Source organism: Sceloporus occidentalis, unplaced genomic scaffold, assembly GCF_023333645.1.
Source record: "Sceloporus occidentalis isolate IW3139 unplaced genomic scaffold, rSceOcc1.0.p SCAF_21, whole genome shotgun sequence".
Lineage (NCBI taxonomy): Eukaryota > Metazoa > Chordata > Lepidosauria > Squamata > Phrynosomatidae > Sceloporus > Sceloporus occidentalis.
The window spans coordinates 15812186-15884274 of NW_028317001.1; the positions used below are offsets into that span (position 1 = coordinate 15812186).

The window sequence follows — 72089 nt, forward strand, 5'->3', positions numbered from 1 at the left end:
GGTGCCCAGAACTGGACACATTATTCCAGGGTCTTTCCTCTGCTCCACTTTCCAGGAGGGAGGGGGCTCCTCAAAGACCTTTGTATATTTGGATCATGATCCCCTCCATGGCCATGTCTCTCTCTAAGGGACCCCCGCCCTCTTTTCTCACAATAACCCCCTAAGTACCTGGGCCCCAAGGAGTCCTCCTCCGAGGAGGCAGGGATGGAAAGAGAGAGAGGCCTGGCACCCCCCCCCTGCCTTTCTTTGAGGAAAAAGGGGCTTCCTTCCTTCTTGTTATCCCCAAGCCCCCCCCCCCCCGCCAGAAGATCCTCAAGCCATTGTTCTAAAGGAACGAGGGTTGTCCCCCATTTCCATCCCTCAGAACAGACTGTGAGGGCAGCAATGGCTTCAGGTCTGAGACTGCGCATGCGCACATACATCCAAAGGCCCCTTCTGATCATGTGCAGGGATCACCAGGACCTTACTGCTGCTGCTGTTATTCCACTGGCAGCCTTTGAGGGAAGGGAAGGAGTGTACTGGGGTCCAGCAGCCTCCCCTCCCTCCCTTCGTTCCTTCCTTCCTTCTTTTGAGGAAATTTTGAAGAGGCTGCAACGGAGCCCAGGAAAGGAAGGCTCTGCTTTGGTAATAGTCTCTCTGTGTATAGTGTATATACATAGATAGATAGATAGATAGATAGATGGATGTATGTTCCTCTCTGCTGTTCTTACAGCTGGGAATGGAGCTGAGGATTGAGGAGAGAAGAAAGTGTCAGTTTTGTGCATATTCACAAATTCTGTGCATCAAAGAATCCAGTGTGTTGAAACAGCAAAGACCTTTATTGAAAACACATATCAGAAATATGTTTAAGCCAGAACTGCCAGAATATATTGAAACCTCAAAACCTAAAACTCCACCTTCTACCAAACCTAGCCCCCACCTACAATTCCCATCATCTATCCCCCACTATGAGCCCCACTTTGCCATCCTTCTCACACACACAATCTCTCCCTGCCCCAGACATTTGAAGAAACTAGCTCCCTTTCTGTTACTACCGGTCCCCAACTTTCTTTGGCTAAAATCCCACAAATTCCAAATGCTATCATTGCTATTCTAGATAGCTGCAACAAATCCCAGCCCCCCTCTAACTAACTTAAACCAGTACTAGTAGCAATTAAAACCTAAACTTAACAAACCATAACTTTAAAACTTTATTTGAAATTTTGTCAATCTTCTTGATTTCTGTACTTTTTATTGTAAAATTTAATAAAGATTATTAAAAAACAAAAATAATGTTCCTTCACTGCTTGGATGTGTGTGGCTCCTCTCCTGTGTAGCCTCTCTGGTGATTGAATAGGCCTGACCTCCAAGAAAAACATTTCCCACAATGCTGGCATTTGTATGGCTTCTCTCCTGTGTGAACTCTCTGATGTGTCACTAGGTTTGACTTCCCAGAAAAACCTTTCCCACAATGCTGGCATTTGTGTGGCTTCTCTCCTGTGTGGACTCTCTGATGTCTCACTAGGTTTGACTTCAAAGAAAAACCTTTCCCACAATGCTGGCATTCGTGTAGCTTCTCTCCTGTGTGGACTCTCTGATGTTTCAATAGGTCTGACTTCCAAGAAAAACCTTTCCCACAATGCTGGCATTTGTATGGTTTCTCTCCTGTGTGGATTCTCTGGTGTGTCACTAGGCTTGGCTGCCGAGAAAAACATTTCCCACAATGCTGGCATTTGTATGGCTTCTCTCCTGTGTGGATTCTCTGATGTGTCATTAGGCTTAACTTCCAAGAAAAACCTTTCCCACAATGCTGGCATTTGTATGGTTTCTCTCCTGTGTGGATTCTCTGGTGTTTCAATAGGTTTGACTTGAAAGAAAAACATTTCGCACAATGCTGGCATTTGTATGGCTTCTCTCCTGTGTGGATTCTCTGGTGTGTCAGTAGGTTTGACTGCTGAGAAAAACCTTTCCCACAATGCTGGCATTTGTATGGCTTCTCTCCTGTGTGGATTCTCTGGTGTGTCATTAGGCTTAACTTCCAGGAAAAACATTTCTCACAATGCTGGCATTTGTATGGCTTCTCTCCTGTGTGGATTCTCTGATGTTTCAATAGGTATGACTTCCAAGAAAAACCTTTCCCACAATGCTGGCATTTGTATGGCTTCTCTCCTGTGTGGATTCTCTGGTGTGTCATTAGGCTTGACTGCCGAGAAAAACCTTTCCCACAATGCTGGCATTTGTATGGCTTCTCTCCTGTGTGGATTCTCTGGTGTTTCAATAGGTTTGACTTGAAAGAAAAACATTTCGCACAATGCTGGCATTTGTATGGCTTCTCTCCTGTGTGGATTCTCTGATGTTTCAATAGGTATGACTTCCAAGAAAAACCTTTCCCACAATGCTGGCATTTGTATGGTTTCTCTCCTGTGTGGACTCTCCGATGCTTGACAAGGATCGACTTGTATGCAAAATGTTTCCCACAATTTTGACAGTTGTATGGCTTCTCTGGTGTGTGGGCTCTCTCATGACTGACAAGTTCTTCTGTAAAGAAGGGTAATGATAGACAATACTGAGTTAAGAGAGGAAAGTGTTAGCCCAAGATTTAGCCCTACGTTCAGGCCTCCCTATTTGATATTAAATTAGTAAAGTTGGAGTGGGTGACCTGAGCAGGACCCTGTTGCAGATGCCCCAAATCCATGAAATGATTACATCCTTACTCACAGGAGCTGGCAAAGAAAAGATTGTGGGGGAACTACCTTGAGGTAATCAATAGAAGCAGATAGTCATACAGACTGTTGAATAAAGATTCTTTAAAACATGTGTAAAATATTTTGATTGAAAAGTGGCATCATTTCCTGTGAGGCGGCCAGAGAGTGCTGTGTCTGAGCACATGGCATGATGCAAGCTAACTGCAGCGGATGCTTCATGCTGTGTGGCACCAGGAGATGAATGACAACCAATAGAGTATACAGGACACATCTGGATTGTTGTGGATAGGATTGGATTGGAGTTGTGTATACAAGAGATGGTGAACATGATGGAAGTCAGAGAGGAGAGTTTGCAGATCTTTTTATTATTTTGCATCTCCATTTATTATTTTGAGCCTCCAAAGATTCGGATGAAATCAACTGTGTCTGTGACTTATTTTTAAGTGTGAAATGTGGTCAGTGCATTGCCAAAACCTGTATCTGGAAAGTTGTTTCCATATTGTGCTATGTTATTGTTGAGCTGCATCTGGGAGCATCGTGCTCACATTGTGCTGTACATTGGCTTGTGAATGGGACTGGAATTCAGAGCCAACAAGGACCTGAGGACCGGTGTGCTAATCTCTTATGTCAGAGGTATTTGCACCAAGCACCCATTGCATTCAATTTGATTTTGGACCATATTTTCTCCACCCAGAAAACATTGTAAAATGATTTAAACCTTATAGAAAACTTGGGTTCTGCCCACTAGCAACAATTTCACTATAAAGATCAGGCCCAACTGACTGTTCTTCAGCGTCAGTCCAGTTGCAGACAGACACTTTCTTGGTTTACACTGCTAAACACCTCACTACACTGGCCAGCTCCACTTGTCATGGGATTTACTGGTTTCTTTCCCCATTCTGGACCCTCAGCAATTGGAATCAAGGTCCATCTAGGTTATTTATTACCATTAGGAAAGCCTAACATCTATTCACCACTCCCACCTTTGTTAGCTAGTTTTTGTGTGTGTGCGTGAACACCTATATGTGTGTGTATGCATGTACAGTGCACCTGTGTCATAGGTGGGCATGCCTTACGCGGATTTCAGGATACACAAAAATGCACACTGGGAAAAGGGGCAGTTTGCCCCATAAGGGTTAATCACGCCTGTGGCGGTGGCGTGTGCATCTGCTCCACTGCGCGGAGCCCTGTTCATTTATATAGGGCTTGAGAATGCATGTAATCCCCCTAACAGAACGGGATGACTCCCGATGTCACTGTTGCCTCAGTCTCTCCTCTGAGCTAAGTATGAAATTCCCTTAAAAGCATAGCACTTGGCAGTGTCCTCCCCAGACTCCATCATTTCGGGTAACAAAGAGCCTCTGGAATCAACCATGGAGCTAAGGAAGCTCAGGTATGAAAATAAACATTAGAGAAAAAGGAATTTTTCTGTCACACTTTCCTTTCTTCATAGACATTGCTCAAAATTTCTAAATGGAACCCATTAATATGTTTGAAAACAAGGCCCTGAGCTGGTTCTCATCAGTTCAGTTCTTAAAATCTGTCATGTTCGTGGCTGTCTCCCAATCCCCAAGGCCCCTCTCCTGCCCCTTCCCAGAGGTCCCTTCCTCTCCGGACAGAGCTAGGCAATCCTGGCTTTACTCCTGCTTTCCCCTCCTGGCTCCCATCTGCCAGATCCCCTTCCCTTTCTCCCTCTGCTCTCCAACCTTCCCTCTTGCCCATCTGCATCACTTCAGCATCTCATTTTCAGCATCTTTTCCCTGTCTTTATATTTTTTAACTTTCCCTCTGTCTCTCCATCACAGACACATACCCACAGAGTGTGATGCATAAAAGGGATACTTTGAGGCCCATTTGTTGAGAAAGGCAGGATAATCAATATACAAATAACTCATTGGCAAAGGCAGAGTAATGGGGCTGGGACCTTGACTCCAATTTTGGTGAGGGTCAAGCGTCAGGGAGCAGCCTTAAAACATTATAAGACAGGCATGGACTACTAATGGGATTTGGGGGAGATCCCGGGGGGGGGGGAAGGGATGAAATAATATTTTGCCCCTCAACATCCCACAGCATCCCTTTGAGGAAGTGGAGGCCATTTTGCCACTGTTGGGCCCTCTCTGAACCATTGCAGGCCCAAGGGAGGGCTTTCCCCCAAGAAGGCTCTCCAGAGCCTCAAAAGGATGGAAGAGGAGCCAAAAAGGTAGGAAACTTGCTCAGGGATGTGCTGAGTACCATTTGGGTGAAAAAAGCATTAGTGTCCATGGCTCCTTTCCATAAAATCCTAGAATTGGCAGTTTAGGATGGAGTATTTAGAATCCTTAGAAACTGGAGAGCAGTAGTGCCTCACTGAACTACAAATTCAAATATTCTACAGGATGTTGCTATCACAATTAAACTAGGCTTGAAAGGGATCTAGGACTCCTAGTAGACCGCAAGTTGAACATGGGCCAACAGTGTGATGCGGCAGCTAAAAAGGCCTATGTGATTCTAGGCTGCATCAATACAAGAATAGTTTCTAGATCAATGGAAGTAATAGTGCCACTCCATTCTGCTTTTGTCAGTCCTCACTTGGCATAATCCTGTGTCCAGTTCTGGCCCCACAATTCATTGCTGACCAACTCATTAATAATGAGACCAGACACAGAGAACTGGATTATAAAATGGGCAACTTTATTTAACTCAACTTATTTAAACTTATTTCTTCGAGAACTGCAAAAAAACCAGGGGGGAGAACCTTGTGTAGGAACAGCTGGCAGATGGTCTGCTCCAAGACCAATTCCCCAGCTTCCAAAGGGCGAAAACACCTGTGCCCCAAGGGCAATCCATACTTTGGGTTGCTCCCCGGCCGGCATCCGGAAGGCCAACCCAAGACTCCCCCACTTAACTCGCCAGACTTAAGTGAGGATTTAAATCTCAAGCCAGCCCCAAGGCAAGTCTCTTTCCCTTCACGTTTACTCGCAAGACCTAAACGTGATTTCCAGAGACCTAGCTTCACCCTTTAGGAGGGTGCCGAGGTGTTCACCGAAACATCTATCTCCCCCCGCCTATGCGTGGAACCTATTTATGACCACACCCATGCCAATTGTCAAAGTCCTCAACCAACAGTGTGGGGTAGGCGAAAAAACCCTTGGAAAGGGGAGAAAATTCCTACCCGGCCCCGAGGCGACCAGAATTAATTTTCACACTGATGTCGAGGTGGGAGGGTGGGCCAGCGTTTGAAACCAAGTGAGAGGAGTTTGGGCAGGGAAGCCCCAAGCAAGCTAAACCCCGCCCCCTCTTCTCCCAACAGCCAGCAGAGCATGCTGTTTTCCTTTAACATGCTGGTCTCTAATGAGAGGCCAGCAAAATCTCCTCCCCAGCCCAAATGGTCGGGGAGAAGCAAAAAGGATGTTGACTAATTGGAGCATGTCCAAAGGAGGGCAACCAAAGTGGTGAAGGGTCTGGAAACCATCAAGCTCTATGAGGAGCAGCTTAGAGAGCTGGTTATGTTTTGTCTGGAGAAAAAAAGTTAAAGAGTGGATATGATATCCATGTTTAAATATCTGAAAGGGTGTCATGTTGCGCAAGGAGTAGGCTTGCTTTTTGCTGCTACAGAGAAAAGGACACACCGCAGTGGATGCAAGCCACAGGGAAAGAGGTTCCATCTAAACATTAGGCGGAATTTTGTGACAGTAAGAGCACTTTGACAGTGGAATATACTCCCTTAGAGTTTGGTGGAGTCCTCCTCTTTGGAGGTCTTTAAAGAGAGGCTGGATGGCCATCTCTTGGGGGTGATTTGAATGTGTATTCCTGCATGGCAGAAGGGGGTTGAACTGGATGGCCCTTGTGGTCTATTCCAACTCTATGACTCTATAATTCTAGTGGAACCAAAGCGACATGATAATATAGTATGAAAAGGCCCTCAGTCTTCATAGAAAGAGCAATGGATTCAAGTTCCTTACCTACAGAAGCCACATTCTCATAATTGTCCATCATAACATAATTGTACAAAAGTTTCTGTTTCTTTGTCAACAGATTCCATTCATCTTTGGAGAAATATACTGCCACATCTGCAAAGGTCACCTGAAATAGAAAATAGCCCTCATCCAGAGAGTGACTAAGCAAAAGGGGAGGAAAGCACATAGTGCATCCAAATATTATTTCATCACTTCAGTATTATTCTAGGAAATCAACTTTAAATTCTGTCAGCAAGAAAAAAGCTACTGACTTTGAGATCAGTTTGTCTTGAATCCTTTTAATATAATATAAAATATAATAAAAAATTTAATTTAAATCATGGCTGGGATATTCAGGATGGATTCAGATACTGAGAATCCCAACACATATAGTACATTTAGCCACAAAAGAATTATGGTGCATTTAGCCATTTCTTGCCAAATTTCAGAGGCAAATGTCATTTTAAAAAAACAGTTCTGGGGAGCACTCTGGACTTGAGGGCCACTGGGGCCATCCCCAATTTAGATCCAGAGATGGTCTCCCATATCCCCAACAATTCACAGACAGAAAAAGCAAGGCACATGTGGACAAGCAACACCAGAAGGTGGTGAGGATGGCCAAAGTTGTTTATGAGGAAGATCACACAAACTAGGAAGGGTACAGCAGTTTGCTTTTGCCTCAGCCTCCTGGCAAGGGAAGACCCTTGCAACTTATCTCCTCTCCTCGCTTTTGAGTTGATGGGGTGCAAACTCCTTGGAAGTCATTTTTGCAGCAACTGAAGAGAGCTGAGGATAATGTGGAAAGTGGGAGGAGGAGAGAGAAACCTACACTTTTGAAAGCCCCTGAAAACATCAGGCGACAGAGGATTAACCAGGACTTTCTCTACCAAACTGGGACAAGATGTTCTCCACTTGCTTTCTTGAGCTGGCCCAGCAGTGACACAAATGAAACTAATAGCCAGGATGGCGACTCACCAAAGAGTTGCACTTCGACAGCCTCTTTCTCTTGGAGCGCAACTCCCTCCGCTTGGCCTCTGTGTTGGCCATCAGGTGGGCAGGGGTCCTGGTGGTCCTGCACTTGGTTCACTTCCAGAAAGAGAGGCCCCAAAGCCGTGTACAAGGATGCCGAGATGAAGTTCCTGAGAAAAGAGACTAGAGTTAGGCTTGGTTTGTCAAGCAATCCTGCATCACTCAAAGACGCAGAGAACAGCATGCTGCTAGTGAGATACGCAGGTGACATATGCCTCCTTTGGGCCAATGCAGAGATGGGCATCCCCTTCCTCCCTCTGCACCAAACAAAGCCCCCTGGACCTAGCATATATTCACTGCAGCTCCCCTACACAACAGATACTCCATGTTAAAACACTTTTGATGTTGCTATGTTGAGCAGCACGTGAGGCAACACGTTAACGTATGGCACCAGATTCTGCACCTTGACTGTAGTCAGTAGCTTGTGAGCTGAAGAAACACCTGTCGCTTTCTCAATGAGCAAAGAGACACTGTAATCTTCTCTCAGCTGAGGCTTTTATTCCTATAAGAGGTTCCACTGTGTACAACACTATATACATCAACACCCTCCACCATCGACACCAGTAACAACCCACTCTGAGGCACACACTGTCTGACTCTTCCTCAGTGACAGTTGAGAATGACAGTTGACAGTTGCATCAACATTCCAATGATGCACTGTTTAAATGCTGACACATCTAACTGCCACTAGAGCTGTCAATGACTTCTAGTGGCCACATGCATGTCATTTCCTCAGGCCTGTTCACCATGGTCCTGACACTCCATGCCTTGTGAGAGTGGAGGGGGGTCAGGGGATGGGGAATTGGAGAGGACCCTGGCTATGTCCCTGTAGCTAGATGTGAAATGAGCGCATCATCTGCTGAAACCTCCTGACTTCCCCAGTGGCCCTCAGAGGAGAATGCCTTCCTTTGGCTTCTGGCTAGAGAAACACAGCTGGAGGCTTCTCCAATGCCTCGCACCCAAGACTCTCATCAGGCATGGAATGAACATGGAGCATGGCTTCCACAATTCCACTTTTCATTCTGTATTCCTTCTAATTTCACATCTATTTTATACCTCTCCCTCATTTGACGATAGATACCAGTGACAATCTAGGCCAGATTCTTTAGGTTCTTCTTGTGTTTTGATCTCTAGTTTTCCTTGCGATTCTTTCAGGACATCCTTGTATCTTAACCAGTTAGTTTTCTGGATACTTTTCCTCCCAAAAAGAGCCTCATGCGACGAACACCATAAAGGTATTTTTGGACATATTCTACACTTGTTTTCCCCAGATCTTCAATAGAGCTTTTCTTATGAAATGATTTGTGCTTTCTTTATGAACTTTCTCTTTTCTGTAAATTAGGTATCCATGCCACCCAAATCTTAAGTGTTCACCCTCCAGACATAACTGTTCATTCCCTGACACAAACCATTCTCTAATCCAAACTAAACAACAAGCAGCATAATAAAGTCCTCTTCTACTTTTGTCTTCACAAAGTATTTTCGTTTCTATCCTGGGTCTTTTCTTTTTATTCCAAATAAATTTTGAGATTTCCTTTTGCCATAGATTCAATGGTCATTCATTCTGGATGATGGGTATCGCTTGGAACAGAAACAGTATTTCAGGAAGGAAACTCATTTGGATCAGTGATATTTTTCCTAATAGCGATAAGTGTAATTTCCCCATTTTTCTAGGTCTTTTCTGATTTCCTTCCTTGTGTCTCATAGTTATTCTGGAATTGATCTGACCTTGTTATAGGTATTTCTACTTTTTTGTTGTTGTAGCTGTATTTGTTATGCACATGTCTTGCTATTTTTTTCATTTTTGTTTGCAAAGGATTGTTTATAAATAAATTACAAAAGAAAAAAAGTGGTTTCCAACCGGATTATTTCTGTAGTGCTGACACAGCCTCAGTTGGTTATAAAGGATAGAAGAACCCAAGTCAATTTTTATCCTGTTAAGAATGGTTTTGCTTTTTTAAATAAAAGCAGTTTGCTTTTCTGTCTAATCATTATTTTTGTTGTTCTTGTTTGTTTCTATGTTTGTGTGTTTCATTCTTGGTAATATGAGTTATTCTGGTCTGCCTCCTTCCTTCTTGCCTGAAAATCAATTAATAAGGAAACTGGGGAGACTTTTAAAACCTCCCAAAGGAGCCACTTTTGGCCTTTTTTGGGGGACTAGCCTCCTCTTAGAAGCCAAAGCCCAATGTTTGTGAAGAAGAATAAGGCTTGTATTAAAACTATCATCTCCATTTCTGATCCTTTTTAAAACCCATGTTCCCCAGGAGCAGAGCTGTGTAATAAGAAAACCCTCTCAGAAAAGAGACACAAAAGACCCACAAAGAGACACACTTCCTTCCTTTTGGCCCAAGGAGCCTGGCCTCCTTCTGACTCTGGAGCCTCAGGAGAGAAAGAGAAGCCTCTGTTCAACTGAGGCTCAGAGAAGGTTCTGGAACATTATTCCCCACAGTCACAAGCAAAACAAAATGGCCACCAGAAGACAAAATGGCTACTGGAACACAAAATGGCTGCCTCTGCCTGAGCGCTTGGCACTTTGAGGCCTTCAGGGAACCCAAAATGGAGGAGGAAAGGGCCCCAAAGTCAGAAGGGACCCCAAACAGCATTTCCAATCCTTAACAACAGCTAAAATCTTTCCTGATGCTATAATATAGAGACTCACTGAGATATAAATATGTCTTTCCATGTCTTTATAAATAAATAAAATTTAATAATACTAATGCTACTACTAATAATAGTAATAATAAGTTACAACCAGGAGATTTCTCCCTGTGGCTTCTCCCCCAGAGGCCTCTGCGTATGCTCAGGAGCCCCTTCTTCTTCTCCTCCTTCTTCCTCTACAGAATCCTCCAGAAGTCTCTCTGCTCCTCCTCCTCCTCAGGCTCTTCCTCTAAGCCTTCCTCCTCCTCCTCCTCAGGTCCTTCTTCTAAGCCTTCCTCCTCTTCCTCCTCCTCTTCCTCAGGCCCTTCCTGTAAGGCCTTCCTCTTCCTCCTCCTCCTCTTCCTCAGGCTCTTCCTCTAAGCCTTCCTCCTCCTCCTCCTCCTCAGGTCCTTCTTCTAAGCCTTCCTCCTCTTCTTCCTCCTCTTCCTCAGGCCCTTCCTGTAAGGCCTTCCTCTTCCTCCTCCTCCTCTTCCTCAGGCTCTTCCTCTAAGCCTTCCTCCTCCTCCTCCTCAGGTCCTTCTTCTAAGCCTTCCTCCTCCTCCTCCTCCTCCTCCTCAGGTCCTTCTTCTAAGCCTTCCTCATCTTCCTCCTCCTCTTCCTCAGGCTCTTCCTCTAAGCCTTCCTCCTCCTCCTCCTCAGGTCCTTCTTCTAAGCCTTCCTCCTCTTCCTCCTCCTCTTCCTCCTCCTCTTCCTCATGCCCTTCCTGTAAGCCCTTCCTCCTCCTCCTCCTCCTCCTCAGGTCCTTCTTCTAAGCCTTCCTCCTCCTCTTCCTCAGGCCCTTCCTATAAGCCCTTCCTCTTCCTCCTCCTCCTCAGGACCTTCCTCTAAGCCTTCCTCCTCCTTTTCCTCACAGACTTTGGGGGAGAATTGTGTGCCTTCAATTCCTTTCTGGGGATCCTAAGGCAACACTATCACAGGAGTCTCTTTGTAGGTTTTGTCGAAGGGTGTTTACCATTGTCATCGTTTGAGTCTGAGAGAGTGTGCCTTGGGGGCTGGGGGTGTGCTGCGTGCCTTGAACTCGTGTCTAGTGACCCTATTCCCAGGCTTTCCTTGCCTTCAGGTTTGCCTTCCACTTTGCCCTTTGTCTTCCTCTGAGACTGAGAGAGTGTCTACTGCCCAAGGTTCCCCCGCATTGGGTTTCATGGCCCAGAATGAATGCCATTTCCATCATGTAGATGTGTGTGTGTGTGCGTGTGTGCGTGTGTGTTGTATGCCTTCTATCTGGCCATTGGTCTAGCTCTGAGGCTGAGAGAGTGTGACTTACCCAAGGTCACCCATTTCATATAATGAGACTTGAGCACCCGTGGATTTTGCTATCCAAACCAAATCCCAAAGGATACCAAGGGCCCATTGTTTTTCCATCTTTCTTTTGCAAACAGCAAAGCAGATCTTGCTTGCCTGATCTTTGCATGTTTAAGAGCAGTGTTGGGCAAATGCTAAGAGCTGCCTTGTGAGGTTAGGAAGAGGGTCCTGGAAAACAGTCCTCTTCCTCTGGACCCACAGACTCAGAAAGACATGGGCCCCCCATTCAATGGGGCCCCTTTCTTTGAGGCTGCTCTAGGTCCAGGAGGGTCTCTCAGGAGAGATTGGGAAAGTCAGCCTTTGAGGAGCTCTGGTCCTTAAAGGCTACTATCTCCAGGCTTTGCTGAGAGGTCAATATTTGGGATTTGGGCAGATCCAGGCTGCAGGGCTCTCTCAGATCTGGTTCAAAAACACAGCAGAAATTATGATGATGATAATGATGATGATGATGATGATGATGATGATGATGAATCTTCCCTTCAAACCCACAGAGCCTTGTGGACGCTCAAATAGTAACAGAGGTCAAAAACACATTGCAGAAATAATCCAGTTTGCAGAAATAAACCACTTCAACTGCCCTTGTTCAGTGCTTGGGAATCATGGGAATTTTAGTTTATTATGGCATCTGAGTTGTCTGACAGAGAAGACTAAATATCTCACAAAACTACAGTTCCCAGAATTCCCTTGCATTCAGCCAGACAAATAAAGCAGCCCTGAACTTGGACCATTGTTAGCAGTTGGCTTGGAACCTGAATAGGGTTCTAGAAGGCTGGTGGGTTTGGTCCTTGGCTGCTTAGGAAGAAGGGCTCCTTCTGGGTTTCCTTGGCAGGAAAGGAAAGGAAAGGAAAGGTGGGTGCCTCAAGATGCCGATGGGAGACCCCTAAATTTGGTTCCTTTGTAAGAATGCTGACTGAAGGGGAAGAGAAGGGTGATGGATTTGGTCCCCAGGGAGGCCCCAGGGCAAGCAGGGCAGGCCACACAACATTCGCTAACTCCCAAGTCAAATCCTGGTTTTCCTTCTTTTGCCCAGGACCTAAACCAGGACCAGAAAGGATCAGTCTTCATTTGCTTTCTTCTCCTGTAACAGGTGTTTTTCCTTGCCCTTTTTACACGTGGCAGTAAAGATACGATACATCAGGGCCTGGCATTGAGCTTCCAGTTTTCATGCATGATCTTCAGACAGGAGATGAGGCTGCCTCTTCTCCATTTTGGAGGGAGCCCAATTCCAGGAAAGAGGAAAGGGCTCTGTGCAAACATCTAGATCGGATGTGAGAGCAGTAGCTTATTATAATTTGCGAGCCTTGGTTAATTGGTTTCTTCAACTAGAAAAATTGCAGGGGTCTATGGATTGGTTTAGTTTCTTGCTTTCTCTCAGTTGTGGTGGTACAAGGGCTCACTACTATACTCTGCATTCGCCATCTGGCTAGAAAGAAGGAGGCTAAATTAAATGCCTTTTATCCTTAGTTTTTTGTGGATTTTTTGGGCTATGTGGCCATGTTCTAGAAGAGTTTCTTCCTGACGTTTCGTCAGCATCTGTGGCTGGAATCTCTGAAGATGCCAGACACAGATGCTGGCGAAACATCAGAAGAAATTCTTCTAGAACGTGGCCAAATAGCCCGAAAAACCCACAAAAAGCTATGGAAGCCGGCAATGAAAGCCTTTGACTTCACGCTTTTTTTTCCTGTCTCTCCAAGCAAGTGAGAAAGAATAATTCTCTCATTTCCCCTTGATCTGGGAACAGACCTTTAAAATTTTTTCTGTTCATTTCTTCACAGGAAAGTATTGAGTACATTTGAATGACAAACTGTGAGCGACTGTGGTTAGTAATTTATGCATTAGGCTGAATGAGATCGCTAGAGGCCCTGCCCCAGGTCCTAGGCTTTAGCTCACAAACCTCAGGACCTGAATTCACAACCCTACAAGAGAGATGGAGGGACACCAGAAAGTAGGCAACCAAAGTCCTGTGCATATGTACCAGTTTGGTGCCATGTTACTGGCTGTGGATCCATCCTACAGAAACCTGGGAATGGGGTGCTTAGAACTGGATGCTTGGTAGAGAGCCCCATGCAGTCCTTCATGAGTTGCTATATAATTTTAAGTACTTCATGAAATAAGAAATCCCAAGATTCTGTTGGACAGAGTCCTTTAAGTTTCATGGTATCTAAGTGCTAGGTTTGGGCAATGGAGATACAACCCAGGTGCCAAAAATGACCCCTAGCAATTCTGGACAGACTCATTCAATCTCTGTCTCTATTGGTGGAGGGCTATTTACACCAAGAAACCCATGGATCTTCAAAAGATTTCCAGTTTATTTAGTTTATTTATATACATCCATCCTTTCTCCCAATATAGGGACTCAGGGTGGCTAACAATAAATTTAATATGGTACAAATTCAAAACAATGCAAAGGGATTAAAATTATAACTATTTTTTAAAATTAAACCATTTATATAATTACACCTTGAAAAAAACCATATACAATTTCACCTTGACCTCTGAATTGCACAGCAGTTCAAACCTTATCTCTTGTTTTGCTTAGGATCAAGCCCTTGAGGCATCAGCAAAGAAAGTGGAAGCGTGAAATACTTTTTGTTTGGAGGAAGTGTCTATCCAGATTCTGTCCTGTAAAACTATTAGAGCCCCTTTGATGCTGTTTTTGATTCAGAACATATGATTTTAAGGCATCTTGCACTTCTATCTCCATCCAATAAACCTTTGAACTCTTTCAAGCATTCTGTTTTCCTGGCTGCCCATCCCAAGAGTATGAAACATAGCACCAGTCATGGAGATTCAGTCTTTTTCTTGATGGGGATACAGAGCGAAGGCCACAGGATCCCCACTCCTGACATAACATTTTGCCCAGTTCATTGCAGATATTTCACATACTTAATGTTAGAGGCAGACTGAGAGTTTTGGGAGTCCCTGTCCCTCCAAAAGCAACTTTCCCAAGAGCAGTCTATGGCCTGTTACAGACTGCCAAAATAAAGCTGCTTCGGGTCTCTTTGGAGGTATGCTATTTAAATGACGCATGGGTCCTAAGAGTCGCAGCTTTGGTGCAGCTTCCGGATTCTTAGGGTGCATGCATCATTTAAACAGCATACCTTCAAAGAGACCCGAAGCAGCTTTATTTGGCAGTCTGTAACAGGCCTATGTCTCCCTTCCAAAGAGCAGCAGTGGATGGAGAAGGAGGCCTTGGGGAAGCAGAGGAGAGCTTGGCTTGACTCCCAAAGACTCTCCCTTGAAGGTTTCCATCTCTCTAGGAAACAGAGGAGCCTGGGAGGGAGACTGAGGACTAGGGCATGCTGGGAAAAGCTTCAGGGGGAGCTTATGGGAGCAAATGTGGGACTTTGCTTTCTCCCCCCAACTACTTTCCTGCTCTCTTTTGACAGGCTTGAAGACAACACAAAGTAAGCTCAATGGTGGAAAAGACTGCAAAAGCCATCTTCCCTATACGTTCCATGCTCACCTCCATGGCACCTTAGGAGCAAGCAAGTATCCACTGAGGGCAGCACAGTCAAGGAACAAAATCCAAAATGGGGAGTGGTCTTTGAGATCCTGATGGTCCTCTGAGAGGAAAATGCCAGCCCCTGAAACCAATCCTGGCCAGCTTTTGGGAAAGGGCCCTCAAGGTTTGCCCTGATGGACTCTGAGCCCCTTGCAGACTGTCCCTTCCCTGAATTTTGCTCTCCTGGAGGCTCAGAGGAGATTCTGGGGGGCCTGGGCACCTCCTCTTCTTAGGGACCCTGAGCCCCAAGTTCAGCTGACAAATGGTAATTCGCCCACGATGAACCCACCTTCCCCCCTCTGTCCTGGGACATGTCCTTAGGAAACCTCTTCCATGGAAATTAGGGAGCTCCTAATCATAGTGGAAATGGGAACCTCTGGAATTCTCCTCTTTTTCCCAGCTGGGAAGCAAGGCATCGTTGGAAATCTCTTCCAAGGACAAGAGGGGTTGTTGTTGTTTTAATAACATGGCTCCAGTCAATGGAGTTCTTCTTCAGGCAGTAAATGGAGGTTTATGCAAATGCAGAATGACATCACTGCTACGGAAGGCTCTCTTGACCAATCAGAGAGCAAGATGAAGGTTCTTCTGGAAGCTTCCGTGAGAAGGAGATATAAGGCCTGAGAGACCAAGAGACAGTTGGGGGAATTGTGTCGGTTTGAGATCGAGAGAGAGAGTTAAAGAGTAGATCTTGGAAGTTAGTCTCAGAATTGGACGCTTAGGTCTATTTTTTAATAGCTTGTATGAATTGAATATTATATACTTACAAATATTGCACCTGCAAGATTCTTAATATCTTGTATGACATATTTTACTTATATTTCGTTATCAATAATAAATACCTCCTTAGAGTATCTACTACTTGACACTCCTTTTACTCGTATTTTGGCTTTGTTAATGATTGTCAGAAACAAGTCTAACAAAGTCTTCATCAACAAAGTCAAATTTCAGAACAGGAGTCTAAACTCAAAACTTTGTTGAAAGAAAGAGATTGCATAGAAGGCACCGTTCGTGGCGTTATAGTCAGATCTAACTAACAATAAAGATTTGACCATTTTATATCCCCAATTAACATCCCACCCCACATCAAGATCTATTGGGTATTTTATTCCTGCTAGAAATATAATTGACAAGTTAATTACCTCATCATCCAAAATCCCCCACCCCCCAAAATATGTTGTTTTGAGAACCACTGAATGGTCAGCAAGTTCCCAGCAAACCTCCCCAAAACAGTGAGATAATTCCCATCTGCTCCCACCATTTTGCAACCTTAAATTCAACCAAAGTACCAATAAACCCAGTCAAGCAATCTGGCCAAATAATATATATTAAAATTAACTCAAACCAACCCTTTCCCCTTCTCAGCTTTCCCATCAGGGTTGGGGGGCGAGGAGGGGGCATGTGGGCGAGTGAGGCTTGGCTGCTTGCTATGGGTCCCATTCCTTTCCCTCCACATTATGTTCACTCCAGGAATCAATCCTTCCGCTATCCAGCTCCACAAACTCAATGAATTAACCTTCCCAACATCCAGTTCCACAAACTTCACTCAAACCCTTTTTCCAAATATATAACACCACTACCATTTTCTATAAACTATATAATTACATTCAGTTCGGATTCTTCCATATTTCTCCAACAACAAATATGGAAGAATCCAACTATACACCAACATTTATGGAAGAATCCAAATTTCCCATCCTGGTTCTGACAACTGGTTCAACTGGTTCAAGTAATTGGTGTGAACCAGCTCAAGTCCTTGTTTTCCAACATTTTAAGGAGTTCCATTTAGCAACTGTGACTAATATCTATGATAGGAAGGAAAGGGGACACTGAAACTACTTTATCTCTCATCTATTTTCCTAGATGACCTTTGCTTAGCTCCATAGTAGATCCCAGGCGTCCCTCCTCTCTTAATGCTGATATGACTCTTCTCTGTCTTTGCCCTTTTTTATAGAAGAACTTGAGACTCATCAGAGAATAGAAACTGAGGAGAAATCAAAGAAATGTGTGAAATGCTTTGCTTTTATACCTTTAGAGGTATCCACTAGAGAGAAAGTGTAGAAATGTGAGCAGTTGAAAGTACGTTTTTGATTGTTTATAACTTTATTATTTGATAAGACTTAATTAAAAAATTTAAATAGGAAATATTTTTGGAGAGGCAGCCTTCATATATTTTGTTGTACAGTTGTCACTCCCTTTTTGCGGACTTAGTATCCGCAGCCTCACTCCTCGCGGGAGGGACAGGCGACCATTAATAAAACAGTGTGCTCCTGCATATGCCTCCCCTCCCGGTGCCATGGGTGTGCAGCCCATTATTTTCTATGGGACTCAAATATGTGAGAGTCATCATTTTCGCGAGGGGTCCAGAATGGATCCCCCGTGAATTGGGAGGGGCTACTGTATTTTGTAAAGCTCTATTATAATCTTCATTTATGCTACTTCTGCTAAAAAGTTCTTGGTCTGAAAGTATCTTGTCTTTACAGAAACATTAAATAAACCTCTGCCCTATTTTGAGCATCCCGTATTCTATAATGAGTATATAGAATCTGAAGGACAGTGTCAATTACGGAAGCATCGGTTTTAGCATAAATGAGGTGTTGCTACAATTCAACTGGTTGTGACGATGAGAAAGGATGCTGAAGATGAATTCCTGTCTCCTATCTAGCCCTATATCGACACACACAACATGCACTGACTCCAGAGTCAAACTCTGATTTCCCTCCCTGTCCCCAGGATCTAAACCTGGGCTAGAAAGGATCAGGTTTTATTTGGGATCTTCTCCTGTAACCTGTGTTTTTCCTTGTCCTTTTTACATGGAGCAGTAGGGGGGCTGTACATCAGGGCTTGGCACTGAGCTTCCAGTTTTCAGGGATCATTTTCAGGAAGGTGACAATTGTGCCTCTTTTCCATTTTGGGGGCGGGGGGAGGAGGAGGGCAACTCCAGTCAAGACGAAAGGGCTCTGCACTAATATCCAACTCAGATGGGAAAGCAGTAGCTTATTAGAATGTGGAAGGCTTAATTTATGGGTTGCTTCAACTGGCAAAGATTGCAGTGGTCTATGGATTGGCTGTGGTGTTACAGGGGCTCACTACTCTGCATACATGTCTCTCTTCACTTCCATATAGAAAAGTATATGGAATATATTGGAATGACAAGATGTGAACAACTGTAGTTGGTACTTTATGCATTCAGATGAATGCCATCACTAGAGGCCCTGCCACAGGACCTAGGTTTTAGCTCACAAACCATGGGACCTAAGACAATCCTGAATTCACAACCTTACTAGAGAGATGGAGGGACACCAGAAAGTTGGCAACCAAAGGCCTAGTCATACTTCCCAATCATAGCAGTTTGGTGCCATATTAACAGCTGTGCTTCCATCCTACATAATCCTGGGGATTGTAGTTTGGTGAATGGGGTGCTTAGAATTGGCTGCTAGGTAGAGAGCCCTAATGCAGTTCTAGTGAGAACAAGGTTTATGAGCTAACGTCTAGTGAGAGTTGTACCTCATGAAACAAGAAATCCCAAGATTATGTTGGACTGAGACCTGGAAGTTTCGTGTTATCAAAGTGCTATGTTTGGCAAAAGAGATGTATCCTCAGGTGCCAAAATTGGCCCATAGCAATTCTGGACAGACTCATCAAGTCTCTGAAGTCTCCGTCTCTGTTGGTGGAGGGGCTATCTCCACCAAGAAGCTCTTAGATCTCCAAGGGATCTCCAGTTTACTTAATTTAGTTATTTGTATCCTGCCTTTCTCCCAATATAGAGACTCAATGTGGATAATAACAAATTTTAAACAGTAGAAATTCAAAACAACGCAAAGGTATTATATATATATATATATATATATATATATATATAACCATTTATAAAGTTGCACCTTGAAAATAATAGTTTATCAAAAATAAAATAGAAACCTTGACCTTTGAATTATACAGCAGTTCAAACCTCATACCTTGTTTTGTTAAGAATCCAGCCCTTGAGGCATCAGCATATCCAGAAAGGAGAGAAAGTGGAAGTGTGCCATACTTTTTGTTGGAAGGGTCTATCTAGATTCTGTCCTGTCAAACTATTAGAGCCCTCTTTGATGCTGTCTTTGCTAGTTTTTAATAGTAAGTTTTCACCAGAGGACCTCAATGTGTGGGGCGGATTATATGGGAGAAGGCGATCCCATAAGTAAGCTGGACCCAAGCCATGAAGGGCTTTACAGGTTAGACCTTGTACTTCGCCTTTACTAAGATCTTGTACTTTGTACAAAAATTAACAGGCAGCCAGTGAAGAGACTTTAGAATAGTTTTAATATGGTCACCTCTAGATCTTCCAGTGACCATATTAAAACTGCCATATTTTGAATTAGATGAAGTTTCCGGACTTGCTGCAAGGGCAGTCCTTTGTAGACCACATTGCAAACGTCAAGATGTGAGGTTACCAGCGCCTTCAGGTTCCAGGAAGGGACACAGCTGGCCTATCAACCGAAGCTGATAACAGCCACTCCTGGCCGTTGCATCTATCTGACCTGACATCTGGACGGACAGATCCAGGAGCACCCCCAAACTGCAAACACAATCCTTTAGGGGAAGTGTGATCCCATCCAGGACCGGTTGACAAACCTCCATACCCAGATTAGGACTTCCAACAGCAAGCACCTCTGTTTTACCTGGACTCAGTTTTCATCTCTTTTTCCTCATCCAACACATTACTGCCCCAAGACATTCATTCAGAGGGGAGATGCCTTCCTTAGTTGACACTGAGGCCTGGCGTATGAAGAGGTATAGTTGAGTATCTGATCAGTGTACTGATAATACCCCACTCCATGCCTCCGGATGATCTCTCCCAGTGGTTTCATGCAGATGTTAAACAGCATTGGTGACAGGATGCCGCCCTGAGGAAAGCCAGATTTAAACTCCCTTTTAGATGAACAACTGTCCCCAAACATTACCATCTGGAATCTGCTTGAGAGATAGGACTAGAACCACCACAACGCATTGCCCCCGATCCTCAATTTCCTCAGACCTTTCTGGATGCCATGGTCGATGGTATCGAAAGTCACTGAGAGATCCAAAAGCACCAGCAGGATCACATTTTCCCTGTTGATATTCAAGAGGAGATCATCTGCTAAGGCAACCATAACAGTTTCGACTCTGTATCCCGTCCTTAAGCCAGTTTGAAATGGATCCTGATAATCTGTTTCATCCAAGATCGCTTGGAGATGAAGAGCAACTGCCCTCTCAATCACTTCTTTAGAAATGGGAGATGGGTGACCGGTCTGTATTTGTTCATGTCCAAGGGATCTAGGGAGGGCTTTTCCATAAACGGCCGTACCACCGCTTCTTTTAAGCAAGATGGAAAATAGCCCTCCCTAAGAGAAGCATATCTCAGGTGAGTCATAAGTGCATCTCCTCCTTGGATGACCAGCCATGAAGGTCAAGGGCCAAGAGGGCAAGTTGTCTTCTTCACACTTCCAAGGAGCTTGTCCATATTTTTGTTACTTACAGATTCAAATAGACCCAGTATGATCTTATTCACAATTCACTGGACACCTCACCTGTAGCCTCTGCAATAATGCCGGCATCCAATTTGGCTGTTATCTGAGAGATGTTCTCTGTGAAATAGTAATTTAAATTGTCAAAGTGAACTGTGCAAGGCTCTAATAATGAGTTCTGGGGGGGAAAGGTGCCTGAGTCAGGTCCCAGATGTCCCCCCCCCCCCCCCGACTTCAGCACTCCCTTTATGCTTTTCTTTCCTTGGCATTTTCACTCCATTCCTTCCTTCTCTAACATACATCCCTTCAAGGGAGCCCAAGGCCCTTTCAGCATGTTCCCAGAACCGGGTGGGGGGGCATACGTTCTGGGGCTGAGGGTCTCTCCACTGGTCCTCCTCCACAGGGTTGTTTTGAAGGGAAAGGTATCTATGTGGGGGGGGGGGGCGCTAATCCAGAAACTGTGGGCCTATAAGCTTAGTTCCCAGGTTGCCGGGGGGTGTCAGTATCCCCAGAAGGGGCTTTAGGGTCCCTCCATCTCCCTCCTCTTGGCTTTGGCCTAGATTTGGGTCTTCTCTCCCTCCAGACAGATCCCCATCCCCCCCCCAGAGAAAACTCCACCCCTCCCAAATAATGTTGTTTCCAATGCTTTGAAGTACCTGGGCACCAAGGCCATGCCTCTCTGCAAAGATCCCTCCTGCCCTCTTTTCTCATAATAACCCCCCAAGTACCTGGGCCCCAAGGAATCCCCTGAGGAGGGGGCAGGGAAGGGAGAGGAGAAAGAGGAGGACTGGCAGAGCCCCTGCCTTTCTTTGGGGGAGGAGATCAGGGTTTCCTTCCTTCTTACAACCCCCCCAACTCCCCCCCCTCCAGAAGACCCTGCAGCCAAATCTTCGAACGAACAAGGGCTCTCCCCACTTCCCTCCTTCAGAGCAGGCTGTGAGGGCGGCAGGTTCAGGGGCTGAGACTTTGCATGCACATTTGCCACCAAAGGCCCCTCCTGACCATGCGCAGGTATCGCAAGGACCATGCTGCTGCTGCCGCTTACTCCACTGTCGGCCTTTGGAAGAAAGGAAGGAGCCCTGGTGGCGCAGTGTTTAAAACCCTGTACTGCAAAACCATAAGGTTGTGAGTCCAATACCTGTGAAAGGGTTCAAGCTTGACTCAGGCTTGCATCCTTCTGAGGTCGCTAAAATGAGTAGCCAGATTTTGGGGGGGGGGGGGAATTAGCTTATAATTGGAAACCGCTTAATAATTTATAATAATTTAATAATAATTTGTTTTATTTATATACCGCTATTCCAAAGATCATAGCGGTGAACAGCAAGTAAGCTAATTAGCAAGTAAGCTTAGACACTGTTAGTTCAGTATGAAGCGGTATATAAATGAAGCTGTTTGTTTTTTGTTTGTTCTAGAATGGAACCCAAGCTGCGGAGCTGGACTCAGGAGGGAAAGGCTGGGAAGGGTCTGCTTTGTACATATAGCTCTGATGTCTGTCTGTCTGTCTGTCTGTCTGTCTGTCTGTGTGTCTATAAATATGTGTGTGTTTGCCTCTGTTCTTATGGCTGGGAATGGAGCTGAGGGCTGAGGAGAGAAGAAAGGGTCAATTTTGTGCAAATGCAGAACTTCTGTGCATCAATGAGTCCAGTGTGTCAAAACAACAAAGAACTTTATTAAGAACACATAGTCAGGAATTCGGTGTTTAAGCCAGTACTGCCCTCCCCCCAATCCAATGAATACATTACAACCCCCAAACCTAAAACTCCACCCTCTTCCAAACCTAGCCCCCACCTCCAATTCCCACAGTCTATGCCCCACAGGAAACAAGACCCCTTTCCCATTCCCAGAAACTAGCCCTTTCTCTTAATACCTGCCCCCAACTTTCTGAAGCCAAAATCCCACACATTGCAAAAGCTATCATTCCCATAACTATTCTAGACAGCTGCAACAAATCCCAGCCCCCCATCTAGCTAACCTATACCACAACCCATAATCCTTAGCCAAGTTTATAACCCAAAGCAATGATCTATACTAATAGCAATTAAAACATAAACTTAACAAAATATAACTTTAAAACATAAACAGACATATGGACAGACAAACCTTAAAAACAAAATCATGAGGGCCTTTTCACGGCTGCATTGAAAATATATTTTCTTTTAAAAAATTATTGAACATTCATTAAAAAGACATACAAGACAAAACATTAGTACACACTTAAACATATTTACACAATATACAAAGAATATATATATATATATGAAAAAAGCCAAATTAGTTTCTGTATCTCTAAACTATGTATACTTCCTAGATGGTCTCTAAACCTCTTAAATTTTCATTTCTTCTAGTTTCCTGTTTTAATCTTTCAGCAAAGAAAAATAGAGCTAGACAAACAAAAACCCAATCTCCATTTTTACTTGGTTCTTGTTTCTACTCTTTAAGAGAAGAGGAGATTAATTCATCCTAATTTATATATGTTTTGATAGTTGATTTGAATTGAAAAATCAAGAAAAGAACCTTTTTTTCTGAAAATATATTTTCTGTATTCCTTCTTTACAAAAATAATATTAGTTCACTGCTGGGATTTTTTTGGCTTCTCTCCTGTGTGGACTCTCTGATGTCTCACTAGGTGTGACTTCGAAGCAAAACCTTTCCCACAATGCTGGCATTTGAATGGCTTCTCTCCTGTGTGGACTCTCTGATGTGTCACTAGGTTTGTCTTCTCAGGAAAAGATTTCCCACAACGCTGGCATTTGTATGGCTTCTCTCCTGTGTGGACTCTCTGATGTATCATTAGGACTGACTTCCGAGAAAAACCTTTCCCACAATGCTGGCATTTGTATGGCTTCTCTCCTGTGTGGACTCTCTGATGTTTCACTAGGTCAGACTTCCAAGAAAAACATTTCTCACAATGCTGGCATTTGTATGGCTTCTCTCCTGTGTGGACTCTCTGATGTGTCACTAGGTTTGACTTCAAAGAAAAACATTTCCCACAATGCTGGCATTTGTATGGCTTCTCTCCTGTGTGGAATCTCTGATGTGTCATTAGGACTGACTTCTGAGAAAAACCTTTCCCACAACGCTGGCATTTGAATGGCTTCTCTCCTGTGTGGACTCTCTCTTGACTCACAAGTTTTTCTGTAAAGAAGGACAATGACAGATAAGTGAAAATCAGAGTTAAGAGAGGAGGGTGTTACCCCCAGATTTAGCCCCCATTTACCCTTCCCTATTTGACAGTAAATTAATAAAGTTGGTGTGAGTGACCTGAGCATGATCCTGTTGCAGATACCCTAAATCCATGGAACGATTGTATCCTTACTTATAGCAGCTAGCAAAGAGACTGGATGGGGACTGCCTTGAGGGAATCAGTGGAAGCAGATACTCAAAGGACTGGTGAAAAAATGTTCCATTAAAAATGTGCAAAAATACTTTGATTGACAGGTGGCATCATATCCTGTGAGACTGCCATAAAGTACAGAGTCGGAGCCCAAGGCATGATGCAAACCAACTGCAGAGATCACTTCATGCTGTTTGGCTCCAGGAGATGACTCACAGCCAATACAGTATACAGCTCACATGCGAATCGGTGTGGATTGGATTGGTGTGTGAACAAGAGATGGTGAAGTTGATGGAAGTTGGAGAGGAGAGCTTGCAAATATTTGCATTATTAGGAGCAGGTAACTGTTGAAGTTGCCAGATATTGTGTAACTGTGATTATTTGTCGCAGAAATTTTTTTAAACTGACGCAGAAACAACCATGAAATATCGTCCAGTTAGTCTGACATCAATACCAGGAAAGATTCTAGAGCAGATCATTAAACAGAGAGTCTGTGAACATCTAGAAAGCAATGCCATAATCACAAAAAGTCAACACAGGTTTCAGAGAAAGAAGTCATGCCAGACAAACCTGATCTCTTTCTTTGATAAAATTACCAGCTTGTTAGATGAAGGGAATGCTGTGGATATAGTATATCTTGATTTCAGTAAGGCCTTTAACAAAGTTCCCCATGATATTCTTGCAAACAGGCTTGTAAAATGTGGGCTAGACAAGGCAACTGTTACATGAATTTGTAATTGGTTGACCGGCCGAACCGAAAGGGTGCTCAACAATGGCTCCTTTTCATCCTGGAGAGAAGTGACTAGTTGGGTGTCCAGTGGGGTTCTGTCCAGGGCCCAGCGCTATTCAACATCTTTATCAAGGAATTGGATGACAAAATTGGGAGCATACTTATCAAATTTGCAGATGACACCAAATTAGGAGGAGTAGCTAATACTTCAGAGGACAAGATGAAAATTCAAGATGACCTGAATAGACTAGAAAGCTTGGCCAAAGCTAATAAAATGAAATTCAACATGGAGAAATGTAAGGTATTGCACTTAGGGCAGAAAAATGAAATGCACAGATATAGGATGGGGGACACCTGGCTGAATGAAATTATGAGTGAAAGAGATCTAGGAATCCAAATAGACCACAAGTTGAAAATGAGTCAACAGTGCGACGCAGCAGCTAAAAAGGCCAATGCAATTTTAGGCTGCATCAATAAAAGTATAGTGTCTAGATCAAGGGAAGTAATAGTGACACTCTATTCTGCTTCGGTCAGGACCGACCTGGACTACTGTGTCCAGTTCTGGGCACCACAGTTTAAAAAGGATGTGGAAAACTAGAGCATGTCCAAAGGAGAGCGACTAAAATGGTGAAGGTTCTGGAAGCCATGCCCTACGAGGAATGACTTAGGGAGCTGGGGATGTTTAGCCTAGAGAAGCGAAGGTTAAGTGGTGATATGATAGCCCTGTTTAAATATTTGAAGGGATGTCATGTTGAGGAGGGAGCAAGCTTGTTTTCTGCTGCTCCAGAGACAGGGACCCGGAACAATGGATGCAAGCTACAGGAAAAGAGATTCCAACTCACCATTAGGAAGAACTTCCTGAGAGTAAGGGCTGTTCAACAGTGGAACAAACTCCCCTGGAGTGTAGTGGAGTCTCCCTCCTTGGAGGTCTTCAAGCAGAGGCTGGATGGCCATCTGCTGGGCATGCTTTGATTTGGATTTCCTGCATGGCAGGGGGTTAGACTCTTGCGGTCTCTTTCAACTCTATTATTCTATGATTGTATCTTGAAATAATTATGACATAGAGTCAGTCTACTGTTTTAAGTCTATATTTCTCAAATTTATTTGGGACAATTTTTACTTGCAAGGTTTAGGATTTCATTTTATGAACTGATTTTACCCTTATTGCTAGGATGCAGTTTACTTATTGTGATTCTTTGTAATACTTGTTTTTACTTTGTTTGTTTTTTTAAGCTGGCCATGTGCCATAATAAATCATTCATTTATTCATTTGTATTATTTTGTAACTCAAGATAAAGAACCTCCAAGGACTTGAATGAAATCTACTGTGTCGGTGACTTATTTTTAAGTGTGGAAAGTGGTCTGTGTATTGCCAATACCTATATCTAGATATTTGCTTCCATACTCTGCCATGTTATTGTTGAGCTGCATCTGGGAGCGTCACCCTCAGATTGTAATGTACATTGGATTGTGAACGCAATCGAAATTCAGAGCCAACAAGGACCTGAGAGGCAGTGTGGTCTTTGTCTGAGGTATTTGCATCAAACACACACTGCATTCAATTCGTGTTCATGCCACGCTTTCCCCTCACAGGAAATATTCTAAAGAGCTATAAACCTTTCCGAACCCTCAGTTTCTGCCCTAAGCACCAATTTCAGTATAAATATCAGGCCCAACTTGCTGTGCTTCAGTGTCAGTCCAGTTAGAGACAGACACTCTGTTTGTTTTCTTGGCTAAGCACCTCAATGCACTCACCAACCCCAATTGTCGCAGGAACTACTGACCTCTCCCCATTCCAACAATTGGAATAAAGCTCTGGATAGGTAATAAATACCTTTAACAAAGCCTTACATCTATTCACCACTCCCACCTTTGCTACCTAGATCTTGTGTGTTAATAATAATAATAATAATAATAATAGTATGTGTGTCTGTGTATTTTGCTTTCCCCCTAAATAAATAATATAACTTTATTACAGCCATTTGGCCAGCACAATTACAAAATTCCAATTTAAAACACAACATAGGTTCATGTACAGGCAGATTGGAGAGTATAAACAAATGATAGTTTATAAAAAGTAAGGATAAAAAGTAAGGATAGGGCTGCACGATCAGGTAAACAGACAACGAGTAGGCTGCCATCACCTCACAAACAGCTCTATCATATTGTGTAATAGAGTACCACATTCAAGACATATTAGTTCAAAACCACAGTCATATCCCCTGTCCAAGCAAGAGCTAAACTACAAAGTGCCATTAATCAGATGCAACTGATTGGGGTAACTTCATTAGACTTTAGTCCCCAACTAGGTTAGTTTGATGGTATGGTAAAATATGGCCATACCTCCTCCTTTACAAATCTTACCGTTAAATCAAGCCATCTATACAGATTTTGAGATTATAACATATTACATCTGTTTAACAAACTGTTAACGATTTGCAATGGCAGCTGCAAAGAATTGTGCAACTGCTTGCGTTATAACTTCCTTCTGATCTGCAAGTAGAAAATTGGTATAAAATTTCTCTTGTCTGCCTGGAAACTGCAACACAATTGGTGTTATATATAAAGCACGTATTTCTGTATACAAAGAACAGCCAAAGAGAACATGATTAATATTTTCGATTTCCTCCGAGCCACAAGGACAGTATCTGTGTTCGTAAGGGATCTTTTTAAATCTGCCCTCCAGGACTGCTGATGGTAAGATGTTAAACCTTGCTGACATGAAAGCTCTTCTGAATTTCGGGACATTCAGATTCTCAAAATATTTCACATATTTGCCAGGTCTACTGGATTCCCTAACAGGATGTAAAGTTAGTTGGCTTATATGAGTCTGGAAATCAATATCCTCGATGCGTTGAGAAATCACAGATTTTGCTTTATCATAGCCTAGTACAGTTATTTCAGATAGTGAGAGTCCAAGAGATAAGAGTTTCAAGGTCAGTGTCTCCTTCCAGGGAGACAAAAAGGAGTCTGTTAGAATTAATGGCACTAAACCGATCGGAACAAAAAACATTTTGAGCCATAAATTTAATTTGCATATCCGACAACTCCCTTGGACTTTCGGTGGTATGGTGGGTGAAGATTGAGCCTCCTATGGAGACTCCGGGAGGACAATCGCCAGCTGTGAAGACGGGAGCGGTTGGAGTGAGTTGCCATCCGTTCAGAAGAATTCCCCAGTAAGGGGGAAGGCAGAGGGGCCCGACGTGATCTCCCCCCAAGCTCTAATTGCCTCTAAAACCAGATTCCAAACACAGTGAGTGGGAAAACGGAGGAGCTGGGGAGGAAAATCCGGGCGTCCACATTCACAGCGGCTGCTGCAAGCAATCGCGGTGCAGCTGAGGCCTGCCACCACCCTAACAACTATTAAACTAACAAGCTAACGATTTAAATAACAACAACTGCCAGTAATAATACTTTCTACAAAAGGATCCATCCAGGAGAATTTAATATAGTCTAGCCCCAAGGAAAGCTGAGAGGGAAAAAAACAACGGAAGAAGTGTGGAGAGAGGTGTGGTGTGTGTGTGAGAGAAAGGGACGGAGGAAAGGAGACCTGGAAGCGGAGAGACGGAGACTGAACGGTGCAGAGCTGGAAAGAGTGGTGCGGGTGGCAAAGAGATAGAAAAGTAATAGAAACTAGAGACTGAGACTAACAGAAATAGACATTTTGCGACGGAGAAAAGGAGGACTGTGAGCGAGAAGGAGGACACTGGAAAGGAGGACATTGGGAAGGAGACTGCATGGTGGTGTTTTCAAATTAGAGACTAGAGATTAGCAGGAACAGACAATTTGCGGCAAGAAAAAAAGGAGGACTGTGAGCAAGAAGGAGGACATTGGAAAGGAGGACATTGGGAAGGAGACTGCATGGTGGTGTTTTCAAATTAGAGACTAGAGATTAGCAGGAACAGACAATTTGCGGCAAGAAAAAAAGGAGGACTGAGCGAGAAGGAGGACACTGGAAAGGAGGACATTGGGAAGGAGACTGCATGGTGGTGTTTTCAAATTAGAGACTAGAGATTAGCAGGAACAGACAATTTGCGGCAAGAAAAAAAGGAGGACTGTGAGCAAGAAGGAGGACATTGGAAAGGAGGACATTGGGAAGGAGACTGCATGGTGGTGTTTTCAAATTAGAGACTAGAGATTAGCAGGAACAGACAATTTGCGGCAAGAAAAAAAGGAGGACTGTGAGCAAGAAGGAGGACATTGGAAAGGAGGACACTGGGAAGGAGACTGTGACTGAGACCGAAACGGAGACGGAGATAGAGCTGATGAGTGATTGAGGAGAGAAAGATTGGAGAAGAGGGAAGAACCGAGAGTTGGAGGAGATTGGAGGCGTTTGGGAAAGAATGAGAGAGGAGACGAGTGGAAAAGAAAGTTAGAGAGAGACTGAAGAAGCTTTGGAGGACACCGGTGGAAAGAAGAAAGAACTGAGAGGCAAAGGATTTCTAAACTTAAAGAGATAGAAAAACTTTAATAATTATAGCTTATAGAACTTTAAAATTTTAAAGTTGCTCCTCTCCTTCTTCCATCACCTAATCTTGTGAACCCAGAGATAAAAACTTCAAAGTATAAGGGGGGAGGTTGATAATAATAGGTCATATATTGAGAAAGGGGAAGAAGGAAAGAAGTGTAGGAAGAAACAGAACGTGAGGGCATTTAAAATGGCGACTGCTCCAACAAGCAAAGTTTGAAAGCAGGTCAGTGGAGAGGAGACAATCAGTTGGGTAAGGACCCTTGCTAAAAATCAAAGAAGGGGAGAGGTAGAGAGGTGGTGAATGTGAACTAAATAATTGTAACATTTAAAGTGAAAATTCTTATTACTTCTAAGGAAGTAACACTGTAACTTTTGGGAAAACCAATTTATATATGATTAGACAATATTGTTGCAAAGACAGACCATTGTTGGTGAAGTCATAAGTATAAATTGAAACGAAAGAAGAGGGGGAAGCTAAGACAAAGAAGGGGAAAATATTAGATAGGGGAGGGAAATAATAGGGGGGAACAATAAAGGCAAACATAATAATTGGATAATTAATATTAGTGTTATTATTGTTAGAATTTCTCCTTTGGTTCTAAGATTGTTTTTGCTCTCCTCTACACATACATACAAAAGATATATAGAATTCTATGACTCTATGATTCTACCCACATAAAAGGGTTAACAATCTGATAATTAAAACCTAAGAATTTTACAGAAGAATTGGGATTGTTATTGAATTGGGGTACTACTATAATATCCTGAGCTGCTCTCATTTGACCGCATTTGTCCAAGCTGGTTTCTCCTTCTTTTTTACATTATCCTCCATTTTGTATTTTTATATTTTTTGTTTATACCACTATATAGCACTCCATACTCTGAGAGATTGTGACTTGTTGACTGTCATCTATAGAGAGCAGATCAAGAGACCTTAGAAGGTAATATCTTTTTATACTAAACAAATAGAATACCTTTACATTAATTTACCATTAGAAAGTAGGCTAAATCGAATTGAACTTAAAGACCTCAGTACACAAAAAAGGGGGGGGGAAGGGAAGGGGAGAGAAAGAAGTGAAAGAAGGAAGAAGGAAAGAAGGGGAGAAGGGAGGGGAAGGGAAGGAAGGAGAGAGAGGGAAGAGAGGAAGGGAAGAGGGGGAAGGAGAGGGAAGGGGAGGGAAGGGAAGGGGAAGAGAGAAGAAGGGAAAAAAAGAAAAAAAAAAGAAAAAAGAGGAAAAAAGAGGGGGATATCATAACATAGCAGTGAATAAACTCTTCAACTAAGAGTTAACTAAATTCTAACCCTCTTCTTTTTGTTTTATCCTATAATTTTATAACAAAGGATGTCAGTGGTCACGAGGAAACTTGCAGCACAGACACAAGCGGCAACAGCGGCTCAAAGGAGACCCTCATTGGAGGCGCTATCAAAAACATCAGATCAAAATGGATTTCTTCTTGAAGAAATGAGAAAGCTCCAGCAAGAGACAAACCAAGAAATTTTTAAATCTAGAGATGAAATGAAACAAGAATTCCAATTGGAACTAGGTGAGATAAAAGTGAGACTGGACAAGATAGATGGAGATTTAGCCACAATCTCGGGAAAAGTAGGGAAATTGGAGGTGGATGTTAAAAAAGTGGAGACCAAGACAGAGCTTCTGTTTAAAGAACAAAAAGAAGACCAAGAACAAATATTGAGACTCCAGGTCAAACAAAGGGAGAATTGCCTAAAGCTGAGAGGACTACCTGAGAACATTAACGAAAACCTATATACATACTTATCACCAATCTTAGCTAAATTTATAGAAGAATCTGAGCTACATTTTCCATGGGAGCTGGACAGAGTGTATAGGATTAATTCGAAGATCGCTAAGATTAAAAAGTTGCCGAGGGATGTGGTAGTCTATTTTGTTAGAAAACAAACAAGGGACTTGGTACTCCAGCAGAGTTATAAAACGAGATTGATAATTGATGGTAAAGAAATCACGATCTTAAGAGACATCCCTGGAAGAATATTGAAAAAACGACGGGACTACTTCTTTCTAACTGAACAGCTTAAAAAGCATGGAATCCCCTTTAGATGGGAAGAAGTAGAAGGGGTTCAGGTGACTTGGAAACAAAGAAAGGTGAAATTAAACTCAGTTGAGAAGGCAAATACCTTCTTGGAAGATATGAAGAAAGAAATCGAAAGGGAGAACAAGGAAAAGGATAGAGGAGGAGGAGAAAGAGTTGAAACTTAAGCAATCCAAGAAGGGTTGCCATCACTGCTAGCTCTTTTTATGATGCGTTTTTTTTCTTTTTTTTTTTCTTTTTTTTCTTCCTTTCTCTTGAGCGGAAGGAAAAACACGATTCAGTGCTTTGCTGAGATGTTAAGATGATGTGTGTACTTGCCTCTCCTCTTTCATAGCCCGTTTATACCCTTTGACTATCCGTGATTGAGAAATCAATAAAGTTGGTTCCTTTTTACCTATAAATTTGAAGGTGATTATTATCTTAAAACATAAGAATTAACGAGCAAAATGAAAATATTATCATGGAACGTAAAAGGGTTAAATTCACCACAAAAAAGAAAAAGAATATTTTGGTATTTAGAAAAGAATTATGCAGATATCATTTGCTTGCAGGAGTCACATATAAAGAATAAAGATATACGACTGATTAAAAGGGAAAAATTGGGAAAGGAATATCACTCCTCAATAAATAAAAGCAAAAGGGGAATAATAATGTATGTAAAAAACCATATTGAATCAAAACAAATCTTCAGTGATAAAAAAGGACAATACTTAGGTGTAGAAATCCAATGGAATGGGAAAAAATATCTAGTGGTTGGTATATATGGACCCCAAAACAACAAGAGTGATTATTTCAGAAATATAAAGGAAAGATTAACAGATGGCAACTATGAGAATATAATATTATTAGGAGACTTTAATGGAGTGATTGACCCGAGATTAGATAGAAAATCCATCAAAAAAATAAAAGAAAAACAAGGTAAATTACCTAAGTCCTTTTTTGACTTAATGGAAGAATTATCTTTGACAGAGGTTTGGAGATATTTACATAATGAGAAAGAATCATATACTTTTTTTTCAGAAAGACACAAATCTCTGTCCAGAATTGATTTCTTTCTAATATCTAAAACACTGAGCAATGAAGTAGAAAACATGACAGTTCTAAACAGAGAAATCTCAGACCATAATCCGATAACTCTGACGTTTAAAAAGATACACAAAGAAAACTATTGGCACATGAACGAAGAATTGTTGCAAGATAAAGAAATAGTGGAGAAAGGGAAACAGATGATTCAATTTTACTTCAAAGAAAATATGAACAATGAAGTGAATGTGTCAACGGTTTGGGATGCAGGGAAAGCTACTTTTAGAGGCTTTCTTACACAACAAAATATTATCTTCCAAAGACAAAGAAAACAGAAATTGAACTTACTAAATAAACAACTGAAAGAAAAGGAAGAAGAACTTAAACGTTTCCCAAATCGGAAAAAAACCTTAAGAGATATTAAATCACTCCAAAAACAATTGGAACTAGAATCTACAACGGAATTAGACAAACAACTAAAGGTGATGAAACAGAAATCCTTCGAACATGCAAACAAGACAGGCAAATGGCTTGCATACAGATTACGGAAAGATAAGGAGAAAAAAATAATCAATAGGATCAAAGAAGGGGACAAAATATACACACGACAAGAGGATATTATAAAAGTATTTGAGACCTTCTATTCAAAATTATATAACGAAAAAACAACCAATACGGAGGAAACCAAGAAATACTTAGACAATCTCTGCACTACTAGACTATCAGAAGAACAACGAGTCCAGCTAAATCAACCAATCTCCAAGGGAGAAATTTGGGAAGCTATTGATAAATGCAAATTAGGAAAAGCCCCAGGTAACGATGGATTAACAGCTACCTTTTATAAAACATTTAGAGACGAATTGGGATATCCGCTGCAGTTAGTTATGAATGAGGCACTCTTGGGAGATTTACCAGAATCATGGAAGGAAGCCGAGATTACCTTAATCCCAAAAGAAGGAAAAGATATGTTAGATCCTTCAAACTATCGGCCAATTTCATTGCTCAACAACGATTATAAAATTTTTACAGCAATTTTAGCAAATAGATTGAAAAAATGTCTGGTAGATCTAATAAGCGAAGAACAAAGGGGTTTTTTGCCGAATCGATATATGAGAGAGAATACAAGAATTGTATTGGATATTTTAGAATACTATGAGCAACATTGTGACAAAAAATTGGGCCTTTGTTTTCTAGATCTCGAGAAGGCGTTTGATTCTGTTAATTGGACTTTTTTATTAGAGGTTTTGGAAAGGATTAAAGTGGGAGAAAATTTTTTAAATTGGATGCAAAAAATTTACAAAAACCAAAAAGCCCAAATAAGAATTAATAGAGGAAAATCCAAATTCATCAAAATTCAAAGAGGAACAAGGCAGGGTTGCCCTCTCTCTCCTCTGTTATTTTTATTAATTATGGAATTACTTATAAAAGATATCAAACTGGACTCAAAAATAAGAGGTACTTCAATCAAGAAACATGTTTATAAAATACGAACCTTTGCGGATGATACAATAATTATATTAGATGACCCGTTGGAATCAATAGAGGAAGTTTTGAAGAAATTGGAAAGATTTGGCCTTATAACAGGGTGTAAGATAAACAAAAATAAATCAATGATTTTGACCAAAAACATTAAGGGGAAAGAAGAAGAAGTGTTAGAAAAGATTTCAGGCATAAAAATTGGAAAAAAGATTAAATATTTGGGAATACAAGTAACTAAAAATACTAAAGACCTATTTGAAAACAACTATAAGAGCTTATGGAATAAAGTTAAAGAAAGATATGTTGAACTGGAATAGACAAAACTTATCACTAACAGGGAGAATAGCAGCAATAAAAATGGCTGTCTTACCACGCATTCTTTTCTTATTTCAGATGATCCCAATCATAACATCAGATAAGATATTTAAAGAATGGGACAAAGATCTCTCTTCATTTATATGGAGAGGCAGAAAGCCTAGAATTAAATTTAAAATATTACAAGATGCGCGGGAGAGAGGGGGGCTTAATCTACCTAATTTAAGATTATATTATGAGGCGTGCTGCTTGATGTGGATAAGAGAATGGGTGAAATTAGAGAATAATAATCTATTAGAACTAGAGGGAGATGGTCTGAGTTATGGCTGGCATGCATATTTAGCATATGAAAAAGATAAAATAAACAAGGTCTTCAGTAATCATTGTATTAGGAAAGCTCTGATAAGAGTGTGGAACAAACATAGGAGAAGAATAGTACCCAAAAAAGCAGGTTGGATATCCCCACAAGAGGCATTTTATAGAAAAGAAATGGTGAGAGAAACGAAATGGTATAAATACTCAGATATTTTGGAGAAAAAGAATGGTAAGATAGTATTAAAAACAAGAGAAAAATTAAATGCCGAAGGATGGAACCTAAACTGGTTTAAGTATAGGCAAATCTCGGAAAGGTACACAACAGATAACAAAGAACCAGGATTGGATTTAGAAGAAGGAACATCAGAGTTAGGGAAAATCTTGTTAGGTATAGATAAAAAAATAATTGGGAAATTATATGAAATTTTGCTAAAATATGAAATGGAAGATGAGGTAGTTAAAGAACAAATGATTAAATGGGCAAGAAATATTGGTTATGAAATTCAACTTACACAATGGGAAAAAATTTGGAAAGATAATAATAAGTTCACAGCCTCTCAGAGTATTCGAGAAAACTTTTATAAAATGTTTTTTCAGTGGTACTTAACACCAAGCAAACTTGCAAAAATATATAGATCGAAATCCAGCTTATGCTGGAAGTGTAAAAAAGAATTAGGAACGTTTTACCACTGTTGGTGGACCTGCAAGCGAGCAAAGCATTTTTGGAATATGATAAATGAAGAGATTGAACTAATTCTCAGGAAAAAAATACAACTTAGACCGGAATTTTACTTATTAGGAATATTTGGAAACACAATTGAAAGAGAAGATGAAAAGATTGTATATTATATGATAACATTAGCCCGCATCTGTTATGCACAGAAATGGAAATGTGAGGAGAATCCAACTCTGGACGAATGGCAAATGAAATTATATGATGGGATGGAGATGGACAAGTTAACACAATCACTAAGAAATAAATCTAATAATCAACTCAGTGAAGACTGGGGTAAAATAAAGAACTATCTAGAAGTAAAATGGGGAAGAATAGCAGTGATGGGTTTGTAACAGCGATGTAGGAAATCGGATCCACAAGTAAAGATAAGTGAGTAAGAAAGTCAGATTCAAACAAAAAATATACAATAACTGGCAGATAGGAAGTCAGAATGAATGAATGAAGAAGTGAAGAGATATGAGGTGTTTTTTTTTTTTAAGGTATGTATGTATGAAGTATAGCAACATGTGGAAGAAGTTGAAGACCGAAGCTGAGGAAACGAGTTTAGTCAAGAAGTTGGAGACGAATGAGAAGTAGGAGAATGAGGGAAGGGAAAGATAGAAAGGGGAAAGGGAAAGAGAATTAGGAAGTTAAGTAAGTGAAGAGGGTTAGTGTATGTAGAGTAAAGGAGGTATAGAAGGAGAAAGGGTAGGGTAGAGTAAGTAATAGAAGGGGATTGAGAGAGTGATCAAACAAGAAGGATATCAAGTAGTAGTAGAGGTTGTGATTTAAAATGGATGGGAATGAGAGAAATACGAGAAGACCGATCAATATATTATGACCTTTTTGGATGTGGATGTTTTATGTAGAAAGGTAGACCTTTCTATATGTGTACTTGTAGAGTATTAGATATAGTTAGTAGAGTTCGTAAACATGTATGTATATGTGTATGTATGTAAGGTATATATGTATGATGTCTGTCAATAAAGTTTTTTTTAATTAAAAAAAAAATTAATTTGCATATCCATACACGCACCTCAACAGATAGCATCCCTGTTTCTAGACGGAGAATGGGATTCGAAACACAATTTGGGGCACGTAAAATTGTTCTTAAAATTTTTGCTTGAACTGCCTCGAAGGTTGTAAAGCTACTGAAAGTACAAATCTCAGAACCGTATAATAGTTGTGCTAAGATATTAATAACAAAGACTTGGAGAGCTGCTGGAATGTATTGGCCTCCCTTATTATAATAGAAAGAACATAGAGCTTTAATACTTCTTTGTGTATCCCCTAAATAAAACACAAAAACCTATTTCAAATGCCTCTGACGTACTGTTTGATTCAGGACCTGCTAGAGCTGGGCGGGATCCAGAGGTCACTGTTGCCCCAGTAAAACTATCTCGATCTATTGAGCTATGTACCAAATTCCCCTAAAAGCATAGCGCTTGCGGGTGTCCTCCCCAGACTCCAGCATTTTGGGTAACAAAGGGCCTCTGGAATCAACCATGGAGCTAAGCAAGCTCAGGATGGAAAAGAAACATTAGAGAAAAAGCAGGTTTTGTGTCCCCCTTTCTTCCCTTCATAGATATTACTCATAACTGATCATAGAATCATAGAATCGTAGAGTTGGAAGAGGCCACAAGGGTCATTCAGTCCAACCCCTTGCCATTCAGGAACTCTCAATCAAAGCATCCCCGAAAGATGGTGATCCAGTCTCTGTTTAAAGACCTCCAAGAAGGGAGAGTCCTCTACACTCCGAGGAAGGATTGTGTTCCACTATCAAACAGCCCTTACTGTCAGAAAGTTGATTTGATTCTATAATTTTAAAGTGGAAACAAAGTGCTCTGACAGTGAATGAAGAAAGGGCCCTCAGTCTTCACAGGAAGGGCAATGGATTCAGGTTCCTTACCCACAAAGGCCACATTCTCATAATTCTCCATCATCACAGAACTGTACGTAAGTTTCTGCTTCTTTGTCAACAGTTTCCATTCCTCCTCAGTGAAATATACTGCTACATCCGCAAAGGTCACCTGCAATAGAAAATAGCCTTATCTAGAGAGTAACTAAGCAAAAGGGGAGGAAAGCACATGGTGCATCGCAAATATTATTTCAACACTTCAGAAATCAGTCCAGGAAATAAACATTAAATTCTGCAAGAAAGCAAAAAGCTACAGCCTTTGAGATCCAGTTTGTCTCGAATCCTTTCAATATAATATACAATATAATAAACAATATAATAAACAATATAATTTAGACCATTTCTGAGATATTATTGATTGATTGGGATGCTGATTACCCCAACACGTAAAGTACATTTAGTCACCAAGGAATTATAGTGAATTTAGCCATATCTCTCCTAATTTCAAAAACAGTTCTGGGGAGTACTCTGGGCTTGAGGGCCACTGGGCCCATCCCCAATTTATTTTCAGAGAAATTCTTCCATATCCCTCAGCATTTCACAGATGGGGAAAGCAAGACATATGTGGACAAGCAACACCAGAAGGGGTTCAAGATGGCCAATGTTGTTAATGACGAAGATCGCACAAGCGAGGAAGGGCACAGTAGATTGCTTTTGCTTCCGACTCCTGGCAAGGGCAAGACCCTGCCCCTTTCTCTCTTCCCCTCACCCTCTTTTGAGTTGATGCGCTGCACATGTCTTTTGAACTTGGAACACATTTCGCAGTAACTGAAGTGAACTGAAGAGAAGAGGGAAAGTGGGAGGAAGAGAGAGAAATGGGTCATTTTCAAAGCCCCTGAAAAAATGAGGTGACAGAGGATTAAGCAGGACTCCCTCTGCCAAACTGGGACAGTTGTTCTCCGCTTGCTTTCATGAGCCAGCCCAGCAGTGACCCAGATGAAACTAATAATCAGGATGGCAATTTACCAAAGAGTTGTTGCACCTTGGCAGCCTCTTCTTCTTGGAGCTCAACTCCCTCCGCTTGGCCTCTGTGTCAGCCATCAGGTAGGCAGGGGGTTCCTGGTGGGCCTGCGCTTTGGTCACTTCCACCAAAAGATACCGCAAAGCAGTGTACAAGGGGGCCAATATGAAGTTCCTGAGAAAAGAGATCAGGGTTAGGCTTGGTTTAGAAAGAAACCCTGCAGCACTCAAAGTCACAAAGATCGGCATCCTGCTGGTGATATACGCAGGTGACATATGCCTCCTTTGGCCCAATTGACAGGTGGGCATCACTTCCTCCCTCTGCACCAAACAAAGCCCCTTGGACCTAGCATAGACTCACAGCAGCTCCCCTACACAACAATTACTCCATACCTTGTTAGATTAGCTGGGGATCAGGGGATGGGAAATTGGAAAAGGCCCTGGTTATGTCCCCATAGCTAGATGTGAAATGAGGGCATCACCTGCTGAAACCTGCAGAGGTCCCCAGTGGCCCTCAGAGGAAAATGTCTTCATTTTGCTTCTGGCTACAGAAACACAGCTGGATGCATCTCCCATACGTCGCACCAAACACTCTCAACAGGCATGGAATGGTCATGCGGGATGGCTTCCACAACTCTATGGTAATACCTGGGTCATTGAATGGCCAGTTGCAGCCTGATTCCACCTGGAGCAACACTGGAGCATAGAAGGTTCTGCTGGGTCAGGCATGTCTGGCCTGGTGGCCCCTCATTCTCCCAGTGGCCAAACCAGTTGCCGTCCATCCCCCAGAGAGGCCCCCGGTCAGGCAGGGCAGGAAAGGAGCTCTCTCTTCTCTGGTTGCCACCCTTCCATGGGATCCAGCCCTCCTCCCCAATTCCCATGGCAGCCTTCTGCATGCAGAGAAGTCACAATTCAGAGAGTGTCTTTGCCCATGTAGAGATTGCCTATTTTCCACACTATTGCCTGGCCATGTTGGCTTGGGAATGTCCTGTTCTAGCCACATAGATTCATAGAATCATAGAATCGTAGAGTCGGAAGAGACCCCAAGGGCCATCCAGTCTAACCCCATTGTGCCATGCAGGAACTCTCAATCAAAGCATCCCCGACAAATGGCCATCCAGCCTCTGCTTGAAGACCAAGGAAAGAGACTCGACTGCACTCCGAGGAAGGAGTCTGTTCCACTGTCGAACAGCCCTTACTGTCAGGAAGTTTCTCCTAATGTTGAGGTGGAATCTCTATTCCTGGAGCTTGCATCCATTGTTCCGGGTTCTAGTCTCTGGAGCAGCAGAAAACAAGCTTGCTCCCTCCTCAATATGACATCCCTTCAAAAATTTAAACAGATCGATCATATCACCTCTTAACCTTCTCTTCTCTAGGCTGAACATCTCCACCTCTCTAAGTCATTCCTCATAAGGCATGGTTTCCAGACCCTTCACCATTTTAGTTGCCCTCTATGATTCTATGATTTGTATCCCAGGTGGAGAAATTCTGGTCCCTGGGCTGAATAAGACCTATATTACTTTATGGATCTGATCAATGGCTTCCCCTCATTAGGCCCCCTTTTTCATTTAGACACTGGTGAAAATAATCATTTCATTTTTACAAATGAGACAAATCTCTGAGCTTAACTGCTGTGTTTGTAATATAATAATATAATAATAATACATTTATTTATATACCGCCTTTCCAAAAAGATCAAAGCAGTTTACAAATTGACAATTACAAAATTTGTGTGTTTGTGTGTGTCAGTCATAGCAGGAGCATGAGGTATGTACCGCCTCCCTCTGCTTGCTAAAGCCACACAGAAACTGAGGCATGTACATTTGTGTGCATTGTTTCTGAACAGATCTATTGTCAAAATCACAATTTCTTCACTTTTCCTTGTATATTTTTAAAAAAGAAGCACACTGCTGAATATGTTGCATTTATACAACAAAAATCTATAAATGTATAGGTTTATGAGTGAAGATTGCAGCCTGGATTATGCTCATTTTGGGGAAGTGAAGACCTATGTAAATTCATTATATAAACCCAGTGAAACAAATACCTCACAAAGCCCTAGTAAACAACACGTACACACAGTCCCCACACAAAGGACTCACTGGTGCATTGTGTGTCTGGGGTCTGGAAATCTCACTTCAAACTTCTGGGAAGACAATGCTGCCACAGACTGAATTTGGGGCTTTATTCCTCCAAAGCAAGGTCTCACTCTCTCAGCTGCAACCCTTCCACACAATCATGGACTGAAGCATTTAAACAAAGGTCCTCTTTCAGCTCCAGGAATAAAGGCCTACCTTCAGTACAAAGACCCTGATTCCTGCAGCCCCAGGAAGGCCTCTTCTGCAGTCCTTTATGGCCAGAGCTTCCCTGGGTCAGAGGCCGTCTCCTCAGCTGTAGAGAAGGGTTGCTCTGAGTGCGAAGGAGGAGGAGGTCCAAGGGCTGAGGGAGGAAAGGCAATGGGGAAAGGTCAGTGCCAATGGCCATGGAGGGCAGAAGGGGACAATGCCTAGGAAACTCCTCTGAGTCCCAGCCATTCTAGGAATGAGTGTCTGGAGTGAGTCCAGGGGGCTGAGGGGGTCTCCTTTCCCAAAGAGGGAAGCAAGGACAGTCACAAGCAGCACAAAATGGCCACCAGAACACAAAATGGCTGCCTCTGCCTCAGCACCTGGCAGTTTGAGGCCTTCAGGGAACCCAAAATGGAGGATGAAAGGGCCCCAAAGTCGGAAGGGACTCCAAACAGGATCTCTGACCCTAAAGAACACAGAAAGGTTTTCCTGATGGCACCCGATGGCTGTGAGAACACAAAAAGTCCCCAAACAGGATTTCCAAACCTTAACAACACCTAAACATTTTCCTGATGCTATTGAAAGGAGGAATCTGATCCCCTCCTTAATTACAATCAATAGTGAAAGATATTAATATTGATATCAAGAGTGCCCATCGTCCACAACCCAGCTCAGGTCTTGACCGCTCAGGGAGGCCAGTCCAGCTGCAGGTGGCCCTCCGTCCGTCCATCCTCCTTTCCCTCTTCATTCCTCCTTTTTCCTAGCATCAGCCCCTTTCCCAAGAAGGCTTCATCCGCACTATAGAAATAAGGCAATTTGACACCATTTTAACCGCTCATTCCTATGGAATCCTGGGATTTTACCTTTGGACACTTAGCCTTCTCTGCCAGAGAGCTCTGATGCCACAACAAACTACAAATCCCAGGATTCCATAGGAAGGAGCCAGGAGAGTTAAAGCAGTTTCAAACTGGATTATTTCTGTAGTGCAGATAAAGCCTGGGTCGGATGTAAAAGTCTAATTATTATCCTGTTAAAAATGGTTTTGCTTTTTTAAAATATAAGCAGTTTGTTTTTCTGTCTAATCCTTATTCTTCTTGTTGTTGTTTGTTTAATTGTTGTTGGCCCCTCCCTCTTCAACTGTTATCTCGGCCTCAGAGGGAGCCATCAGGCAGACCCAGCAACATCAAGGTCTGCCTGAAGGAAGAGGCCCCTCCCTCCTCAACTGTCATCTCGGCCTCAGAGGGAGCCATCAGGCAGACCCAGCAACATCAAGGTCTGCCTGAAGGAAGAGGCCCCTCCCTCCTCAACTGTCATCTCGGCCTCAGAGGGAGCCATCAGGCAGACCCAGCAACATCGGGGTCTGCCTGAAGGAAGAGGCCCCTCCCTCTTCAACTGTCATCTCGGCCTCAGAGGGAGCCATCAGGCAGACCCAGCAACATCGGGGACTGCCTGAAGGAAGAGGCCCCTCCCTCTTCAACTGTCATCTCGGCCTCAGAGGGAGCCATCAGGCAGACCCAGCAACATCGGGGACTGCCTGAAGGAAGAGGCCCCTCCCTCTTCAACTGTCATCTCGGCCTCAGAGGGAGCCATCAGGCAGACCCAGCAACATCGGGGACTGCCTGAAGGAAGAGGCCCCTCCCTCTTCAACTGTCATCTCGGCCTCAGAGGGAGCCATCAGGCAGACCCAGCAACATCGGGGACTGCCTGAAGGAAGAGGCCCCTCCCTCCTCAACTGTCATCTCGGCCTCAGAGGGAGCCATCAGGCAGACCCAGCAACATCGGGGACTGCCTGAAGGAAGAGGCCCCTCCCTCTTCAACTGTCATCTCGGCCTCAGAGGGAGCCATCAGGCAGACCCAGCAACATCTTGGACTGCCTGAAGGAAGAGGCCCCTCCCTCCTCAACTGTCATCTCGGCCTCAGAGGGAGCCATCAGGCAGACCCAGCAACATCTTGGACTGCCTGAAGGAAGAGGCCCCTCCCTCCTCAACTGTCATCTCGGCCTCAGAGGGAGCCATCAGGCAGACCCAGCAACATCAAGGTCTGCCTGAAGGAAGAGGCCCCTCCCTCTTCAACTGTCATCTCGGCCTCAGAGGGAGCCATCAGGCAGACCCAGCAACATCGGGGACTGCCTGAGAGCTGGTGGAGGACTACTTCTGCCGCTGCCCCCCCCCCCATGTCACCTGGGAAGTAGCTCCCCAGAACTGCGGAGGACTATCTTGCCGCTGTGGTGGCTTTTTACCAGGGGGGAGGGGTCAGTGAGAGAGGGGTGTTTTTATGTATTCTTAATTGTTTTATTGATATTTGCTGTGAACCGCCCTGATCTATGGAAGGGCGGTATAAAAATAAAAAATTTATTATTATTATTATTATTATTATTATTATTATTAATTCTTGGTAATCTGAGTGATTCTGGTCTGCCTTCTTCCTTCTTGCCTGAAAATCTCTTAATAAGGAAACTGGGGAGACTCTTAAAACCTCCCAGAGGAGCCACTTTTGGCCCTTTTTGGGGGACTAGCCTCCTCTTAGAAGCCAAAGCCCAATGTTTGTGAAGAATAAGAATAAGGCTTGTTTGAAAACTATCTTCCTATTTCTGATCCCTTTTTAAACCCATGATCCCCAGAAGGAGCAGAGCTGTGTAATAAGAAAACCCTCCCAGAAAAGAGACACAAAAGACACACTTCCTTCCTTTTGGCCCAAGGAGCCTGGCCTCCTTCTCTCTCTGGAGCCTCAGGAGAGAAAGAGAGGCCTCTGTTCAACTGAGGCCTCAGAGAAGGTTCTGGAACAATTTTCTCCACAGTCACAAGCAGCACAAAATGGCCGCTAGAACACAAAATGGCTGCCAGAAAACAAGGAGGCAGGGGCTGAGATTCTAGCCAATCAGGGCCAGGGATGGTGGGAAGGAGTGCGATTCCAGCCAATCAGGGCCAGGGATGGTGGGAGGGTGCGGACTCCAGCCAATGGCAGCCCTCAGAGTGTCCTCAGGAGCCAATCATGTGTAAAATACATATCATAAAAACATCGCAAAGTATAAATTCCAATTACAGCAATTGCAGAGCAGTTATGCTGTTATGACCGGAAGTAAACATATATAAAATTATAATTATATCTACACGCTGATGTTGACCAGAACCTGGGGGGTGTATACATGTGCATTCATATGTACTTACATATTCCTCTATGCATTTCCTTATGTTTAAATTGTATGCAAGTAGAAGAGTATATATAAATATATAAATCATATATATATGATCCAACATATATGTGTGCATGTGTTTGCATCTCTCTCTCTCTCTCTCTCTCTCTCTCTATATATATATATATATATATATAAATACATGTGCGTACACAGGTATCTATGGGTATGTATAGATGTATCTATGGGTATTGTATGCAAGATCTATAGACTTTAAACATTCCATGTCTGTGTGTGTAGGCTCTTAAAAGTACAAGTCAGAATGCACTTAAATAGAGATGCCTCCACATACATACATATATATATACAGATGTATATATACAGATGTATATGCACAAACACACATGCCACATACATCTGTTGTTGTCCATTGTTCTGGTCCGTTGTTCCAGGTGATGCTGGAGAAGAGGCCCTGCCTCCAATGGAACCAGAGGCTGCAGGCGATGACCCAGCCCCCATATTTTAAACCAAACCTTACGGCTGGCAGTGGATCATAACTCCAAGGCCTGTCTCTTATAGTCGAATCGTAATGGGTTAACAAAGGAAGTGTGTCCCACTGCTTGGTTAGTTCTCTTTCCGCTTTCAGGGATCAGTGCAGAAGCTCCAGAAGGTGAAATGAGAGATCACACACCTGTCACCAATCTAGGTGTTCTTCTTTACATCTAGAGTGGTGAGTAAATACAGAATTGTGCTATAAAACTTTTAATCAGACACATAAGAGACCAGATCTGGGTTCAAACACTTTGTATGTAACATTTATTCTAACATTAGGGACATTCATTCTAATATATTACATGTCAAGAGGCCTCAAATCATGCACACATTCATACAATGCTCATGCACACAAATCTTCCTAGCGGTCGGTCAGTTTTCTGAAAGAGCGATGGGTGCCAGTTCCAGCTGATTTTGGCACACTGGCACCATGGTTTTGAAGATTCCTTTATGCTTTTTATATGTGCATCATTTTTCCTGATGAGTGACTTCTTGTTCCCATTCCGTTCTTGTTCTGGTGCTCTTTACATCAAGTTGTGTTATACACAATCCATTCTTCTTTTAGTACATTCAGTTTCATGTCCTTGCATTATGCTGTCTTTATCTTTTACACATTCAGTTTGAGCTTTTCTTGCTTCTCTGTGAAAGATCCTTCATCTCATACTTCATCTTCTAATTCTGTCACATTCACACATAACACACCTACCCAGCATGCTACGTCTTCCTGTATGGCAGGGGCTTCGACTAGATGGCGCTTGTGGTGCCTTACAAAGCCAGAATCCTATAAATCCATGCTTTGTCATCCTGTGTGTCGGGGGTTGCACTCCATGGGTCCAGTGGTCCATTCTTATTCTAGAATTCTATAAAAAAAATAAAAACAACTACAACAACAACACAACACAACACAACAACATACAAAAATCAATAACTTTATGAACAGACAACCCTTAAAAACAAAATCACAAGGGCTTTCTCTTATCACCAATGCATTGAAAATATTTTTCTTGTAATACTTCTTAACAAATACAGTGTTAGTTTACTGCTGGCATTTATGTGCTTTCTCTCCTGCATGGACTCTCTGATGTATCATTATGTATGACTTCGAAGAGAAACATTTCCCACAATGCTGGCATTTGTATGGCTTCTCTCCTGTGTGGACTCTCTGATGTTTCACTAGGTCTGACTTCTGAGAGAAACCTTTCCCACAATGCTGGCATTTGTATGGCTTCTCTCCTGTGTGGACTCTCTGATGTATCACTAGGTTTGACTTTAAAGGAAAACCTTTCCCACAATGCTGGCATTTGTATGGCTTCTCTCCTGTGTGGACTCTCTGATGTGTCACTAGGCTTGACTTCTGAGAGAAATATTTCCCACAATGCTGGCATTTGAATGGCTTCTCTCCTGTGTGGACTCTCTGATGTATCAGGAGGTTTGACTTCTGAGACAAACCTTTCCCACAATGCTGGCATTTGAATGGCTTCACTCCTGTGTGGAGTCTCAGATGTGTCACTAGGTTTGACTTTAAAGGAAAACCTTTCCCACAATGCTGGCATTTGAATGGCTTCTCTCCTGTGTGGATTCTCAGATGTATCAGGAGGTTTGACTTCTAAGAAAAACATTTCCCACAATGCTGGCATTTGTATGGCTTCTCTCCTGTGTGGACTCTCTGATGTTTCACTAGGTCTGACTTCTGAGAGAAACCTTTCCCACAATGCTGGCATTTGTATGGCTTCTCTCCTGTGTGGACTCTCTGATGTGTCACTAGGCTTGACTTCTGAGAGAAATATTTCCCACAATGCTGGCATCTGAATGGCTTCTCTCCTGTGTGGATTCTCAGATGAATCAGGAGGCTTGATGTCTGAGAAAAACCTTTCCCACAATGCTGGCATTTGAATGGCTTCTCTCCTGTGTGGATTCTCAGATGTATCAGGAGGTTTGACTTCTGAGAAAAACCTTTCCCACAATGCTGGCATTTGTATGGCTTCTCTCCTGTGTGGACTCTCTGATGTCTCACAAGGTCTGACTTTGAAGGAAAACATTTCCCACAGTGCTGGCATTTATGTGGCCTCTCACATCTATGGACTCTCTCAAGACTGACATGTTCTTCTGAAAAAAAAAAAAGAACAATGACACACAAGACTGACTCTCTGAATCAAGAGAGGAATGTGTTACCCCAAGATTTAGCCACCTGTTAACCCTTCCCTATTTGATATAAAATTAATAAAGTTGGAGTGGGTGCCCTGAATTTAGCATTTTTGCAGGTATGGATCCCTACTCATAGGAGGTAGCAAAGAAGAGATTGTAGGAGAACCTGCCTTGAGAAAATGAGTGGATTTAGCTGCATGATCCATTTATGTCTGTAGAGGTTGAAGGGATTATGGCTAAGGAATGGGACTGGAAGGAAATAGTCAGAAAAAGGCTCTGAGAATCAGTGTGCTAATCCCTTTTGTCTGAGGTACTTGCACCAATAATAATAATGATGCTGATGATTTATTTATAGCCTGCCCAATCACAAGGAATCTGGGTGGGTTACAACAATAAAAATAAAGAGAATAAAATAAAATACAAAAATAAATACAATACAGTAAAATAAAACAGAGCGACGTGAGTTACAGTAAAATTCACAGTTAGGCCTGATGGAAATTGGGCCTGTCTTTTTCACTCCCTCCTAGGTCTGATGATGACAATTGGGGCGGAGGGAGGGCTCTTCTTTTTGAGGCCAGAATATAATTTTAATTTAATTTAATTTAATTCTCCTCATTAATTTAAGAGAAGAAGTGATGGACAGAGTGAAGGAAGTCACAGTAAATGGGGAGAGCTTAAACCAAGCCCTCATTGCATTAAATTTGGTTTCAGACCATTCTTTCCTCACCCAGGAAACATTCTAAAGCAATTTAAACCTTTTCATACCCTCAGTTTCTGCCACTAAGGAACAATTACAGCATAAATATCTGCTCCTAGTGGCTGTTCTTCAGCCTCAGTCCAGTTGCAGGCAGACACTCTGCTCCCTATTGCATGGGGTAAGAAAGCCAGGGTACCTTTCCCAAACAGAATTTTAATTCGGGCTATGTCCGGGTCCAATCTTATGTAAATCACTGCCGAATCTATTGGCCAAATCCATCCCAGATGTAGCCTGGGTCCGAGGCATGCTCAGCCATCCCCCTCTTTTTTAAGTGGAAGCTTCCAACACTAAAAAAATGGCCGCTGAAGTGCTGCAGGGATTCGGGCTGAATCCAGGATGGATTTGGCTGGTGGATTCAGCGGAGATTCACATATGATAGGACCCGGATGCAGCCTGAATCAGAATTCAATTCAGAAAAGTTAAGCTGGCTTTTTTATCCCATGCGATAGGGTCCTCTGTCGGTTTACATGGCTAAGCACCTCAATACACTCTCCAACCCCACTTGCCATGGGAGCTACTGACTTCTCTCCCCATTCCGGATTCTCAGCAACTGGGATTGAGATCCATCCAGGCAACATATTACCATTAGCAAAGGCTTACATTTATTCACCACTCCCACCTTTGTTACCTAATTCTCTCTGTGCATGTGTGTTCATTTTGCCTTTCAAATGCCTTTGGAGTTCTGTGTGATTGCAGACCTGCTATAGCTTTGCTGGATCCTGAGGTCACTGTTGCCTCAATCAAACTATATCTCCCCTTTGAGCTAAGTATCTAATTCCCCTAAAAGCATAGCACTTGCAGGTGTCTTCCCCAAACTCCAGCATTTCAGGTAAAAGACCCTAAGCAAGCTCAGGTAGGAAAAAGAAACATTAGAGAAAAAGGAATTTTTGTGTTGCCTTTCCTTTCTTCATAGACATTGTTCATAATTGCTAAATGGAAGCCCTTAATATGTCTGAAAACCAGGGTCTGAGCCGGTTCTCACCAGTTCAGTTCTTAAAACCTGTCAGGTTGGTGGCTGCCTCCCAATCCCCAAGGCCCCTCTCTTGACCCTTCCCAGAGGTCCTTTCCTGTCCACATACCTCACCTTATTTCCCCTCACCTTCCCACTAGGGCCCTCCGTTCTGGTAGTCAAGCCTGCTGTCCCAGCCCAGGATTTCCTCTGCCCCATCTAGGATTCGCCCCTTCTCACTCGCTGCCCCTCACTCCTGGAACCTTCTTCCCCCGCGAGCAAGAGCCATCACTTCATTAACCAGCTTCAAAACGGAGCTGAAGACCATCCTGTTCAGAGAAGCGTTCCCAGGCATTGCATAATTGTCACTTGCTATTTGATGTTCTTTTCTTGTCTGTTTTATTGAATCATTTCCGGTATTGCTATGTATTTTATATGTATTATCTTAGTAGACAGGCCCCTTAGCCACCACCACTCCCTTCTCCTTCTGTGTCATGTCTTTTTAGATTGTAAGACAGAGGGCAGGGAACCGTCCAATTAAAAAGATTGTATGTACAGCGCTGTGTAAATTTACAGCACTTTATAAATAAAGGTTAATAATAATAATAATAACAACAACAACAACACAGAGCTAGGCAATCCTGGCTTTGCTCCTGCTTTCCTTTCCTGGCTCCCAGAGACCTGATCCCCTTCCCTTTCTCCCTCCACTCTCCAACCTTCCCTCTTGCCTATCCGCACTGCTTCAGCTTTCACCTTCAGCATCTCTTTCCTGCCTTTCTGTTTTTCCCATTCCCTCCATCTCTCTATCACAGACACACATCCACAGCATGTGATGCACAAAAGGGACATTCTGAGTCCCATTTGTTGAGAAAGGCAGGATAATCAATATACAAATAAGTCATTGGGAAAGCAAGAGCAAGGGGGCTGGGACCTGGACTCCAATTTTGGTGAGGGTCAAGTGCCAGCCTTAAGGCATCTATAAGACAGGGATGGCCTAATGTTGGGGATGGGGGGTCACACTGGCCCACAGGGGATCTCAGGAGCAACCTAACATTGTATTGTCTGGGGGTGAAATGAAATACTATTTTCTCCTCAGTATCCCACAGCATCCCTTTGGGGAACCAGAGGCCATTTTGCCACTATTGGGCTCTCTCTGAGCCATTGTAGGGCCAAGGGAGGCCTTTTCCCCAAGAAGACTCTCCTGAGCCTGAAAAGCCTGGAAGAAGGGCCAAAAAAGCCAGGAAACTTAGGACCTTTCCAGAAGGGCACCCTAGTACGTACTGTGTACGTACTAGGGTTGCCCGGGGGCATCTTTTTCAGACGCCCCCAACCCTAGTACGCACACAGTACGTACAAAATGGTGGCGCCCATTCTACATGCAGATGGTGATGCCCATTAGGATGTCACGACTGCGCCGCATTCAAACGGAGCGGCATGGACGTGACGTCCTGGTGTCATGAAAGGGCGCTTGTGGCGCCCTTTCCACGGTGCAGGAAGGAACTCCATTTTGGAGCTCCTTCGTTCATTTGTGTCGCTGGTGCAGCCTTTAGAGAGCTGCGCCAGCGATACAAAAGAGAAAGGTGCAGAGTGGCCCCTTTCTCCTTTCCACGCCACTGTTGGGGTGTCTTTGGGGCTTGAAGCCCCAAGGACACTTTTTCCAGGCCACGGCGTGGAAAAGCGTTGGATTGGGGCCTCAGGGCTGCCGCTGTGGCAGCTGAGGCCCTGATCCGTTGATGAAAGGGGCAGGTACAGGCCACCCCAAAGGGGCAGTCTGTAAACCGCCCTACTGAGGGATGTGCTGAGGAGCATTTGGGGGTGAAAAGCATTTATCTCCATAGTTCCTTCCCACAGAATCCTAGAATTGGCAGTTTAGAATGGGATATTTAGAATCCTTAGAAAGTGGAGAGCAATAGTGCCTCACCAAACTACAAATTCCAAGATTACACAGGATATTGTTATGACAATTAAACTACGTGTGAAAGTAGCTTAGGACTCATAGTAGACCACAAGTTGAACATGAGGCAGCTAAAAAGGTCAATATGATCCTAGGCTTTATCAATAAAAGTATAGTGTCTAGATCAAGAGAAGTAATAGTGCCACTCTATTCTGCTTTGGTCAGGCCTCACTTGAAATAACCCTGTGTCTAGTTCTTGGCACCACAATTCAAAAAGGATGTTGAGAATCTGGAGAGTATCCAAAGGAGGGCAACCAAAAAGGTGAAGGAACTGAAAACCATCAAGCCCTATGAGAAGTGGCTTAGGAGCTGGCTATATTTATCCAGGAGAAGAGAAGGTTAAGAGTGGATATAATAGCCCTGTTCAAATATTTGAAGAGATGTCACCTTGATGGATCAAGCTTGCTTTCTCCTATTCCAGAGAAAAGGAGAGGAACAGTGGATGCAAGCCACAGGAAAAGAGATGCCACCTAAAGATTAGGAGGAACTTGCTGACAGTAAGGGCTGTTCGAGAGTGCAATATACTTCCTCTGAACGTGGTGGAGTATCATTATTGTTATTATTGGCCTGGTACAAATGGGCACTTTGTGGCATGCCGGCGGTGATTTTAGGGTTTGGGAGCATGCAGTAACTGCGCACTCCCAAAGCCTAATACTTATGGGCAGCACAATCTTGACGCAGCGCCATCCATATGGCGCATGCATCCATGACATGTCTTGTGTGACGCGTCCAAACAGCACGGCGCATAAGACATATCACCGTGACGCTCCAAGGTGCAAATGGCGCCTTGGTGGCATCACAGGAAGGAGTTCCATTTCTGAGCTCCTTTTGGCTGCAGATCGTTCTTGCAGCCATGAGGTTGCTGCGGCAATGATCCGGAGGAGAAAGGGACAGCCTGTGGCCACCCCTTTCTTCTAATCTGTACTGAGCCATTGTTATTATTAAGATTTATTTCTAAAGCGTTCCTTCTTTGGAGATCTTTAAACAAAGGCTGGATGACTATCTGTTGGGGGTGCTTTGAATGTGTATTCCTGCATGGCCAGGGGTTTAACTGGATGGCCCTTGTTGTCTATTCCAACTCTATGATTCCATAATTCTAAAGTGGAAACATAGCACCATGACAATGTAGTATGAAAGGACCCTCAGTCTTCACAGGAAGGGCAGTGGAGTCAAGTTCCTTACCCACAGAGGCCACATTCTCATAATTCGCCATCATAACATCGCTGTACAGAAGTCTCTGCTTCTTTGTCAAGAGTTTCCATTCATCCTCGGTGAAATATATCGCCACATCCGCAAAAGTCACCTGCAATAGAAAATAGCCCTCATCTAGAGAGTGACTAATAAAAGGGGAGGAAAGGACATGGTTCATGCCAAATATTATTTCATTACTTCAGAATTTATCCCAGGAAACAAACTTTAAATAATGTTAGCAAGCAAAAAGCTACTGCCTTTGAAATCCAGTTTGTCTCGAATCCTTTGTGAGGCTACAAGCCCCTCTGTTTGGAAGAGAAAACTGAATTTCTCAGGCAGCCTCCATGCTTTTGCACAGGAAAACTTGTAGGTGTTGATAAAGTAAAACATGCCAATGCTGTCCCAATTTAAAAGATATTTTAAAACCTTTGTTGGAGGTAGCAACCTCAAATAGTACAGGTCCCATCCATTGGCCTTCTCTTTATCATTCTCCCGTGAAGCCTAAAATGTGGTATATTCACATCCATATAACATATCCGATATCATAGTTTTGTGGATTTGGGATGATACTGCTATATGGCCAACATGGCTCCCGCTGGATATGTCAATTGCATGTGTGTGTGTGTGTGTGTGTGTGTGTTTGTAGGATAAAATCTGGGAAGCAAAGCTCTGAGTTTCTGACATTCTCTGGGTGTCAATAGGAAGGTCTTTTCACATCATCCTGTTTCCCATCCATTTCCTCCTGGATTCACCCCACTCCATTTTCTTCCAGACCCCCCCCCAGCTCTCTCTCCCCTCCAAGGGACTGACTGGGTCTGTGGCCTTCAAGTACGGCCTCCTTTGGAGGAAATGGTGAGCTAACAGGGAGGGCTGAAGGACAAACTCTGCCAGAGCTGGAGAACCATGGTGGCTGCATTACTGGCTCTGGTCGAAGGTGGGGCAGCCCTTGAGGAGGGTGAGGAATGCCTGCAAAAGACACCCCAGCCCCACCATCACCAGAGGTTAGAAGTCAGTTGCTCTGCCTTCCCTGAGGCCATCTCAGTAGCAAGAGCCCCACAGAGTGAGAGTCCAAAAGGACAGGGGGCTACCTGGGTCTCGGACATTTCCTATCCCTTCTTGTTCCTCTCAGGAACGGTCTTGTGCAGTTGCTTGCATGGCCAGAGGAATGTAGCCCATAGCAATGTGTTGTGGCTGGGAAGACCCATTTCCGTCCCACTGACCACTGGGGCTGAGCTCTGAGGGGGTGAGAGGAGAGGGTCAGAGGGCTGTTGCCAGAGGAAGGGGCACAGACCAGGTTCAATGCTGCAATATCTTTCACACAGTTGGTCTCAAGGGTGCTGCAAAATCCCTCTGCACACAATCACTACATCTTATAACCCATCCAATCATATTTGATTCACTATTATTCAGTCTGAACCATCAAATGATTTTCATTACCATGATAAGGGCCTGAATCATACTATTAGTCTCAGCCCAAGAAGACCTATTGATCCCATAGGATTTACAACCCTGTGTGGAATAAGCTGAGTTTCACAAGTATTGTGATTTCACATAAGCAAAACTGCCTCTGTTCCTCACCAGAGTAGACCCACTGAATCAGCTGAATTTACCTATCTCTTGAAGAATCGTTTAGTAGTTGATTGAAAGGGTCTATTCTAGCTCGATATACACAATATATAATATATAAACCAAAGATAAGATAAAAACAAAATAATTTAGGCTATGGCTGGGATACTGAGGATAGATTAAGATATTGACTATCCCAAAACATATACTACATTTAGCCACCAAAGAATTATAGGGCATTTATCCATTTGTTGCCAAATTTCAGTGGCAAATGTCATATTTAAAAAACAGTTCTGGAGAACGCTGTGGGCTTGAGGGCCACAGCTTAGATCCAGAGATGTTCCCCCATATCCCCCAACATTTCACAGATGGGAAAAGAAAGATACACGTGGACAAACTACACCAGAAGGTGGTCAAGATGGCCAAAGATGTTTATGAGGAAGGTCACAAAAGTGAGTTTGCTTTTGCCTCAGACTCCTAGCAAGGACAAGTCCCTGCCCCTTCTTACCTCTTCTTTTCCCACTTTTGAGTTGATGGGGTTCAAAATCCTTGGCACTCATTTTGTAGGAACTGAAGTGAGCTGAGGACAAAGGGGAAAGTGGGAGGAGGAGAACAAAACAGGGACATTTTTGAAAGCCCCTGAAAAAGTGGGGTGACAGAGGATTTACCAGGACTGTCTCTGCCAAATTGGGAGAGTATGTTCTCCACTTGCTTTCATGAACTGGCCCAGCAGTGAAACACATGAGACTAATAACCAGGATGGGGACTCACCAAAGAGTTGTTGTACCTTTGTGGCCCCTTTCTGTTGGAGCGCAACTCCCTCCGCTTGGCCTCTGTGTCAGCCATCAGGTGGGCAGGGGGTTCCTAGTAGTCCTGCACTTGGGTCACTTCCAGAATGAGAGGCCCCACAGCCGTGTACAAGGAAGCCGAGATGAAGTTCCTGAGAAAAGGGACCAGGGTTAGGATCCGCTTGGCAAGAAGCCCTGCAGCACTCAAAGACACAGAGAAAAGCATCCTGCTGGTGACATACACAGGTGACATAAGCCTCTTTTGGGCCGATGCAGAGGTGGGCATCCCAGTGTTCACCAGTGCTTTTCCCCAGCATCAGCCCCTTTCCCAAGAAGGTTGCATCCGCACTATAGAAATAAGGCACATTGACACTGCTTTAACCGCTATGGAATATTGGGATTTTACCTTTGGACACTTAGCCTTCTCTGCCAGAGAGCTCTCATGCCACAACAAACTACAAATCCCAGGATTCCATAGGATGGAGCCAGGAGAGTTAACACACTTTAGAACTAGATTATTTCTGCAGTGCAGATACAACCTGAGTCGGTTTTAAAAGGGTAGAAGCACCCATGTCTTGTTTTTACCCTCCTAATAATGGTCTTCCTTTAAAAAAAAAGTAGTTTGTATTTCAGTCTAATCCATATTCTTCTTGTTGTTGTTTGTTTGTATGTTTGTTTGTTTCATTCTTGGTAATATGAGTTATTCTGGTCTGCCTCCTTCCTTCTTGTCTGAAAGTCTCTTAATAAGGAAACTGGGAAGACTTTTAAAACCTCCCAAAGGAGCCACTTTTGGCCTTTTTTGGGGGACTAGCCTCCTCTTAGAAGCCAAAGCCAAATGTTTGTGAAGAAGAAGAATAAGGCTTGTATTAAAACTATCCTCCCATTTCTGATCCCTTTTAAAACCCATGTTCCCCAGAAAGAGCAGAGCTGTGTATAAGAAAAGACACACAAAGGGACACACTTCCTTCCTTTTGGCCCAAGGAGCCTGGCCTCCTTCTGACTCTGGAGCCTCAGGAGAGAGAGAGGAGCCTCTGTTCAACTGAAGCCTCAGAGAAGGTTCCAGAACATTATTCCCCACAGTCCCAAGCAGCACAAAATGGCAGCCAGAACACAAAATGGCCACCTCCACCTCAGCACTTGGCAGTTGGAGGCCTCAGCACAGCAGTGAAGCCTACCCTTCCAAGCCTTGTCACTCCCCTTCCTCCTTGTCTCTCTCTCTGCTTCTCACTCTCTCTTCTGCGCGCAGAGCTAAATAGAGAGGCAGAAGCTCCTCCCCTTCTTTAATCTGGCCAATGGGAGCAGAGGAGCTGGGAGGCCCCGCCCCCTGCCCCACCCTCACAGGCTCCTCCTGCAGTTAATATGGAACAAGGCAGGAGGGACCCTGGTGCCCCAGCCACACGGACACTGGCGAAAGGCACACATTCCCAGAGCCTAAGACCCATGAAATGCAGGGCAGGACCCCTCCTCCTTCTGGGCATGTGGATGCTGGGAGATCCAGTCAAGCAAATACACTGTAAATCCCATTGGAAAGATAAAAGGTTACTACTGCCTTTCAGATCCAGTTTGCCCCAAATTCTTTATGGGGCCAGAAACCTCTTTGTTAGGAAGCGAACCCCGAATATCTCAGGAAGGCCCTATATCTCCCCAGGCCCCTTCCCTCCAGGGCCTCCTTCCTCTCTTTCCCTCAGTCTCTCTCTCTCCCCTGAAGGCCTCAAATGTCAACTGCCAAGCACTCAGGCAGAGACAGCCATTTTGTGTTCTGGCAGCCATTTTGTTTTCTGGTGGCCATTTTGTGTTCCAGTGGCCATTTTGTTTTCTGGCAGCCATTTTGTTTTCCGGTGGCTATTTTTTGTTCTGGAGGCCATTTTGTGTGCTGGTTGTGAGTGTGGAGAATGTTCCAAAACCTTCTCTGAAGCCTCAGTTGAACAGAGGTACACTGTTGCCAATTTTGTGACTTTCACACGGAAATTGGGATTTTTGAGTGCTTTCTGTGTGATTTCTGTGCCTGGCTCTATTCTGTGGAGATTCAGGGACTTTTGCACATTTCAGCTCCAGCCCTGAAAAAAAACAACCCAATTTCCGGGACAAACCCCCGAAATTGGCACCAGTGGCCCTGACTCTGAGAGCGAGGCTACAGAGCAACCAGTCCTGTTGGGAGTCACACTGAGAGTTTTCAGGCAATCAGAGAGAGGAGAGTGGTCATCCGCCCCCCCTCCCGCCCTCAGGAAAAGCTCAGCCAGGGCAGACGTGCGGGAGACAAGGCTCTTATACACACACACACACACACATATATATATATATACATACAACACACACACACATATATATACACATACATGTCACAACAAACTACAATTCCCAGGATCCCCTGGTTTGACAAGGGAATTGCCTCCACGCTTAGAGATCACAGCCCCAGAGAAAGAGTCTACAGTACATCAGTGTTGCCAATTTAAGTCCACTTCTTAGCTGCATTTGGATTTAATAATGATAATAATAATGGTGATGATGATACAGAGATAGATCTTGTAGCACCTTTGAGACACACGAAAGAAAAGTTGCCAGCATGAGCTTTCCTAGACTTAAGCGTACTGCCTCAGATGCATGGGAATTGTAGTTTATTGTGGCACCAGAGCTCTTTCTCAGAAAACTACAATTCCCAGGGTTCCCTAGCACTGAGCCAGGGCAGTTAAAGCAGTCTCAAACTGGATTATTTCTGCAGTATGGATTGGATCTTGAGCATTTATAATAACAAAGGTCCAAAACACACTGCAGAAATAATCCAGTTTAAGACCGCTTTAACTGCCCTGGCTCCATGCTAGGGAATCCTAGGAATTGTAGTTTGCTGTGGCACCAGAGCTCTTTCTGATAGAGAAGGCTCAATGTCTCACAAAACTACAATTCCCAGGGCTCCCTAGCACTGAGCCAGGGCAGCTAAAGGGGTGTCAAACTGGATTATTTATGCAGTGTGGTTGCAGCCGAACACGTTTCTATTTGGCACAAAGCTTCCTGGACCCCCTTCATGTCAAAATAAATAGCTTAAAGGTATTAGAAGGACTGAAAGATTCTTTGTTTGGTCCAATGGTAATTTTGAGAGTTGAAATAAGGTACAATTATTTTTATTCAATTAGGGTTACATTTATTTGCAAAAGATCCGCCATATTAATAAATATATAAATACATCCTATTATTATTATGATTATTATTATTAACATTACGGGAACGTTACAGGGATTTTGACTGAATATTCCGTGTAATATTTGGGGGGGGGGGAATTCCGTGCATTTTGGTAAAACTGTTAAGGAAAATGCAACATGGGATATACAGTGAAAGAAATAAAACATGTATGTGAGAGTCAGGGTGACTCAGCAGAAGCAATTAGAAGCCACACAGGTGTAAAAGGTAATGCAATTAGCAAGTCCTAAATGCCAAAGACAGAAATGTAAAGTGGATAATTGAACACACCTGAGAATTGTTAAAGTGGACAAGGTGAAATGATGAAATCATTAATTGTGGGTTGAACCAAGAGAACCAATGAGAGTGGATGTACACGCCCACTGGGTGGAAACAGACAACAGTGGGTGGTGTTTTGCAATGACTATAATAATGGCTATGAATCCCAATGTATTTTGTGGGTAGTAGTGTGGTGTTGAGTAGTGAATTGTTTTGTGCATAGTGTATATATTAGAATAAAGTAGATCTTTTATATAAGACTACTGTGTTGTCTGGTGTCTTGAGTGAAGATACAAGAGCCAGCCGGATCCTGAAGAAGTGGGAAGACTTCTGTGGAAGCAAGAGTGAGAAGGCTTGGAGAGTTTGTCAGGGTCTTCAGCCTATTCTCTGTAACTCTGCTGCTTTAGAGCAAAGCTTTATCCACTGGCCAAAACTGGTCAGCGTCGGTGCGCAACAAGGTGGTGAGTTCGAGCCAGAGGTGAAGAGCTACAACTCCCATCATCCCTGACAAGGGTTATGGGCCCAGCTACTGCAGCACTCAGCATCCACAGAAGCTGAAAGTTCCAGAGAGTGGAAGACAGTTTTGTGGAAGACAGATCAGAGCAAGCTGTTTGCGCTGCACTGATAAGCTCCGTGAGTAACTCCTCCTGTGTTTTGATTAAGCCTGAAAGGGGTCAGCTGTGCATACTCAGAAGGACTGTGTCAATTGAGTCACTGCACAAATTAAGATGGAGATTTTGAAGTTTAGTAAATTGAACATAAGCAACTACTCCACCTGGAAGATTTATGCCCAGTCTCTACTAGTAAAAGAAAGTTTATGGGCAACAGTTGAAGCCGGGCTGCCAGCTGATGCAAATGCAGCCACGAAAGAAAAAGATAAAAAAGCCAAAGCTTGTCTTTTTCTAATGCTGGAAGAAGACTTGATTAATGACGTAAGGGATAAACAGACCGCGAAAGATGTGTGGGAAACACTTCAAAGACTACACACTCTTTTGACTGCCTTTGCAAAAATGCTATGGTCTAAGAGAATTTATAGGCAGAAGATGGCAAAAGGGCAGTGTGTGATAGAACATTTAAAAACTATGCAAAACTTGTTTGTGCAGGCTGAGCTAAGAGGAGTTGAAATAAGTAGAGAACAGCAGTGTTATATTTTGATTGAATCATTAGATCCTACTTGGAGCAACATTACCAATGCTTTGCAGAACCTACCGACAGAAGAATTAACAAGAGACTTAGTTGTGGCCAGGATTCTGGAAGAGAACCAGAGGAGGTTGTCTGAGAGAAATGACGCAACAACTTCTAAGAGTGTGCCAAGTGAGCGAGCCAAGCCTGATGTGCGTGGGCTGGACCAGGCAGCTTCTTCGAGGGAGCAAAGAAAATGTTTTTGCTGCAAGAAGATTGGACATCTGCAGAGACACTGCAAGCAGTTGGCTGCTGACAGAAGCAAGCAAGAGAGCAGATGGCAACCACGGCATGGCCAGAGGCAGAAACAGCCCAAGCCGCCATTTTTGAAGGACAATAGAAATAATAATGTGTTTGCAACCATGATTAAGGAAAAACGAAATGCAAACTCCAAATGGCTTGTAGATTCAGGAGCTTTGTCCTCCATGTGTAATAACATTAATTTAATTAGTGATAAGAAGCCAGCCAGTGTAAATGCTGTAGTTTTGGCTGATGGGAATGAGCTTAGTACTGTAAATCAAATGGGGACAGTTTACATTCCAGGGCTGAAAGAAAACTTTAATGATGTTTTGCATGTAAAAGAATTAGAAAACAACTTGTTATCAGTGAGCAGATTAACAGACAGAGACTGTCTGACTGGAGCCCCCAAAATGGAAAAGAGGCACAATTGTCACCTTCCTGAAAATGATCCCGGAAAACTGGAAGCTCAGTGCCAAGCCCTGATGTACAGCCCCCCTACTGCTCCATGTAAAAAGGACAAGGAAAAGCACAGGTTACAGGAGAAGATCCCAAATAAAACCTGATCCTTTCTAGCCCAGGTTTAGATCCTGGGGACAGAGAGGGAAATCTGAGTTTGACTCGGGAGTCAGTGCATGTTGTGTGTGTCGATATAGGGCTAGATAGGAGATAGGAATTCATCTTCAGCATCCTTTCTCATAGTCACAACCAGTTGAATTATAGCAACACCTCATTTATGCTAAAACTGATGCTTCTGTAATGGACACTGTCCTTTTCTATATACTCAATGAAGAATACAGGATGCTCAAAATATGACAGAGGTTTATTGAATGTTTCTGTAAGGACAAGATACTTTCAGACCAAGATCTTTGTATCAGAAGTAGCATAAATGAAGATTATAATAGAGCTTTAGATAATACAGTAGCCCTCCCAATTCGCGGGGGATCCGTTCTGGACCCCTTGTGAAAATGATGACTCTCACATATTCGAGTCCCATAGAAAATAATGGGCTGCACACCCATGGCACCGGGAGGGGAGGAGTATGCAGGAGCACACCACTTTATTAATGGTCACCTGTCCTCCCGCGAGGAGTGAGGCTGCGGATACTAAGTCCGCAAAATGGGAGTGACAACTGTACAACAAAATGTATGAAGGCTGCCTCTCCAAAAAATATTTCCTATTTAAATTTTTTAAGTAAGTCTTATCAAATAATAAACGTATAAACCATCAAAAAAGTACTTTGAACTGCTCTACACTTTCTCTCTAGTGGATACCTCTAAAGGTATAAGAACAAAGCATTTCGCAGACTGCTGGCATTTCTTTGATTTCTCCTCAGTTTCTATTCTCTGATGAGTCTCAAGTTCTTCTATAAAGAAGGACAAAGACAGAGAAGAGTCATATCAGCATTAAGAGAGGAGGGATGCCTGGGATCTACTATGGAGCTATGCAAAGGTCATTTAGGAAAAGAAACTTTAGAGATAGTTTCGGTGCCCCCTTTCCTTCCTTTCATAGATATTAGTCACAGTTGCTAAATGGAACTCCTTAAAATGTTGGAAAACAAGGACTTGAGCTGGTTCACACCAACTGCTTGAACCAGTTGAACCAGGTGTCAGAACCAGGATGTAATATTTGGATTCTTCCAAAAATGTTGATGTATAATTGGATTCTTCCATATTTGTTGTTGGAGAAATATGGAAGAATCCAAACTGAATGTAATTATATAGTTTATAGAAAATGGTAGTGGTGTTATATATTTGGAAAAAGGGGTTGAGTGAAGTTTGTGGAACTGGATGGTGGGAAGGTTAATTCATTGAGTTTGTGGAGCTGGATAGCGGAAAGGTTAATTCCTGGAGGGAACAAAAGGGGGGGGGGATGTGGAGGGAAAGGAATGGGAACCATAGCAAGCACCCAAGCCTCACTTGCCCATATGCCCCCTCCACGCCCCCAACCCCCGATGGGATAGCTGAGAAGGTGAAAGGGTTGGTTGGAGTTAATTTTAATATATGTTATTTGGGGAGATTGCTTGACTGGGTTTATTGGTACCTTGTTTGGTTTAATTTAAGGTTGCAAAATGGTGGGAGCAGATGGGAATTATCTCACTGTTGTGGGGAGGTTTGATGGGAACTTGCTGACCATTCAGTGGTTCTCAAAACAACATATTGGGGGGGGGGGGGAGAGATTTTGGATGATGAGGTAATTAACGTGTCAATTATATTTCTAGCAGGAATAAAATACCCAATAGGTCTTGTTGTGGGGTGGGATGTTAATTAGGGATATAAAATGGTCAAATCTTTATTGTTAGTTAGATCTGACTATAGCACCACGAACTGTGCCTTTTATGCAATCTCTTTCCTTCAGTAAAGATTTTAGTTTAGACTCCTGTTCTGAAATGTGACTTTGTTGATGAAGACTTTGTTAGACTTGTTTCTGACAATCATCAACCGAGCCAAGACACGTGTAAAAGGAGTGTCAAGTAGTAGATACTCTAAATAACAAAATATAACTAAAATATAAGTCATGCAAGATATTAAGAATCTTGCAGGTACAATATTTGTAAGTATATAATATTTAGTTCATACAAGCTATTAAAAAAACAAATAAACCCAAGTGTCCAATTCTGAGACTAACGTCCAAGATCCACTCTTTAACTCTCTCTCGATCTCCAACCGACACAATTCCCCCAACTGTCTCTTGGTCTCTCAGGCCTTATATCTCCTTCTCACGGAAGCTTCCAGAACAACCTTTATCTTGCTCTCTGATTGGTCAAGTGAGCCTTCTGTAGCAGTGATGTCATTCTGCCTTTGCATAAACCTACTGCCTGAAGAAGACCTCCATTGACTGGAGCCCTGTTATTACAACAACAACCCTTCTTTTCCTTGGAAGAGATTCACAACTATACCTTGTTTCCTGGCTGGGAAGAATAGGAGAGTTCCAGAGGTTCCCATTTCCACTAAGATTAGGAGCTCCCAAATTCTCATGGAAGAGGTTTCTTAAGGCATGTGCCAGGACAGAGTGGGGAACGGGGGGCACCTCATGGGCGAATGGCCCTTTGGCAGCTGAACCTGGGGCTGAGGGTCCCTAAGAAGAGGAGGTGCCCAGGCCCCCCAGAATCCCCTCTGAGCCTCCAGGAGAGCAAGGCTCAGGGAAGGGACAGTCTGTAAGGGGCTGAGAGCCGCTTGGATCAAACCTTGAGGGCACTTTCCCAAAAGCTGGCCAGGATTGGTTTCAGGGGCTGGCATTTTCCTCTCAGAGGACCATCAGGATCTCAGAGAACACTCCCCATTTTGGATTTTGTCTTTTGACTGTGCTGCCCTCAGTGGAGACTTGCTTGCTCCTAAGGTGCCATGGGGGTGAACATGGAACGTATAGGGAAGATGGCGTTTGCAGTCTTTTCCACCATTGAGCCTACCTTGTGTTGTCTTCAAGCCTGTCAAAAGAGAGCAGGAAAGTAATCGGGAGGAGAAAGCAAAGTCCCACATTTGCTCCCATAAGCTCCCCTGAAGTTTGTCCCAGCATGCCCTAGTCCCCAGTCTCCCTCCCAGGCTCCTCCGTTTCCTAGAGAGATGGAAACCTTCAAGGGAGAGGCCTTGTGGGTCAAGCCAAGCTCTCCTCTGCTTCCCCAAGGCCTCCTTCTCCATCCACTGCTGGTCTTTGGGAAGGTTACTTTTGGAGGGACAGGGACTCCCAAAACCTCCCAGTCTGGCTCTAACATTAAGGACTTAAAATCTCTGCAATGAACTGGGCCAAATGTTATGTCAGGAGTGGGGATCTTGTGGCCCTCACTCTGTAAGAAAAAGACTGAGGCCCGTTACAGATGGCCCTTTAAGTACGGACTCAGTCCGTACTAGGGTTAAAAAGGGGTGTCACTTCCGGACGCCCCTAACCCTAGTATGGATTGAGTCCGTACAAAATGTCGGCACCCCTTCCACATGGGGGCCACCATGACGACGTCATGACCGTGCCGCCTCTATACGGGGTGGCGCGGACGTGATGTTGTCGCTCCACACCAGGGCGCTTAGTGCGCCCTTTCCACGGAGCAGGAAGGAGCTCCGTTTCGGAGCTCCTTCCTGGTTTGCGTCGCTGGGCGAAGCCTTTAGATTGCTGCGCCCAGCGACGCAAGGGAGAAAGGGGCCAAGTGGCCCCTTTCTCCTCTTCCCCGCCGCCGCGGGGTGTCCTTGGGGCTTGAAGCCCCAAGGACACCTCTTTCCAGGCTGCGGGGAAGCGGCCTTTTGCCACTTCCCTGCAGCCTGGAAAGCGGCGGATCGGGGCCTCGGAGGCTGCCGGTCTGGCAGCTGAGGCCCCGATACACCGGAGAAAGCAGCACCTACAGGCCGCCTCAATGGGGCGGTCTGTAATGCGCCCGAATCTCCATGACTGGTGCTAGGTTTCATACTCTTGGGATGGGCAGCCAGGAAAACAGAATGCTTCAGAGAATTCAAAGGTTTATTGAATGGAGATAGAAGTGCAAGATGCCTGAAAATCATATGTTCTGAATCAAAGACAGCATCAAAGGAGCTCTAATAGTTTTACAGGACAGAATCTGGATAGACTCTCCCTCCAAACAAAAACTATTTCGCACTTCCACTTTCTCTCCTTTCTGGAAATGCTGATGCCTCAAGGGCTGGATCCTAAGCAAAACAGTGATAAGGTTTGAACTGCAATTCAGAGGTCAAGGTGCAATTGTACATGGTTTTTGATACAATTTACTATTTTCAAGGTATAATTGTATAAATGGTTTAATTGAAAAAATAGTTATAATTTTAATCCCTTTGCATTGTTTTTGAATTTGTACTGTATTAAATTTGCTGTTAGCCACCCTGAGTCCCTATATTAGGAGAAAGGATGGATGTATATAAATAAATAAACTGGAGATCCCTTGAAGATCCATGGGTTTCTTGTTGTAAATAGCCCTCCACCAATAGAGACAGAGACTGAATGAGTCTGTCCAGAATTGCTATGGGTCATGTTTGGCACCTGGGTTGTGTCTCCATTGCCGAAACCTTGCACTTTGATAACATGAAACTTAAAGGACTCTGTCCCACAGAATCCTGGGATTTCTTATTTCATGAAGTACTTAGAATTATATAGCAACTCTCATGAAGGACTGTACTGGGGCTCTCTACCAAGCATCCAGTTCTAAGCACCCCATTCCCATGTTTCTCTGGGGTGGATCCACAGCCGTTAACATTTATTTATTTTTTATTTATTTATTTAGGTATTTATATCCCGCCCTTCAGCCCTAATGGCTATCAGGGCGGCTTACATTTATTATTATTTTTAACCAGACAGTTCCCTGCCTGCAGGCTTACAATCTAAAAGACACGACACAAAAGGAGAAGGGAATGGTGAGGGGGGAGGGGATCAGGTCCAGCATTCTTCTCTCCCTCTGAGGCCTGGACCAAGGCAGATGGACCGGAGGGAGGGCTCTGCTTCTTTCAGGCAGGCCTGGTGGAGCTCGCTTGCCTCTCTCCCCTTCAAGATGGTGGCTGAAGGGAGGGCTGGTCCTCTTCGAGGAACATGGCACCAAACTGGTACAATTGGATAATACGTATAGGACTTTGGTTGCCTACTTTCTGGTGTCCCTCCATCTCTCTTATAGGGTTGTGAATTCAGGTCCTGAGGTTTGTGGACTAAAAACTAGGACCTGGGGCAGGGCCTCTAGCGATCTCATTCAGCCTAATGCATAAATTACAAACCACAGTCGCTCACAGTTTGTCATTCAAATCTACTCAATATACTTTCTTGTGTAGAAATGAAGAGAGAAATTTTTAAAGGTCTGTTCCCAGATCAAGGGGAGATGAGAGAATTATTCTTTCTCACTTGCTTGGAGAGACAGGATAAAAAGCGTGAAGTCGAAGGCTTTCATGGCCGGTTTCCATAGCTTTTTGTGGGTTTTTTTGGGCTATGTGGTCACGTTCTAGAAGAGTTTCTTCTGATGTTTGGCCAGCATCTGTGTCTGGCATCTTCAAAGATTCCAGCCACAGATGCTGACAAAATGCCAGGAAGAAACTCTTCTAGAACATGGCCACATAGCCCAAAAAATCCACAAAAAACTAAGGATAAAAAGCATTTAATTTAGCCTTATTCTTTCTAGCCAGATGGCGAATGCAGAGTATAGTAGTGAGCCCTTGTACCACCACAACTGAGAGAAAGCAAGAAACTAAAGCAATCCATAGACCCCTGCAATTTTTCTAGTTGTAGAAACCAATAAATTAAGCCTCACAAATTATAATAAGCTACTGCTCTCACATCTGATCTGGATGTTTGCACAGAGCCCTTTCCTCTTTCCTGGAATTGGGCTCCCTCCAAAATGGAGAAGAGGCAGCCTCATCTCCTGTCTGAAGATCATGCATGAAAACTGGAAGCTCAATGCCAGGCCCTGCTGTATCGTATCTTTACTGCCACGTGTAAAAAGGGCAAGGAAAAACACCTGTTACAGGAGAAGAAAGCAAATAAAACCTGATCCTTTCTGGTCCAGGTTTAGGTCCTGTTCAAAAGAAGGGAAACCAGGATTTGACTTGGGAGTGAGCGAATGTTGTGTGCCCTGCCCTGCCTGAACGGGGGCCTCCCTGGGGACCAAATCCATCACCTTCTCTTCCCCCTCAATCAGCATTCTCACAAAGGAACCAAATTTAGATGTCTCCCATTGGCATCTTGAAGCACCCACCTTTCCTTTCCTTTCCTGGCAAGAAAACCCAGAAGGAGCCCTTCTTCCTAAGCAGCCAATGACCAAAGCCACCAGCCTTCTAGAACCCTATTCAGGCTCCAAGCCAACCACTAACAATGGTCCAAGTTCAAGGCTGCTTTAACTGTCTGGCTGAATGCTAGGGAATTCTGGGAACTGTAGTTTTGTGAGATATTTAGTCTTCTCTGTCAGACAACTCAGATGCCATAATAAACAAAAATTCCCAGGATTCCCGAGTACTGAACTAGGGCAGTTAAAGTGGTTTATTTCTGCAAACTGGATTATTTCTACAATGTGTTTTTGACCTCTGTTACTATTTGAGCATCCACAAGGCTCTGTGGGTTTGAAGGGAAGATTCATCATCATCATCATTATCATCATCATAATTTCTGCAGTGTTTTTGAACCAGATCTGAGAGAGCCTTGCAGCCTGGATCTGCCCAAATCCCAAATATGGCCCTCTCATGAAAGCCTGGAGATATTAACCTTTAAGGACCAGAACTCCTCAAAGGCTGACTTTCCCAATCTCTCCTGAGAGACCCTCCTGGACCTAGAGCAGCCTCAAAGAAAGGGGTCCCATTGAATGGGGGGCCCATACCTTTCTGAGTCTGTGGGTCCAGAGGAAGAGGACTGTTTTCCAGGACCCTCTTCCTAACCCACAAGGCATCTCTTAGCATTTGCCCAACATGCAAAGATCAGGCAAGATCTGCTTTGCTGTTTGCAAAAAAAGATGGAAAAACAATGGGCCCTTTTTATCCTTTGGGATTTGGTTTGGATATCAAAATCCATGGGTGCTCAAGTCCCATTATATAAAATGGGTGACCTTGGGTAAGTCACATTCTCTCAGCCTCAGAGGAAGACCAATGGCCAGCTGGAAGGAACACAACACACACACACACATCTACATGATGGAAATGCAATCCATTCTGGGCCATGAAACCAACTGCGGGGGAACCTTGGGCAGCAGACACTCTCTCAGCCTCAGAGGAAGACAAAGGGCAAAGTGGAAGGCAACCCTGAAGGCAAGGAAACCCTGGGAATAGGGTCACTAGGCACGAGTTCAAGGCACGCAGCACACCCCCAGCCCCCAAGGCACACTCTCTCAGCCTCAAAGGATTGCAATGGCAACCCCCTTCGACAAAACCTACAAAGAGACTCCCATGACAGTGTTGCCTTAAGATCCCCAGGAAGGAAATGAAGGCACACAATATTTCCCCCAAAGTCTGGGAGGAAAAGGAGGAGGAAAGCTTAGAGGAAGGTCCTGAGGAGGAAGAGGAAGAGGAAGAGGAAGAGGAGGAGGAGGAGGGCTTAGAGGAAGAGGAAGGCTTAGAGGAAGGGCCTGAGGAGGAGGAGGAGAAGGGCTTAGAGGAAGAGGAAGGCTTAGAGGAAGGGCCTGAGGAGGAGGAGGAGGAGGAGGAAGAGGAGGAGGAGGGCTTAGACGAAGAGGAAGGCTTAGAGGAAGGTCCTGAGGTGGAGGAGGAAGGCTTAGAGGAAGAGGAGGAAGAGGAAGGGCTTACAGGAAGGGCCTGAGGAAGAGGAGGAGGAAGAGGAGGAAGGCTTAGAAGAAGGACCTGAGGAGGAGGAGCAGAGGGACCTCGGGAGGATTCTATAGAGGAAGAAGAAGGGGAAGAAGAAGGGGCTCCTGAGCATACGCAGAGGCCTCTGGGGGAGAAGCCACAGGGAGAAATCTCCTGGTTGTAACTCAATATTACTATTATTAGTAGTACTTGTAGCATTAGTATTATTAAATTTTATTTATTTATAAAGACATGGAAAGACGTATTTATAAAGAGCATCTCAGTGAGTCTCTATATTATGGCATCAGGAAAGATTTTAGGTGTTGTTAAGGTTTGGAAATGCTGTTTGGGGTCCCTTCTGACTTTGGAGCCCTTTCATCCTCCATTTTGGGTTCCCTGAAGGCCTCAAACTGCAAAGCGCTCAGGCAGAGGCAGCCATTTTGTGTTCCAGTAGCCATTTTGTCTTCTGGCGGCCATTTTGTGCTGCTTGTGACTGTGGGGAATATTGTTCCAGAACCTTCTCTGAGCCTCAGTTGAACAGAGGCTTCTCTTTCTCTCCTGAGGCTCCAGAGTCAGAAGGAGGCCAGGCTCCTTGCGCCAAAAGGAAGGAAGTGTTCTCTTTGTGTGTCTTTTGTGTCTCTTTTCTGAGAGGGTTTTCTTATTACACAGCTCTGCTCCTTCTGGGGAACATGGGTTTTAAAAGGGATCAGAAATAGGAAGATAGTTTTAATACAAGCCTTATTATTATCCTTCACAAACATTGGGCTTTGGCTTCTAAGAGGAGGCTAGTCCCCCCAAAAAGGCCAAAAGTGGCTCCTTTGGGAGATTTTAAAGGTCTCCCCAGTTTTCTTATTAATGGATTTGCAGGCAAGAAGGAAGGAGACAGACCAGAATAACTCATATTACCAAGAATGAAACAAACAAGCATACAAACAAACAAACAACAAGAAGAATAACGATTAGGGACTAAAACAAACTACTTATTTTTTTGAAGGAAAACCATTATTAGGAGGGTAAAAACAAGACTTGGGTGCTTCTACCCTTTTACTACCGACTCAGGCTGTATCTGCACTGCAGAAATAATCCAGTTCTAAAGTGAGTTAACTCTTATGGTTCCATCCTGTGGAATCCTGGGATTTGTAGTTGTGGCATGACAGCTCTCTGGCAGAGAAGGCTAAGTGTCCCAAAGATAATATCCCAGGATTCCATAGCACTGAGCAGTTAAAGCGGTGTCAAAGTGACTTATTTCTGCAGTGAGGATGCAGCCTTCTTGGGAAAGGGGCTGATGATGGTGGAAAGCACTGGGGACTTCTGGAGGTTTCAGCAGATGATTTATTTATTTATGATTCACTCATTTCACATCTAGCTTTGGGGACATAACCAGGGCCCTCTCCAATTCCCCATCCCCTAATCTCCAACCACTCTAAGAAGGCATGGAGTATCTGTTGTGTAGGGGAGCTGCAGTGAATCTATGCTAGGTCCAGGGGGCTTTGTTTGGTGCAGAGGGAGGAAGGGGATGCCCACCTCTGCATCGGCCCAAAGGAGGCATATGTCACCTGCGTATATCACCAGCAGGATACTGTTCTCTGTGACTTTGAGTGCTGCAGGGTTTCTTGCCAAGCCAATCCTAACCCTGCTCCCTTTTCTCAGGAACTTCATCTCAGACTCCTTCTACACGGCTTTGGGCCTCTCTTGCTGGAAGTGACCAAGTGCAGGGCCACCAGGACCCCTGCCCACCTGATGGCTGACACAGAGGCCAAGCGGAGGGATTCGGGCTCCAACAGAAAGAGGCTCCTGAGGTACAACAGCTCTTTGGTAAGTTGCTATCCTTACTATTAGTTTCATCTGTGTCTTGGCCGGCTCATGAAAGCAAGCGGAGAACATACTGTCCCAGTTTGGCAGAAAGAGTCCTGGGTAATCCTCTGTCACCTCATTTTTTCAGGGGCTTAGAAAATGTCCTATTTCTCTCTCCTCCTCCCACTTTCCCTCTTCTCCTCAGGTCAGTTCAGTTGCTGCAAAATGTATTCCAAGTTCAAAAGAGTGTGCATCCCATCCACTCAAAAGAGGGGAGATGGGAGGAGAGAAGGAAGCAGGGTCTTGCCCTTGCCAGGAGTTGGAGGCAAAAGCAAACTGCAGTACCCTTCCTCGCTTGTGTGATCTTTATCATTAACAACTTTGTCCATCTTGACCACCTTCTGGTGTTGCTTAGCCACATGTGTCTTGCTTTCCGCATCTGTGAAATGCTGGGGGATATGGGAGAATATCTCTAGGCCTAAATTGAGGGTGGGCCCAGTGGCCCTCAAACCCAGAGCACTCCCCAGAACTGTTTTTAACAATGAAATATGCCTCTGAAATTAGGTGAGATATGGCTAAATGGACTATAATTCATTGGTGACTAAATGTACTATACATGTTGGGATAGTCAGTATCCTAATCAATCAATAATATTCCAGAAATGGCCTAAATTATATTCTTTATTATATTGTACATTATATTGATAGGATTCGAGACAAACTGGATCTCAAAGGCTGTAGCTTTTTTCTGGCTTGCAGAATTTAAAGTTTATTTCCTGGCCTGAATTCTGAAGTGTTGAAATAATATTTGCAATGCACCATGTGCTTTCCTCCCCTTTTGTTTAGTCACTCTCTGGATGAGGGCTATTGTCTGTTGCAGGTGACCTTTGCAGATGTGGCTGTATATTTCACTGAGGAGGAATGGAAACTGTTAACGAAGAAACAGAGACTGATGTACAGTTATGTGATGATGGAGAATTATCAGAATGTGGCCTCTGTGGGTAAGGAACCTGAATCCATTGCCCTTCCTGTGAAGACTGAGGGCCCTTTCATAATTTACTGTCTGAGTGCTATGATTCCACTTTAGAATTATAGAATCAAAGAGTTGAAACAGACCACAAGGACCATCCGGTTCAATCTTCTGCCATGCAGGAATAGACATTCAAAGCACCCTGAGAGATAGCCATCCAGACTCTGTTTAAAGACCTCCAAAGAAAGAGACTCCAGCAAACTCTGAGGGAGTATATTCCACTGTTGAAGAGCTCTTACTCTCAGGAAGTTCCTCCTAAAGTTTAAGTGGAATCTCTTGTCCCTGTGGCTTGCATCCATTGTTCCATGTCCTTTTCTCTGGAGTAGCAGAAAGCAAGCTTGCTCCATCCAGAATATGACATCTCTTAAAATATTTGAACAGGGCTGTCTCATATCCACTCTTAACCTTCTCTTCTCCAAGCTAAACATACCCAGCTCCATAAGTTGTTCCTCAGAGAGCATGGTTTCCAGACTGTTCACCATTCTGTTTTCCTTCCTCTGCACATACTCCAGCTTCTCAACATCTCTTTGAATTTTGGTGGCCAGAAATGGACACAGCATTATTGCAAGTGAGCCCTGACCAAAACAGAATAGAGTGACACTATTACTTCCCTTGATCTTGACACTATACTCCTATTGATACAGCCTAGGATCACATTGGCCTTTTTAGCTGCTGCATCACAATGTTGACACATGTTCAACTTGTGCTTTTCTACCATTCCTAGTTCCCTTTCACACATAATTCAATTGCCATAACAACTTCCTGTGGAATCTTGGAATTTCTAGTTTTAGTGAGGCACTTTTGTTCTCCACTTTGTAAGGATTCTAAATATCCAATCCTAAACTGCCAATTTGGGAATTTTGTGGAAAGAAGCCATGGAGATGAATGCTTTTTGCCCCTAAATGGTCCTCAGCCCTTCCCTGAGCAAGTTTCCTGGCTTTTATGGCCCCTCTTCCAGTCTTTTGAGTCTCTGGAGAGGCTTCATGGGAAAAAGGCCTCCCTTGGCCCTGCAATGGATCAGAGAGGGCCCAACAGTGGCAAAATGGCCTCCACTTCCCCAAAGGGATGCTGTGGGATATTGAGGGGCAAAACATTATGCCATATTTTTATTTTTATTTTTTTAAATTTTATTAATAACAGACATCACATTACAAACATTGCAAGCATATAAACAAACATACATAAAACATTGGTTTCAATACCAAAACACAAAACAAAATAAACATTAAAAACTAACAACTATGTAAATCTAAAACATTATATTATATTATTTAATTCTAATATATATCGTGGCTTCCTCAAAGTAAATGCATATTTTAAATTACTAACGATATCATGTCTCCTAGGTATACATCTTCAAATAAAAAGTTTTTTACTTCAAATTTTTTTAGGCATTCCCATTCCCTTTTTATCTTTTCCTTATCCAGATCCTTTAGCAATGCAGTCAATATATCCATCTCCATTGTTTCTTCTAATTTATTTATCCACTCATCTTCTGTTGGAATTCTTTTCTGTTTCCAGGAACTAGCATAAACAATTCTAGCTATTGTAACCATATATAAAATAATACATCTATTTTTTCCACTTCTTTTTGTAATAATCATTTTTCTAATATTATTTTTAATTAATAAAAATAATAAAGGACTAAATGGTAATGTTATTCCTAACATGTTTGACATCAAAGTGTGTATTTCCCCCCAGTATTTCCCCGCTTCTGTACACTTCCACCAAAGGTGGTAAAAAGTTCCTCTTTGTTTACTGCATTTCCAACAACTACCACTTCCATTCTTGTACATTTTGCTTAGTTTATCTGGGGATATATACCAGCGATACATCATTTTAATATAATTTTCTTCATAATTTTGACAAAGTGTGAAAGAATTAGTATCTCACCAAGATTTTCCCCATAGGTCAATTTCTATTGTATTTTTTGTGTCCTGAGCCCATTTTATCATACAATGCTTCACACTTTCCTGTTCCAAATTCCTTTGCTTCAATAATTTGTAATATTTTGAAGGATGTCCCCTTTTATCGTCAAAGATTATAGCATCCATTTCATTTTTCTTATCTGTAAGACCATGCTCTTTTTTATCAATTTTATATCTTTCAAACATTTGTCTAAACAGAAACCAATTCTTATTAATCTTGTTCTCTCTCTCATTGCTAGGTTTCATTATTAAAGAATTTTTTCCTGTTGTTAACAGGTCCCTGTATGTTAACCATTTCTGACCCTCGATTTTTGTTCTTCTATAGAAAGCTTCTTGAATAGAGACCCATGATATTATTTGACTATAAAATAGTTTTTTTTAATTTTAACCCCTACTCTAAACAATAAATTTCTTATAAAGCGATGGCAAAAATCTGTATTAGCTTTAATTTGGTCATACCACAAGAAGGCATGATATCCAAACCTTTTTGTGTTTTCCATTTCTAATAACTTATATCTTAATAATATCCATTCTTCGATCCACTGTAAACAGACTGTATAATCATACAATTATTCCATATTTTTAGGTGACACAATGTGGGATTGCCTCTCAGATCCCCTGGGAGGCAATGTGACACCCCCCCCCCCATCCCCAACAGTAATCCATCCCAGTCTTGAAGATGTCTTAAAGCTGTTTTAAGGATCCTCTCTGGCATTTGACCCTCACCAAAATTGGAAGCCAGGCCCCAGCCCCCTTGTTCTGCCTTTCCTAATACATTATTTGTATACTGAATATCCTGCCTTTCTCAACAAATGGGCCTCAAAGTGTCCCTTTTATGCCTCACACACACTCTGTGTTTCTGTCTGTGATAGAGAGATGGAGGGAATGTGAAAAATAGAAAGGGAGGGGAGAGATGCTGAAGGTGAAATGCTGAAGCAGTGCAGATGGGCAAGAGGGAAGGTTGGAGAGAGGAGGGAGAAAGGGAAGGGGACCAGGCCTCTGGGAGCCAGGAGCAAAGCCAGGATC

General features: G+C 43.4%; 2 protein-coding genes and 1 pseudogene across 3 annotated transcripts in view; 1 reads left to right on the forward strand and 2 right to left on the reverse strand.

The window, feature by feature from the left end:
- Positions 1-812: 812 nt before the first annotated feature.
- Positions 813-6696, reverse strand: LOC149301679 (uncharacterized). The gene is made up of 2 exons (XM_089484136.1): positions 6625-6696; positions 813-2517 (listed from the first exon to the last, which is right to left on the reverse strand). Exons 1-2 carry the CDS (start codon positions 6656-6658, stop codon positions 1280-1282), a joined length of 1272 nt encoding a protein of 423 aa, XP_089340262.1. The 5' UTR covers positions 6659-6696; the 3' UTR covers positions 813-1279.
- Positions 6697-22855: 16159 nt separating this feature from the next.
- On the reverse strand, positions 22856-53300 carry LOC149301680 (uncharacterized; annotated as a pseudogene). Its single transcript, XR_016272244.1, has 4 exons — positions 53226-53300; positions 50880-51000; positions 44950-45998; positions 22856-23686 (listed from the first exon to the last, which is right to left on the reverse strand). The product of XR_016272244.1 is annotated as an uncharacterized LOC149301680 (transcript).
- Positions 53301-66875: 13575 nt separating this feature from the next.
- The window catches only part of LOC149301681 (uncharacterized), an 8355-nt gene continuing 3141 nt past the window's right edge, over positions 66876-72089 (forward strand). Inside the window, exons 1-3 of the mRNA XM_089483971.1 lie at positions 66876-66934; positions 67963-68127; positions 68986-69106. Of these exons, the coding sequence (XP_089340097.1) occupies positions 68053-68127; positions 68986-69106 (196 nt within the window). The 5' untranslated portion in view covers positions 66876-66934; positions 67963-68052. The remainder of the gene's footprint in view (positions 66935-67962; positions 68128-68985; positions 69107-72089) is intronic.

Coding starts and splice junctions, on each gene's coding strand:
- LOC149301679 (XM_089484136.1), bottom strand. CDS start 6,658: ATGATGGACAATTATGAGAATGTGGCTTCTGTAG. Junction 2,518..6,624: donor TGAGAATGTGGCTTCTGTAG/GTAAGGAACTTG, acceptor CCTTCTTTACAG/AAGAACTTGTCAGTCATGAG.